This window comes from Lactuca sativa, chromosome 1, assembly GCF_002870075.4.
Source record: "Lactuca sativa cultivar Salinas chromosome 1, Lsat_Salinas_v11, whole genome shotgun sequence".
NCBI classification, from domain to species: domain Eukaryota; kingdom Viridiplantae; phylum Streptophyta; class Magnoliopsida; order Asterales; family Asteraceae; genus Lactuca; species Lactuca sativa.
The window spans coordinates 117,967,451-118,039,539 of NC_056623.2; the positions used below are offsets into that span (position 1 = coordinate 117,967,451).

The 72,089-nt window shown below is 37.7% G+C and overlaps 2 protein-coding genes across 5 annotated transcripts; both read right to left on the minus strand.

Annotated features, from left to right (window-relative positions):
• Window positions 1-10,418: 10,418 nt before the first annotated feature.
• LOC111898052 (respiratory burst oxidase homolog protein C) lies at window positions 10,419-40,829 on the minus strand. Of its 4 annotated transcripts, none has more exons than XM_052763751.1 (9): window positions 40,637-40,829; window positions 35,272-35,443; window positions 12,589-12,999; window positions 12,328-12,490; window positions 12,190-12,238; window positions 11,989-12,102; window positions 11,701-11,819; window positions 10,984-11,498; window positions 10,419-10,833 (listed from the first exon to the last, which is right to left on the minus strand). In XM_052763751.1, exons 3-9 carry the CDS (start codon window positions 12,950-12,952, stop codon window positions 10,724-10,726), a joined length of 1,434 nt encoding a protein of 477 aa, XP_052619711.1. In that variant the 5' UTR covers window positions 12,953-12,999; window positions 35,272-35,443; window positions 40,637-40,829; the 3' UTR covers window positions 10,419-10,723. The 4 variants fall into 4 exon arrangements, with proteins under 4 accessions (XP_052619711.1, XP_052619716.1, XP_052619717.1 ...); XM_052763756.1 differs by having other exon boundaries at window positions 35,272-35,459; XM_052763757.1 differs by lacking the exon at window positions 35,272-35,443.
• An 11,410-nt stretch (window positions 40,830-52,239) lies between these two features.
• Window positions 52,240-54,884, minus strand: LOC111898081 (U-box domain-containing protein 11). The gene is made up of 2 exons (XM_023894020.3): window positions 53,680-54,884; window positions 52,240-53,233 (listed from the first exon to the last, which is right to left on the minus strand). Exons 1-2 carry the CDS (start codon window positions 54,604-54,606, stop codon window positions 52,346-52,348), a joined length of 1,815 nt encoding a protein of 604 aa, XP_023749788.1. The 5' UTR covers window positions 54,607-54,884; the 3' UTR covers window positions 52,240-52,345.
• Between the last annotated feature and the right edge of the window lie 17,205 nt (window positions 54,885-72,089).

The window sequence follows — 72,089 nt, forward strand, 5'->3', positions numbered from 1 at the left end:
TTTGAGAAAGGAAACAGTTTTAGAAAAGCGAAAAGAATTCAAAAAGAAAAGAACTTTGATAAGAGAAAAGGGTGTGGTACATGCAATCAGCCGAGCTCAAGTAAGTGCCCCAAAATACCCATATAAGTTTATGTTATGATTATTAGTTAGTAGAACAACATGCTAGATTAGGGCTAAGGATCTAGGAGGATGCCTTATGTGCCAGCTATATGTGTTTCAGCTTTAAGAGAATGGCATGCTAGTATTGAGTAGATAGTAGTAGGATAGCCTGTTTAAGTTATGCCTGGTAGTAGGAACTTAGCATCATATGCTAGTGCAGATTCTTGTTATATGAATATGATTCCTGGATTATGTTATGGTTATATTTTCCTTTTGTCTGAATGCTACTTGCTTTGTGCTTTGTAAGACTCTGAGTGATGGGAGTTAGCCATTAGGTGAATACGTTAACTCACATGTGATTAGGGTTGAATAATCTCAGAGTTCTGGATTTGACCCTACTTGCAACTCTCGTTTGAGTCTAACCATTGTAGGGACGAGTATTTTACTCGAAGGATTATTTGAGCCTCGCCACATGTGATGGCATTCAGGTGATGGCTAATTAGCATCACAAACAGGCCTTCAGCGGCTGAGGACTGGTTTGGGTGGAGTCAGAGGTTTCCCTAGAGCAAGCCTAGGGTGAGTTTAGTGTTGGGAGAAATGTTAGTAGAAAAGGGACCTGGTAGAGTCGAAGCAGCTCTTGAGGAAAGTACAGATAGATGTGGAAAGTAGTATGGGACCGTACTACTGAAAGCAGAGGATCCGTACTCGATTCGGGAAAGGCCAAGATGAGACCGGGAAACTTGTAGTGTGTGTGTATGATCCCTCAGCAGTGATGAGTATTTTGATTGTCATTGTGACATGTTTTCAGCACGGTGACACTGTGAGAGATACCAGTTGGCAGTTCAGGTGCCGGGGAAGGGTCTGGCTCAGGCTCTGGAGCCGGGCAGTTTAGTGAACGGATAAGAGAGTTTATGTTAGCGGAAATTATGCGCAACGTCATTGATCAGACTCCTGTGGTATTCGGTTCGGTCAAGGAGACCATTGTGCACCTTTTAGACAGTCATCTTGAGGCCTTTCGGGCCGAGATTGTAGCAGAGCAGGTGGGGACTCATCTGGAGCCCGAAGTTTGTGGGCCACGGGGATCCTTCCGGAAGGAGGATCCTACCATTAGCTTGTAGCCTGGGATCAAGAGTGAATGGTGTACCATGTTTTCAGGGGGGTCGATTACAGGAGCGGATTGCTACGGAGGTTTCACGGGCCCTCCGCGAAGAGTTACCTGACACCATTGGGCGTGTCACCGATAAGGTGGCCGCTAGGGTCGAGAGGCAGGCCACAGCTATCCAGGCGATGAGTGAGATGGTCAGGGTGACCCGGGAACAGGAGATTGGTTCAGATAGTCAGCTGAGGAAGAGGAAGCGAGCTTCCGATCTAGCTAGGCAAGCCGAACACTTAGACACTGCCATAACTGGTGCTAGAGACCTGCGGGGTCAAAATGGTTGCGCAAGAAAGGAGGGAATGTGGGATGACGTGCGCAGCAAGTCTAAGTGCGGCAGATGCGGATGGAAGGGTCATAGGTGCCAAGAATGCACAATAGAAGTTGAGTTATGCCATCATTGCCATCAGGTTGGTCATGTCAGGGCGAATTGCCCGCTCTGCGGTTGGGTTAGTCTCGGTACCATCGCAGGCTTTGGAAGGAAGCAGGGTTCGAGGTTCTTCAAGGCAGGTTACATGTATGAATCTTTCTACCTTTATCATCTTATGTTATAATTATCTTGTTATGGTTATGCATCGCTATCTGTATAAGTATTTTCGAATTGTGTGGCTTGCTTGTGATTTAGATATATGTCATCTCCATACCAAGGACTTTAGAATGATAGTTAGAGGATGTTACTTTCTAGAAAAGGTTACTTAGGATGCAATAACTATAGCATGCTTATGTGGGACTCAGTAGTGTCCCACTAGCTTCAGGAAGGTGTTATTGAGTGATGGATTGATTAGCTCCCTAGCTGTGGCAAGCTTGGGTTTTTCAGCAAATTGATTGTGATATAGTAGAGAAGATTTGGAATTCTTCTCTAGCATTGAGAAGTGAGGTATAAGCAGGATCAAAGTGGGGGAGAACCCTCCGAGTGTACAAGGGTAAGAGCACGCAGATCCAGAATGAGTACATGGCCTATGAGAAGGAAAGAAAGTAGCACAACGATTGATGGATTCAGGAGTTCAGGTTTGGGAGTTTGAGAAACTTCCCAACAGTTAGTTCATGTAATCGAGATGGTTAGTAACTTGTTGGGAATTCAGGTTGGAGGATCGCATGTAGGACTCGAGTGAGTCGGAATGAGGATCTTGAGAACGGTTAGCATAGGATGCTTTCGTGTTAGTAGTCAGTGGCAGAGGCAACATGTAGAGCATGGTAGAGCGGCGGGAGAGCCGCAACATTTTTCCACCAGCGAGTCAGTGGTGGAGAGTGTTGTAAGACTACGGGGGTAGCCGTAGCATTCACTAGCAGTCAGTTAGTATGGAAAGTGTTGTAAGACTATGGGGTAGCCGTAGCATTAACTAGCCGTCAGTTAGTATGGAAAGTGTTGTAGGACTACGGGGGTAGCCGTCACATTCCCTAGCAGCTTAGTTAGCAGAGAGTGGGCAGAGGCCCGTATCTCCTAGTTAGCGGAGTTTGGGTGAGACCCTTACCTCCTAGTGATCATGTAGGGATCAGGAATGGGTAGTTGATGAGAATGGTATGGAGCTAGCCTGCATAGCCCTAGAGAGGTGAGACCTTGGGAGATGCTGCTTCAGGATGCAGTTGGGTGAGACCCGTGGGCGAGCCCCGTATGTTAGTAGCAGCATAGATGAAATCTAGGAGCAGGGTTGCTTAATAGTATAGTCGGGTGAGACCCGTGGGCAAAGCCCGTGATTTTTTAGCGGCACAGGTGGGACCTGGTAAGGACCTTAGGGTCAAGTTAGGGGATTGAGGATCCCAGGACTTGTAGCGCTAGAGTGGCAGAGTAGATGGAGCAGTATTAGGTAGCCGAAGTTTCTTCGGAAGTTGCTGGGAGCGACTAAGAGATTATGATGGGACTAGCGACCGGTGGGAACCTGGTAATCCAGATATGGATAAATTAGTAGGGACCAGGGTGGTCTCGATTCTTCCGGAAGGCGGATAAGGGACAACAGAATTTTCAATCAGTGGCAGTGATGGTAAGAAGACTATGGTATAAGACAGCTAGTTGACTAAGGAGTGTTATGCATCTCACAGCAGGGTCAAATAATCTCAGAGGGAAGGGTTTGACCCTATTGTGCAACTCTCGTTTGAGTCTAACCATTGCAGGGATGAATCTTTTACTCGAAGGATTATCTAAACCACTCGCTGGGATGGGTGCTCAGCACTAAGTTATAGTAATAAGAAGTATCCAGTGAGTACTGGAAGTAGCGGGAGTAATGGATTTGGTGAAGGATAGGTCCTTCATAATGATAAAGAAGGTAGTTGGTTATGGAACGTTGCCTTGGGAAGGCCAGAAAACACACAAGGAAAAGGGGGTGAACCCCTAGGATGTCCAGCATAAGTACTTGGGGAGTACCGGAAGTAGTGTTAGTTGAGTAAGTTGGGTTCCCATGATGGATAGGGTTAGGGTGAACCCGAGAATATTATCCGCAAGGATTAATGATAGTTAGAATGACCGGGCGGAAGGCCATCAGAGGTAGTCAGCGGGTGTTAGGTTTTTCAAGCAGGGTGTTGAGAGCAGATTGTATGGAGATTGGCCGTTGAGAAACTTCGAGGATGAAGTTTAGTTTAAGTGGGGGAGAGTTGTAACACTCAGAATCAAAAAGACCAAGAAAAGAAAAGAAAATCTCTAAGTCAAGAGTCAACTCGTGGAGTCCAGGGAGGAACTCGACGAGTCAGAGTGGGATCCGGGTCATAGAGTAAGTGACCGACTCGGCGAGTCGGCGAGTCTGATCTGGACGAGAAAAACCCTAATCCTGGGGTTTGCAACCTATTTAAAGGACCTTATGTCCTCTCCTCAGCCCCCTTTGTCGGCCAGAAGCTTCTATAAGCGATTCCAAACCCAAATTTGAGTATGAGAAGGAGGAAAGTGAGTTTAGGGCTTTTGCAAGAGGAAGATTTGGAGGATTTGACCACTAAGGACCTGGAGGATTCAATTCTTTGGTTGCGAGCATCAGTTTGAAGGTAACAATATGTTACTTTTCCTTTGTTGCTTCTAGATCTTTGCTTGGATGATGTTTTGGAGCCATTTTGGCATGTTATGGAGCCCGTTCGAGTTCGAAGTCTAGATCTGAGGTTGCTACTTCAGATCTAGGCTTGTCTTGGTCCAAAAACCCATAAAGTATCAACCCTTGGTGTGTTGGTGAAGCATGTTTGTCTCAAACCCTAGACCTAGACTGTTTTAAGCTTATAGCTCCTTGGTTTCACGTAATGTTTGCAACTTTACGTGAGGAATAGACTTTAGAAGAGTGGATTTATGGGTTGGAGCCCCTGCATGGCTCGAAAAGTCACTGTATGGATTAAGGACTGAAGAGACTCGATGAGTCACTTGGGTGGACTCGGTGAGTTGTATGAAGATGAACATGGACTTGACGAGTTGGAAGAACAACTGGGCGAGTCTGTTGAAGATTGTAGTGGACTCGGTGAGTCTGTTCTTGGACTCGGCGAGTCAGATCGCGAAACCCCAACCTTTTCTGGTTAAGACTCAGATCAGTGAGTGGAGTGGTGACTCGGTGAGTTGATCAGGATGGGACTCAGAGATCGTTGTACTTGACGAGTCTTTGGGAGACTCTGCGAGTTAAGTCGTGTTCTAAGAGTTTTCAGAGTATAAGGACTCGACGACTCAACGGGTTGACTCGATGAGTAGATTCAGTCAGGAAGGTTGACTTTGGCCACGACTTTGACTGTGAACGGTTTGACTTCAAGGGTATTATGGTAATTTAGATATTTATGTCAAAGGTTCATTGATGGCTATAGGTGTTGGAGTTTGGAGCAGTGATTCGGGATTGTGCTTTTGTGGTTCAGCTTCAGCAGTGTGAGGTAAGTTTCCCTTTGTGTGAATGGGTGTACGACCACAATGCCGGCCCATGCAGTCATGAGTAGGAAGCCCGGGGGTTAGCCCTAGACACTGTTTGCTAGTATGATATTTTGGACCAAGGTCCAATGTCGGGCGGGTGCCCAAGGAATGGTTTGCATGATAGAGTATACTTGTTGTATGTGTAATGGATGTATGTGCCTGGTAGGGAGGTGAGTGTGGGCGAGGTCCCGTATCTCACCAATAGCAGTATATGGACGGTGTTCCATATCTCATTAGAAGCAGAGTAGGGGCGAGGCCCGAGATAGGAATGGAGTGAGTGTGGGCGAGGGCCCGTATCTCACTTACAGCAGGAGCTTGGACGGGGTTTCATGACTCACTAGTAACAGGATAGGGGCGAGGCCCAAGACAGGCGAGGCCTTAGAACATGAATACAGTAGGGTATGTTCAATTATGTGTTATATGTTATCTTGTATTATGTGGTTAGCGGGCGGGGCCCAGAGACAGGCACGGCCTAAGGGAAACAGATATGTATCCGAGCGGGGCTCGAAGCTAGGCGGGGCCTGGAGCGGCGGGGCCGTTGTAACGGGCGAGGCCCGAGGTAGTGGGCGAGGCCCAAAGTAGCGGGCATGGCCCAGTATCTGCAGTATGTGATTCTGCAGGGTATGTAGTAGGTTGGAGAACTCACTAAGCTTCGTGCTTACGGCTTTCAGTTTTGGTTTCAGGTACTTTTGGTAGCGGAGGGAAGAGCTCGGGGTGATTGCATGGCACACACCATTGATTAGTCAGCCTGGGATGTTTCACACTGATAACAAGAATATCTTTTGAACTAATACTCTAAATTTATGTTATGACTTATGATATGGTTTATATAAATATGGTTTTAGTAATGTTTTAAAGAAAATTTTAGTCGTGATTTTTGGGACGTTACACCTAGAAACAATCTATGGTTAGTGGTAGTTTTTGTTGGTGCAATAAGCCGGAAAATTGCACCAAAAATGTATGTCGTAGGAGTTTTGTGAGAGGGAGGAGGAAACGCATAAGTAGGTCGTCTCGAACGAAGAGTGCATCAAAAGGGCGTTACCTTTAGCGGAGACGCAGAGGCAATAGTGGCGGCATATTGGAGAGAAAAACGCACGCCTATGTGTGGTGATTATTAACCGTTGGATTAATAAATAATCGAACGGCCACGATGAGATTCACGCGGATCGCAACCAATAGCGGCGAAATGTCGTCGCAATTGACCTCGCCTCTATTACCTTCCATCAGATTAAACCCCAACCGATGGATCGGTGTAGACTGTCAGGATCAAATGGCGTGTGGCGTAAGAGGATCGCCAGTGGAGGACCTTTAGCGAGGCCGTCTATAGCGACGACATTAGCCTTTACTGGCGACAATATCCTTCGTCGCCACTAAAGGGTTCCATCAACGCTATAGACAGCGTCACTAAAGGATTTGTTTCTTGTAGTGATACCAGACTTTGATAAATTTTAGTTAGTTGGATGCAAAAAGTTAATTCCTAATCTGATACTTTTTTATCTTGTAGATTAGGTGTTTGATAAAATGCATGACCAACTTGATAAGCAATTTAATATTAAAAAGATTTGGGCCCGTTGAAATATTTTCTAGCTAGGGATCAAGGTTGACAAGACACCTAACATAATTTTTCTAAGCTAGCATAAGTTCACCCTCGACTTTCAAGAAGATGTTGGAATGAAAAGATGCAAGCTTAGCTATTTTCTCATGGAGCAAAACCTACAATTGGATCAATGTGATGATAGTCCACGGGTTGAAGGTAAACAATATCGTCGCTTGATTGGGAGATTATCTTCAAGAGAATAGACCTAACATAGCTTATATTTTCAATATGCTTAGTCAGTTCATGAAAGATCAAAGAGAACAACACATGCATACGGTTCTTAAAGTACTCCAATATCTGAAGACCACATTATGTCAAGAATTCGTATACCTGATGTTGGCGATTTATATCTTGTTGCATACTACAATGTCGATTGGCTAGGGTGTAGTTTCACAATCTGTTCAAGGACCGGTTACTTGCCCTTTTAGGAGGACTGCTAATTTCGTGGAAAACAAAGAAGTAAAATGCGGTCTCACGATCATCTACAAAAGATGAATATCGAGCCATGGAAATTACCATGAGTGGGGTTCTTTGGGTCTGTTGGTTGTTGAAGGTCTTGCAAGCATCTCAGATGGGACCACTTCCTATTCTCTATGCTAACCAAGCTGCTAGACACATTCCCAACAATCATGTTTCCATGACCGAACTAAACATGTGGAAATGGATTGTTACTTTGTAAAGGATTGTGTTGAAACTAAAGAAATAAAGCTTGTTTATGTCACTACGAAGTAACAGGTTGCATACATCATCACAAAAGCCTTAGGTGCTGAGAGGTTGTGGGTTCTACTTAGCAAGTTGGGCATTCGGGACCTACATGTTCGAGCTTGAGGGGAAGTGAAGGAATCCTTGCATCCTTATATTCTCTACGTCCTTCTCTCTTTATGTCGTTATCTTCTTAATCAGTTTGAATTATGTGTACTTATCTTTTCTAAACTTTGTATTCATATCCCTCTTGGACGTTTAATCTGTTAAGCTTTTCACTCACAAAATCTATTTGGTAAGACAGAAAAATGTAAGACATCCAAGTTAACTACTACTAGTTTATCTTTATGTGAGGTATTTATTAGCGTTTCAATTTATCATGTGGAAAGTTGAAACTAGATTTCATTTACGGCATCCACAATGTATTGAACTCCATAGAGGTCAATGGATTGTTACATCATCTTTCTACAATCCATACAACTCTATAATTTTTTTCCTACAATGCATTGAACTCTACAAAGTTCAATAGAATGTTACAAAATGTAATTTATAGTAAATACTTAAGAATTAAAAACTTTTTTTTTTCCATTGATGAGTTCAATGGCCATTAATCTTCAAATTCATTGAATGCCAAAGTGGTATCTCACAATGGTAGAATTTCATCCATTGAATGACACATAGATTTGTCACCTCATTCAAGTCTCTCATTTAACCCACCATTGTGGATGCTTTTAATATAATTAAATGAAAAGACTCGCTTGAAAATCCAGTGCTTCCTCAATACCCTTGATGATCACTTTCATCGTAGGGCGATCCTTTAAGTTCCAAAATCCAACTAATGCACTCATAAGCAATTTCCTTAAACACGTTGAAAGAACCCATATTAATTTTATTTCTTATATAAGGATCAATTAAGCTGTGGAGTCCCTCGGTATAGTAGCGTTAGACCAGATATTGCAGCTCATGACATCTCTGTGAATTACTATGCTGTCTTCACCAAGACCCAGTCAAGATACTTGAGTCCTCTTGCTGCCCCTATGCAAATCTTGAGGCGATCCGCCAATGTTAGGAAACGCCTTTTATCGGGGTGGCTGAGATGTTCAATAAGGCTTCCATTCACAGTGTATTCAGATGCCATAATCTTCCGATCAGCTTCATATATGACAGTAGCCAATGTAAGGGATGATATTTTGATGGTGTAATCTGGAAATAATCTTGATCTCCTTATGAAACTCGCGATCACCTTGGGAACCATGCGGATCACTGCAGTATATGGCGACAGTGCGGTTTTTCAGTTGTCCTCTGTAGATATGACCAGATCCACGTGGACTAATCTGAGTTTGTCGACTGAAGTTTTGGGTGGCCGAGAGGATCTCCTCGAGTGGAATAAGGCGAAGCCCTGATTGTGAAGAAGACATTGTTTTATGAAGTTACTTGGTGGCTTTCTTTGTGTATGGTTCTGTTAACAAAAAAAATGATTTTGCTTAGAGATGATTAGATCCACCCTTGCATCTCAATTCATATTGTCATTGCCTTAATAAGATATCATAAAGAGTTGACTGGAATCAAGTCCAAAGAGTTGACTGGAATCAAGTCTGGTAATTATTAAAATCCCACTTGTACTTCATATATGTTATCATATATTACAATGCCAATCACTACCTAACCTTTTGGATCAGCAAATTTGTTATTGTTATTTCTTTAATGATGTAACTATTGGTTATAAACTTTTTTATTCATTTTACCAAATATGTGATGCGACTCATACCAATAGGCGTAGTATTCTTTCGGTCTAATTGGTCACCTTTCCATTTTATGGTCAAATACAGTGTGATAAACAGAAACAGATGTGTTAACTCTCAAGTGCTGTATTAACTCTGTTCGTCCTTTGAATATTTCATTAGAATACAAAAGTATGTTGTGAGCGAAGTATTTTATAGCTTCCAATTTAGTCTAATGGAATTTTCTGATAAGAGAAAATACACCAATACATAGACTAATCAAAGCGTACAGTTCACGGCTTGAAATTCAATCTGAAGATTGAACGTGAACTTCATTGTTTGGCTCCCAATATTTCTTATACGACATTGCAAATCTCTGAATTAAGATCTAAATTAACGAACACTGTGATTCCAACCTCCAGCCCTGTAAAATCTGTATTTTGGGATAGGATTTTTGTTCTTTTTTGGAAAATTATTGAAAATTAAATATAGATATAAATAACTAAATAGATAGAAAAAATTAAAAAAGTTAAAAAAAATTAGTATAAGTGAATTTGAAAGTTTCAAGGCCGTTAGAAGGTTAAATTAGGATTAAAGAGAAAATTTACGATTAAGGGACTAAAATTGCCGAAATTCTGAAACTACAATTTAACCTTGTTTTAACTTGATTTGTAACATAATTGTTAAAAATTTAATTTTTGAGGTTCCTTGTAAGAATATTACAACTTGTTGGGTAAATAGAAGTTATTTCGGCCAAAAGGAGGAAAACTAGTTAGTAAAGGACCAAAAGTGGCAAGTTGGAAAAGATTAGAAATTAGACACTCCCTTTCCCTCTTCTCCCCCATTTTGTGAGGAAATTCATCATTAAGTTTAATGTGTGTGAGGAAATGGAGTTTGAAGTTGTCGTAGTAGTCAACTCTAAGAGGTTGATTACAGACTAAGGATCCAGTACTAGCTTCAGTTCCTGCTGGATTATGGTATACTTAAATAAATTCAAATTGCACACAAAGGAAGCAAACAGAAAAATCAAAATCGATAAGGATAACAGATTCGGTCACCAACACTAAGAACTAGAGACTTAAGATCAAAATCATTCCTTTTTTTTGTGGATTTTTCCTTTAACTATGTTTCGGTAAAAAAAAATAAAAATAAAAATAAAAATAAAAAAACAGATGCATAATAATATTGTATAGAATATTGTCCCCTTGAATGGATATTTCTATGGACAACTTACTAATATTAATTAACATGTAGAGATAGTCTTTGGCTATCATGCTAGCAATAAGATAGTACTCACAAGGATTTCTCTATATGTGTCTGAAGATTACATGTTCTTATTCAAATCTTGAAACAAAACAATTTTCTATTTAGCCAAAATTAAGATATAACAACAAATAAAGAAATTTATTTACCAGACATCATATCATATAAACTTAATAAACTTTTGTGACCCGTTGCCTAGCGCGGATATACAACTAGTCTTTAATTATAGCGGCCTTGATCTTCAATTCTCTGTACATAGAGGGGTAGAATTTATGATTCTAGAAGGGTTTTGATTGGATCCATATCTGGAAATCTTTAGGAAAAAAAAATCAGAAGTTCTGTTTACAGAAATCAAATTTGGTTGATGTCTTGTGTGAGAATTCATGAGCTAGTTGTTTCAGCTCTTTTGCTGATGCTGGCTCTCCACCATAGAACACCCCTGTGGATTTTCATAGACAAAAGTTAGAAACATCACTGAATTGTATACAAGAGTTTACATACAAGATTTTCTAATTTCTATTGGCTTTTGTCATTTCTTGACAAAAAGCTTATCTTAAAAAATGAACATCGAGTGAGTGAGAAGTAATACCTATTCTGGAACCCGAGTGTTTAAGAGCAATGTGCATGTACGTCTCAAACCAGTTGGGTTTGGCAAAATAAGTCTTAACACGAGACGCCGAAACAACATCAACACCATTTTTGGCATGATTAAGTGACTCAACCATTTTGATTAGGGCAGACCGAGCGTCATCTTCCTCAAAAACCCTGGTGCAATAAGCATGCATGTCAATGACATCATATTTATCCATTTCAGCAGCATCATTCATAATGTCTTTAACCATGTCAAACGAACGCTGTTCGCTAGTCACCCAATAGAAGTAAGCTCTTGTTGTTTCAAAGTTTGTTGGCCCTGATTTTTTCTTGTGCCATTCGCCAGTGCTACCATTTTCCTCTTCTTTGGCTTCAATGTTATTCAAAATATCTTTCACAATATTAATCATTGGGGTTGCTCCCATTCCTGACCCCACTAGTAACACCACGCTGTATTTCTTATAGTCTTGTGCTGGTGCTCCATATTTACCCTTGAATAAAACTTTTGCTAGTCTGTCAAAAAAAAGTTAAAACTAGTTATTAAGATCAAATCATAGTCATACACAAAAAATTATGACAAATATTTTGCTATATTTTTGTTACAAAAGATTAGGTTTCATATCCACATGCACAACACAGTGCTCTGTCTTTGACATGAATGTGCTTCCATGTAAACAAACCAACATCTCTGCCAATAATCTCCTGTAAATAGTACCTAAAATTTTCATACCATCTCCTGATTGGCTTACTACTTTCCGTTGTTTTCAGCTTTGGGCTTTCTGCTCTCTCGTTACCCTCTGGTGCTTGCAACAATATCTTCTCCAAATTCTCAATCTGTTTTAAATTTTCTCATTAATTAATTAAACACTTTCCCACAATTACCAAACTATATATATATATATATATATATATATATATATATATATATATATATATATATATATATATATATATATATATATATATATATATATATATATAATTTATTTGTGTTTAATCTAACCATGATGTAACCGTTGTTATCCGGGTCTAGCTCTTCCATGATCAATGCGGCATATTCGTCTGCTTGATTTTGAAGATGCGAGAGCTTGTTGGCTGAAGCACTAAGGATAATAATCTGCATCCCATGGGTACAGAATATATAATATTATTTGGGAATAATATTCTTAGACTATAAATAATTGATTAAATACATAATGTAGACCTCTCTGACATCGTTTTCTGTGATCCTACCGTCTGCATCTTTGTCAATCCTGCATTTATTTATATATTTAGTATATTTGTACGTATGATTCCCACCAAACAAAAATAATTAGTGTTTAATATTTTAATTAATCCTCACATGTCAAAGAAAGTGTGTAGCCTTGAGTCAAAACTCTGATCAGAAATTTGGTTCCAAAACTCATACATTTGATCTTTGTTAATCAATTCACCTTTTATGTTGGCCCTTAGAGATAATGAATCAAACAGCACCCCAGCAAAATCTTGGGAATCCTTGTTCATCCCTGGTATATTAAAATAGAAAAAATAAAAAATAAACGGAACCATAGTTAATAAAAAAACGAAGAACGAACATGCATGGTTGGAGTTATATATTGATTACCAATGCATTCCCAGAAATGCAACCGTGGAAGTAATCCATTGGTGTCCTTGGTGAGATCATCAAATCGCTTCTCAATGGCAACCCATGTCCTACTTTCCTCCTTGTTGCTAATAAACTCAAGCACCTTGAAAGCGACATCGACAGATTTACTCCTGTCTAATGGAGCCTTTGGTTGCTGTTTCGAGAATGTAGTCAACTCCTCAGACACCGACCCTGCAAGTAAGCCATTTGAATGCTGCCATTGAGTCATCACCAACATCCAAAGTGATTCAATGTAGTCGTCAATTTCAGACTTCACACTGTCAACACCCACAGCCTCGGTGTCTAATCTAGTTCTTCCATCACCCGTACCCATATTATGCATTTGGTTCCAAAACAAATTAACCAAAATGGAAATCACAAGGGGTATACCTGTTAATATGATAGAAAGCAAAATGCAATAACAAATGAATGAAACTAAGATATGAGATACATAGATCTAGAAAGTTATTTAATTACTGAATCGAATAAAAATAGAACAAATCAGAAAAGAAACCAAATGTTTCTTCATGCCCTAATTAGAAAGGCTCTTGATAGAGAATGTGTTATGGGTCTTATATAAATATATGGGCAAACATGGGGACCTAATTGTAATATTTATTATTTTCTGTTTTGAATCCTATCTACAATTATCTCAAGGATAGCATAAATAGAGTAGTCATAGAAGGTATTGAGTATTTTCGATTTTTTAGTTCACGACGTTAGCTTGGGTAGGAGGTCATCTCTTTAGTGAACCTTTCAGATTAGGGCACGAAGATAATCATTTGATTATCTTCTCCGATTTGTTCTAGTTTCATTCCATTCAATAAAGAACAGCTTTCTAGATCTATAATCTCATATTTTAGTTTCATTCACTGTTATTGCATTTTGGTTTCTATCAACTCTCCAAAGAGACAACCTCCTACCGTAGGTATTGCCGAAGACCAAATTCTTTAAAATACTCAATACCCGACTACTCCTATTTATGATAATCTTCAGATAATTTTAGATAGGGATGAGCATCAGAACTGGGTACCTGCTTTCGGAACCGGAACGGTCTTGAACGGTTCCACTTCCGGTTCACATTTTTTCGGAACCGCTACCCGCTGGGTACCCGCCGGAACCGGTGTATATATATATATATATATATATATATATATATATATATATATATATATATATATATATATATATATATACTATTAATATTAACATGTGTGTGTTATTGAGACCGATTTAAAATATATTTGTTCGATTTTGTCTGTTTTTGGTCCGAATTGATTCGATTTCGATTGAACTAAATTACGGTTTTATTGAAAGTTTTTAATAAAGTTGATGTAACCGGGTTACACACTCTTAGAACCGGAACCACCGGTTCCGGAAGTGGTTCCAAAAATTTAAAAACTGCCTGGACCGGTTTCGGTTCCGGTTTTAGCTTTTCAGGAACCGCCGGTTTCGGTTACGGTTCTCGCCAAATGAGGCGGGTACCTGCCTATGGTCATCCCTAATTCTAGATAGGGTTGAAAACTAAAAATGATAATTATTACAATTACGTCCCCCATATTTGTCCATATATTTATACAAGACCCATAAACCATTCTATATCATAGCACAAGAGAGAAAAATGTGAATAACATGTTGGGAGTTTTAAGTAACAAGATTTTTGTGAAACATAAGAGTTCTGGAAATCTCGAATAAAGTCCCATTATTATGGGCCAGTTTACTTTTTAACCTGTAGCACGCCGTTTATTTAATAAATAAATAAACAAATTAATGAATGAATAGTAGCCCTAAAATCAAATAATTATATAGCATGTTGTTGGTTCCGAGGAGTTAACTGGCATAATTTAGAAGTTTGGGGTTAAAAGCGTAAGTTTCAGATTTGTTATGTAAAAATTTATGAAGGCAGGGATTACTTGGTAAATTATTGAGACTTAATTTGAAAGATTTTGGAGGCTAAGGGGCTGAATGGTAACATATGGACTTCATTTGAGAATAATTTGTAAAGGAGGGATTGTTTGGTAACTGTTTGATTTATTATGAAAAAGAATTATAGGAGCAGGGTTATAATAGGTAAATAAGGGAGCTATTTCGAAATTATTTCAGAAGGGAGGGACTATTGTTGTCATTATGACAAAACATTTAGAATGGAGGCGGGTATATAATCCTCCTGAAACCCTAACCCTAGGAACCATATACTGGCCGCCACCCTCCTCCTCCAGCCGCCGTCATCTCTTCCATAGTTACCTTGCACCACCGAGCTCCACCATCATTGTGCCATTCTGTTGAAGACAAAAGCCACCATTAGATATCTTAGCATCGAATGATCGGAAGGAACACACCTGTGGTGTTGTTCTTGCTGTTTCCGGTGGAAGTCACCACCTTCTTCGCCTCTTCTTCTGCTCCGCCACCATCTTTTCTTCTCATTTTCTGATCGGGCAAGGTAGCCAAGCACTACTGTTCCAGTCGTGGCCACCGCCTAGTCAAGTTCATGCCATCGGAAGTTGTTGGTAACCGGAGGACTGTGGAGCAAGCCATGTCCGTTGTGTGTGGGTCGTTAGCCACCGAAGAGTAAACTGGAACGATCATCAGACCCATATCACTGCCGACGATAATGAGGAATCGCGAACCGACAAGGGCTGCTGCTAAATGTCATGACCGTCTTCCCGTGTCGCTTCCGCCACCGTTTCACCCCTTCAAGATTGAAATCCAAGAGTCGGTGTGTTTTCTGTTGATTTGTGTGTGTGTGTGTTATGTGTGGTTTTGTTTGACCGGAAAATCGAGAAAAGGCCACCACTACCACCGTGAGGTGGTGGCTGCCACCATCTACCACTACCGCTCACCACAAGGGTGGCTGTGTGTGTGTGTGTTTATCTATTAGTGTGTGTGTTTATTTTTGGGTTAAAGCATTGTAAATTGTAATTAATGAATAGTATAATAAAGAAAACTCATAACCACCACCGTGAGGTGGTAGCTGCCGCCTCTTGCCACCACCAGTCGCTGTGTTGGGTGGCGGTGTGCTTTGTGTGTGTTAGATTTCGTTAGGGATGCTTGGAAAAAATAAACTAGAACCATAACCACCACCGTGAGGTGGAGGCTGCCGCCGTGAGCTGCCATTAACCACCACTACCCGAGGTGGTAGTGGGTGGTGCCCGACTTAAGAAATCCCTAATTGACCTAATGAAACCCTAATAGGCTTAAAGACTTCGCTTTTGGGCCTAATTGGGTTGTGAGGGGTTAGAAACCCTAATAAGGGTTTAGAAAACCCTAAATTTGGATATATGGATTATGGGTTGTCGGGACCCGCATTTTTAGATGACTGGATTATGGATTAAGCCGACCACACTACATGATTGACCTAGCAGATTGATGGACTTAATGGATTAAGTCCTTAATGGGTTAAGTAATAAACACTTAACCCTAATCGTCATTTTATATGAAACCCTAATTTCACTTGGGCCTTGAGTTGGGCCTTTCTATTAGGCTTTGGTGATTGGGCTACTGATGGGCCATCCAAGAACAAGCATATGGACTAGAATATTTGGATTGGACTTTAGGATAAGGCTCATTGGACAGGCTTGTGCTTAATTGGGAAAATTAGGCCATAGATGGGTCATAACTGGGCCTTGATGATTTTGAGATATTGGACCATTGGATTGCCAAGTATTTGGTCAAGAATAAATGGTTGGGCCTTAAGGTAAGACCGTGTAAAGGTTTAGGCCCAATTTGGAAAATTGGTCCATAGTTGGGCCTTGGTTCATTGTTAGACTTTTGGGCCTTTGGATTGGGCCTTAGGCTTGAGTCAAGATAAGTTAGGGGTAAAATAGTCTTTTACCCCAAGCATGGACTTGTGGATATTTGTTGGGGACCCAATTATTAATTGGGTGTTATTTTGATGTTGACAGATATGAGAATTTGTCATTCAGCAATTAGGGTTTTGTCCGCGGGACTTCAGCAGTATGAGATGAGTTTTCCTCCGGTAGGAACGGGTCGAAGGCACCAATGTCGGCCCGTTTATGTAAGTTAGCGTATACAGGGCTTCGGTCCGATGCTCGTGTTAGCCCGATGCAGATTATGTGTTTCCAGACTTCGGTCCAATGTCAGGGCGATCATGTGAAGTGCTTATGTATGCTTGATGTATTTATGATTCTTACATGTTATATGTTATGTTTTCCAGGCTTCGGTCCAATGCCGGGGCAAGCCAGATGTATGCTAGCTTATATGTTATGTGTTCCGGGCTTCGGTCCGATGTCGGGGCAAGCCCGATACAGCTTAGCTTATATGTTATGTGTCATGTGTTCCGAACTATGGTCTAATGTCGAGGAAAGCTCAATGAATTTTTATATGATTATATTATGTGCTTATATTATATGATATGTTGTATGTATGCCGAGCGAGGCCTGATGCGAGACGCGGTCTAATGTTGGGGTAAGCCCGATGTCGGGTTCGTCCTGATGCAGTTGGGCAGAAAACCAAAGTGATGCTATTATTTCTTTATTTGTATGGTATATGGTAGTTTGGGGAGAGCCACTAAGCTTCCTGCTTACAATTTTCCTTTTTGGTTTCAGGTATTTCCACCAGCAAAGGGAAGAGCTAGGGATGATTGCATGGCACACACCACAACTTTTAGCCTGGGATGATTTACTTTGATGTTTTGACATGACTTTGATATATTGACAGTTGATTATAACATTTATGAGATACACGATATTTATGGTTTTTATATAATGTATGATACTCATGGTTTTTATTTATGTATTAAAACGAAATTTTCGGACTGCATTTTTAGGATGTTTCAAGTTGGTATCAGAGCCTTGGTTTGAGGGATTCGGTCACACTTTCAGGTGTGTCTGAACTGAAACTAAGGAATTAGTATAGAAATTTTCAAAAGAAAAACCATTTTATAAAAAGGACTTTGAGAAAAATAAAAGAATTTTAGAAAAAGCGAAAAAAAAAAAACTTTAAAAAGGAGAAAAGGGTGTGGTGCATGCAATCAGCCGAGCTCAAGTAAGTAATCCCAAATTACTCATACAAGTTTATGTTATGATATATATATATATATGAGAACTACATGCTAGATTAGGACTAAGGATCTTGGAAGGATGCCTTATGTGCCTATTATATGTGTATCAGCTTTATGATAGCTGCATGCTAGATCAAGACTAAGGATCTAGGAAGGATTCCTTATGTGTCTGTTATATGTATCTCAGCTTTATGAACCACATGCTAGTACAGATTAGTCAGTGATTGCCTGAATGAGATATGCTTGATTATGTTACTCAATGCTCGAATGCTACCTGATTTGTGCTTATAGGAGTCCTACTTATCTTTTACTAACTAGTAAACGAATATGTTAAGTTACATATTTTGAGGATTAAATAATTTCAGAAGGTTAGGTCTAGCTCTATCTCACAGCTTTTGTTTGAGTCTAACCGTTGTAGGGTAGGATCTCTCATTCAAAGAATTATCCAGTCTTAGTGATACGTAATGGTATTCGCAAGCTAGTTAGGGGGTATAGCAGGGACTTCTTATGCAGCTGATGGCGGAGAGTGATGGTTACCCTAGGGTAAGCCTTGGATTAGAGTAGTGCATGAAGTATTAGTAGTAGAAGGACTTAGTGGATTCAAGTCAATTCTTGAAGAAAGTATGGATAGATGTGGAAGGTAATATGGGCTCGTACTACTAAAAGCAGAAGATTCGTACTCGAATCAAGGAAGGCTGAGATGAATCCAGGAAACTTGTAGTATATGTGATGCCTCGAGATATGATTGGTATTCTGATATTCTTATAGTATACTTGAGTATGGTAATGCTACGTGGTAGATCAGATGTTAGATCTGGTGTCGGCAAGGGATCAGGCTCGGACTCTAGAGCCAGGCAGCTTGATGGTTAGATGAGGGAGTTCATTCCATCTGAGAGTACGTACAGTATCACTTACTAGACTCTTGTGATATTCGGTACGATCAAGGAGGGAATTTTAGATATTTGTGATGAGAGGATGAGGGCATTCTGCACTGAGATAGCAGCCATGATAGGGACGCATACGTTGATGTTTCGGGAAATTCTGAGGCCTCTAATTGAGATTCGGAGTTTCCTGGGTCTAGCGGGTTATTATCAGAGATTTATTTGGGTCTTCTCCAAGATTGCAGTTCCTTTGACCCGACTAACCAAGGAGTCGGTGGCCTTTCGTTGGGGCCTAAGCAGCCTTCGAGACTCTTAGACAACCGTTGTGCGAAACACCAATTCTCACCCTGCCCGAGGGTATAGATGATTTCGAGGTTTATTTTGTTGCTTCGGTCACGGGCATGGTTACGGTACTGATGCAGCGTGGTCACGTGATAGCAAGCCTTAAGGAATCAGGTTGGGGATTCCAGTCAGGACATGAGTTTAGTTCAGTGTTAGGTCAAGCGCGTGTTTGACCCATTATGGAAAGTGTTGTAAAACTGCAGGATAGTCATAGCATTCACTAGCAGCCAGATAGTGTGAGAAAGTATTGTAAGTTTGCGGGTGTAGCCGTAGCATTCAAAAGGTTGACTGATAGTGTTAGAGTGTTTTAAGTCTGGGGGTGTAGTCGTAGCATTTAGAAGGTTGGTAGATAGTTTTAGAGTGTTATAGGTCTGTGGGTGTAGCCGTAGCATTCACAAGGTTGGCAGATAGTGATAGAGTGTTGTAAGTCTGTGGGTGTATTTGTAGCATTCACAAGGTTGGCACATAATGCTAGAGTGTTGTAAGACTTCAGGTGTAGCCATAGCATTCACTAGGTTGGTAGATAGCATGGGAATGTCGTTAGATTACGTAAGAAATAGTAGTACCCACCAGTTCGGGTGTAGTAGTGAGGGCGTGGCAAATCCATAGATTCGTTTATGGATTTCCCCAGAGGAATTAGAGTTGGTGTAGCCAGGGATAAGACTGTCAGAACGCCACTACAGTTATGAGATCAAGGAAGCAATGGACTGATTAAGGTCGTTTGTGATATAAGGCTACCATTGGTAAGGTAGCAATCACTTTTAGCCTTGGATTTGGTGATATCAGGACTCGACGTATGGACCCGAGCAGTTAGATCAGAAGATCGTTAAAGCTAAAGTGGTAAGATAACTAGTGATAATTATTGACAGAGAAGGATTTCGTTCTGAAGTTGTGTGAGACGACTATGTGGGAGTCCTTTGGCTCCGCAACCGGGCCGGAACCCGATATCTTAGTTGATTAGAGTACGAATTGAGACCAGGCAGGTCTCGGTGGATTTTGGAAAGCAGCCATGTGGCAACATGTTGTTTCAGGCAGTTTCTGTGTTTGGGTAGTGTTAGTATTTGTGTTTTAGGTTGCAAGTACGGACGGAATAACTGGTTGATTGGGAAGTGACAAGTCACTCACAATGGGATTAGCTGATCCTAGGCCAAGTATAAGTGATCTGCAAGGATAATTACGTATGTGGTTCTGTTTTCTAGTGGGAACGTCGTGTTATCAAAAGTTGACTAGTCAGTTGAGAAACAAGTGGACTGGATTTAGCGATAATGATTCAGTATGGGCAGTCTTTCAGGGAGTCATACCTTCTTGAGACTACAGATTTTAGACTGGATGGATGTGATCATGTTGCAAGGAATTCGTTTATCATCATGTTTTAGAACCCTACGAGGATTGGTTACAGTTACCCGAGATTGTAGCCATGTTACTTGAGTAGTCTAGCATGTAAGGAATGGTAAGGAATGATTTCGAGGACGAAATCTAATTTAAGTGGGTGAGAGTTGTAACACCCCGTTTATTTAATAAATAAATAAACAAACTAATGATTGAATAGTAATTATATAGCAAGGTGTTTGTTCTGAGGAGTTAACTGGCATAATTTAGAACTTTGGGGTTAAAAGTGTAAGTTCCGGATTGGTTATGTAAAAATTTATGAAGGCAGGGATCACTTGGTAAATTATTGGGACTTAATTTGAAGATATTTGGAGGCTAAGGGGCTGAATGGTAACATATGGACTTCATTTGAGAATAATTTGTAGAGGAGGGGTTGTTTGGTAACTGTTTGACTTATTATGAAAAAAACTTATAAGAACAGGGGTATAATGGGTAAATATGGGAGCTGTTTCAAAATTATTTCTGGAGGGAGGGACTATTGTTGTCATTATGGCAAAACATTTAGAATAAAGGCGGTTATATAATCCTCCTGACACCCTAACACTAGGAACCATATACCGGCCGCCACCCTCCTCCTCCAGCCGCCGCCATCTCTTCCATAATTACCTTGCACCACCGAGCTCCACCATCACTGTGCCATTCTGTTGAAGAGAAAAGCCACCATTAGATTTCTTAGCAGCGAATGATCGGAAGGAACACACCCCGGGTGTTGTTCTTGCTGTTTTCGGTGGAATTTGACACCTTCTTCGCCTCTTGTTTTGTTCCGCCACCATCTTTTCTTCTCATTTTCTGATCGGGCAAGGTAGCCAAGCACTACCGTTCCAGCCGTGGCAGTGGCCAAGTCAAGTTCGTGCCGTTGGAAGTTGTGGGTAACCCGAGCATTATGGAGCAAGCCATGTCCGTCGTGTGTGGGTTGTGAGCCACCGAAGAGTAAACTGGAATGATGACCAACCCCATTTCATTGTCGGCGATGGTGAGGAGTCACGAACCGACGAGGGCTGCTACCAAACCTCATGACAGCCTTCCCGTGTCGTTGCTGCCACCATTTTCCCCTTCAAGATTGAAATCCAAGAGTGGGAGTGCTTTCTGTTGATTGGTATGTGTGTTGTGTCTGGTTTTGCTTAACCGGAAAATCGAGAAAAGGCCACCACCACCAGCATAAGGTGGTGGCTACCACCATCTACCACCGTCGGCCTCCATAAGGGTGGGTGTGTGTGTGTTTATCTATTAGTTTGTGTATTTATTTTTGGGTTAAAGCGTTGTAACTTGTGATTAGTGAACAATATAAAAAAGAAAACTCATAACCACCACCATGAGGTGGTGGCTGCCGCCTACTACCGCCACCAGCCGCCGTGTTGGGTGGCGTTGTGCTTTGTGTGTGGTAGATTTCGTTTGGGATGCATGGAGAAAAATGAACTACAACCATAACCACTACCATGAGGTGGTGGCCGCCGCCGTGAGCCGTCATTCACCACCACTACCCGAGGTGGTAGTGGGTGGTGCCCAACTTAGGAAAACCCTAATTGACCTAATAAAACCCTAATGGGCTTAAAGACTTAGCTTTTGGGCCTAATTGGGTTGTGAGGGGTTAGAAACCCTAATTTTTGATATATATAGATTATGGCTTCTCGGGACCCGCATTTTTAGATGACCGAATTGAGATTATGGATTAAGCCGACCACACTACATGATTGACCTAATAGATTGATGGACTTAATGGATTAAGTCCTTAAAAGGTTAAGTAAGCAACATTTAACCCTAATCTTCATTTTTATATGAAAACCCTAATTTCAAGTGGGATAAAAGTTGGGACTTTCTATTGGGCTTTGATGATCGGGCTATTGATAGGCCATCCAAGAACAAGCATATGGACTAGAGTATTTGGATTAGGCTTTAGGATAAGCCCCATTTGACAAGCTTGGTCCCAATGGGTAAATTGGGCCATAGATGGGCCATAACTGGACCTTGATGATTTTGAGATATTGGACCATTGGATTTCCAAGTGTTTGGACCAGAATAAATGGTTGGGCCTTAGGGTAAGACCATGTAAAGGTTTGGTCCAAATTTGGAAAATTGGACCATAGTTGGGCCTTGGTTCATTATTAGACTTTTGGGCCTTCGGATTAGGCATTAGGCTAGAGTCAAGCTAAGTTAGGGGTAAAGTAGTCTTTTACCCCAAGCATGGACTTATGGATATGTGTTAGGGACCTAATTATTAATTGGGTGTTATTTTGATATTGGCAGATTCAGGAATCTGTCATCCAACAACTAGGGTTTTGTCCGCGGGACTTCAGCAGTATGAGAGTTTCGTTTTTGTTACTTCTTTTCATAGTTTATTTTTAGTAAAAACCATCTCATTTTGGTTAATCTTCATGCATAATTTATCTTTTTGTTATTTTTCTCCTTTACCGGGTGCTTTCCAGTATTTTGAGCTTATTTGTAGGATTTATCGAAGACTATTTGTTATTGGATGTATGGAAGGAGTGCGGGACTATTGGAGGCTTGCAATTTGTTCATTGACTTGAAGTGGCTTGGTGTCAATATAAGCAAGAAGCGCGTTAGACTTAAATTTCGAGCGGGACGACGAGGACTTGAGCTGTGGGAGATTAAAGGAGTATTGGATCATCTTTGAAGGATTTGTAAAGCATAATTAGGCTCTTAAGAGTTGTGCATGTGGGCTGAAGGATGAATGAGAAGATTGGGCTGGATTATATATTAAATGGGCCAAGGCATACAATTAGCGAGACCCATGCGGTCTGCGTGGATCCACAAACAATCTATGTGGATCGTGATGTGGTGAATCCGGGTTTTTGACTTTTTGACTATATTTTGGGAAGGTTGGTGGAATGCTTTTGGGGGACTTTTGGATCCAAATTTTTACACCTATTTACTGTTTTTTTAGGAAGAATAGGGGAATATACATGGAGGAACAAACACTTTTGCTCTCTAGAAGATTTAGAGATTTAGAAGCTTGGAGCAATTTTTCTTCCAACTTGCATTTTGAACAATGTTTGGTATCCCTAATCAACTTTGCATTTCTTTCATTTTGGCCATGCTTAGCTAGACTCATATTCGGTTGACTTGATGCAATTGCTTGAATGTTTTGGTTGTTTTTAAGAACTCCATGATCTTGTGTTGAAAATCTATTATTATATTTTCTATGAAAACTTCCTTAATGTTTATATATCTCTAGTCGTGAATATTGATATGTGAATGTTATTTTTGTTGCTTGAATTCTTGGCTAAGTAATGGGTCTTCAATTTAACAAGCAACAATTAGCTTAAATGTTTGTTTTCATTTCTTTTAGACTAATAAAATATTTTCTCCATAGTAATAGTGAAAGAAATATATTACTCTTTGGACTTAGTGATTCTTAAAACCTAATGCTAATTGATTTTCACAAAATTACTTGCTTCATTAGTTTTGTGACTTTGATTTAGGAAATGTGTTATGAGCTTATCTAGCTATTTTAATATAAAAGAAGAGTTGAGGCAAGTTATGCTTATAAATTGCTATAGTCAGGTTAGATCTTTAACCACAAGTATTGCACCTTAGTGTTTTCATGATTATTTAACCAAATGTTCAAGTAATGATCGTCCAATGTCAACCATCTTTCTCTCATTCATTTTATATCAAACTTTACTTTTGTTTATTTGTGTTTTTAAATCCTAGCTTAATTCTAGTTTTCTTTTAAACATCTCAAAAGATCAACCCCTCCCCCCAATTTTTATTTTATTTTAGTTTTACAAGTGTTTGTACAACAAGATTTCCACAGAAATAACGAATTGCGCCAATCTCTGTGCATACGATCCCTTTACCACTATACAATATTTTAGTGTGTAACATTTACGGTATTTATTTTGTTGGCCTCAACAACCATCAAAATTTGGCGCCGTTGCCGGGGATTGGTTTATTTTTAAACAATTTGTTTTTGTATACCCAGATCTCAACTTCCAGGTGCTTTGATTTATAATCTGAAAATTGAAAAAGAAGCAAGACATTTGGCGAAGGAAAAGGTAATAGAACGTGGTCAAACTTCAAATCCTCATGAGGACCCAGATGTTGAAAGCGCTTCATCAAGTGACATAGAACTCAATTCTAGTCCTGACCCTCGCCAAGAAATTCCCAAAACACCACCCCTACAACAATATCCACCCATTATTGAACCAATTGCAATGGCGGACGGAGGACAAGCTCCCGAAACAACCTTGAGGAAAATGATGGAAACCGATGTCACAAAAACTCCAACCGGTATCAATTACCCCGTTTTGGAAGGAGATTCTGAATTGAAGTCAAGTCTAGTCCATCGCCTTCAAACTTTTCATGGATTGGAGCATGAAGACCCCCATAAACACTTGAAGATGTTCCACATTATTTGCACTAGTATAAAGCGACAAAGGTCAACCGATGACCAAATCAAGCTAAGGGCATTCCCCTTTTCATTAGCCGATAAAGCAAAGGATTGGCTATTCTATCTTCCCATAGGGTCAGTCAACTCATGGACATACATGGCAAGAGCTTTTCTTGACAAGTTCTATCCCGCTTTAAGAGTCTCATGTCTTAGAAATGAGATTTGTGGAATCCGCCAAGGTCAAAATGAGACTTTTCATGATTATTGGGAGAGATTTAACAACTTGTGCTATAGTTGTCCACAACATCAAATTCCGAAACAACTCCTCATTCAAGAGTTGTATGAGGGATTGTTGCCAATGGAGAGAAGATTACTTGATGCCTTGAGTGGAGGAGATGTATTTAGTAAAACTCCACAACAAACAAGACAACTCTTCAACACAATAGTCGCTAACTCCCAACACTTTGGTCCGCGCCAAGATATGAAGACGGAAACTCAACAAAAAGTCAATGAAGTGTGAACATCGAATCTAGAGTCTTAACTCAAATATTTAACATCCGTTGTTCAAAAGTTAGCCATTGGACAAACTCTACAAGTGATGGTTTGCGTGATATGCGCAACAATCGGACATCCTACGGATATGTGTCCAATTCTCCAAGAAGATGCGGAACACGTGAATGCCACCGGAGAATTCCAAAATTACCACAACAAGCCATCCAGTTACCAAAATGCGTACAATTCAAGTTTGAAGCCAAATCCCAACATAAGCTACAACGCAAGACTATTGCCACAAAATGCAGTGGTTAGACCCTCCTACTCACTACAACAACCTCACTACCAACATCCACAATCAACCTATCAACCCAAACTGCACCCTCCACATCATCACCAACAACCTCCTCAATCCCAACCATGTAGCTACGGAATGTCTCTTGAAGACGTTGTCGAATCCTTAGCCACTAGCACCCAATAATTCCAAAAAGAAACAAGGACTAGTATCTCCAACCTTGAAGCACAAATGGGAGATATAGTTACATATATTAGCAAGTTGGAGTCACGTGGCAAACTCCCTTCTTAAACCAAAAAGAACCCAATGTCAATGTGGTGACCATGAGAAGTGGCAAACAAAACGGAGAAAGTAGTTCAAAGAAGAAGTCAAGGGAAGAAGAGGAAGAAATATAGATCATTCCCATTGAGGATCCTATAGCCAAGAATGATACACAAGCCGGAGTTCCAAAGAAGACCATTCCCTAGTGACATCAATAGCCACTCAACCGCGATTCCCCTCCCAATTTGCAGCTTCAAAGAATAATATGGAGGAGAAAGAGATTTTGGACACCTTCTGAAAGGTGGAAGTAAACATCCCTTTACTTGATACAATCAAACAAATTCCTAGATATGCAAAATTCATGAAGTAACTTTGTACCAACAAGAGGAAATTGAAGGGAAATGAGAAAATCTCAATGAATGAAAAGGCATCTGCAGTTTTACAAAGGAAACATCCACCCAAGTGCAAAGATTCGGGAATGTCTATGGTTCCTTGAAAAATTAGAGATGTCACCTTTAGTAGTGTCATGCTTGATCTTGGTGCTTCTATCAATTTCATTCCCTTTTCAGTGTATGAATCATTGAATGTTGGTCCTTTAAGTGAAACCGTTGTCATAATCTCTCTTGCGGATAAATCAAGTGTCTTTTCTAGAGGTGTTTTGGAAGATGTTTTGGAAGATGTTTTGGTGCAAGTGAACCAATTGGTCTTCTCGGCGGATTTCTATTTGATTGATCAAGAAGAACAAGTGTCCTCCAAGTCGGCTCTAACTTTACTTGGGAGACCATTTTTGAAAACGGCTAGAAAAAAGATTGATGTGTATGCGGGAAGCTTAACGATGGATTTTGATTGGGAAACGACAAGTTTTAATATCTACGATGCTCTAAGATATGCTAGTGATGTTTCATCCTTGTATTTTGTTGATGTTGTCAAACCATTAACCCAAGAATTGTTTGATTTGTCTAATGGTGACATGTTGGAGATGATTTTGAGCAACGGATTTGATTCTGGAAATTTAGCCAAGAAGTTGAAGCTCTACTCATTAGACCTGGAAGTTGAAAGATTGGTTAACAATTTAGAGCTCAAGAAAACCACTTAGTTCCGTGTGAAGCGAATTGAACTACCTCAAACTCACACAAGATTGTCACCCTCCTTGTTCAACCACCGGAACTAGAATTGAAAGTCCTACTTCAACACTTGAAGTATGCATACTTGGGAAAAAACGAGATTCTTCCTAACATTTCAAGTCATTTCATAGAATGTGAAGAAGAGCAACTCCTCAAGGTGTTACAGGAACATAAATAAGCAATGGTTGGACGATTGCGGATATCAAGGGATTGAGCCCCTCCACTTGTAAGAATAAGATCTTTATGGAGTATGAATGCAATCCGAGTCGGGATGTGAAAAGAAGATTGAACCCGCCTATGATGGAGGCTGCGAAGAAAGAGATTTTGAAGCTCCTTGATGCGGGGATGATCTATCCAATCTCGGATAACAAGTGGGTGAGCCCGGTACAAGTTATACCAAAGAAGACGGAAATCACGGTGGTCGAGAACAACAAATGTATGATGGTCCCCACCCGCATACCAAATGGGTAAAGAGTATGTATTGACTACCGCAAACTCAATGCAAGCAGAAGAAAAGATCATTTCTCATTACCTTTCATTGATCAAATGTTAGAAAGGTTGGCTAGAAAATCTTATTATTGATGTCTAGACGGGTATTCCAGTTTTCACCAAATCTCGATGGCACCGGAAGACCAAGAAAAGACAACCTTTACATGTCCATTTGGCAGTTTTGCATAACGGAGAATGCCGTTTGGATTGTGTAACACCCCGACCACTTTCCAACGTTGTATGGTAAGTATTTTTTCGAAATATGTTGAAAACAAAATTAAGGTTTTTATGGATGATTTTACGGTATATGGCAACTCTTTCCAAGAATGTTTGACTAATCTCACCAAAATTTTGAAAAGAAGCATTGAAACAAATTTGGTTCTAGATTTTGAGAAATGTCATTTCATGGTGAGTCAAAGTTTTATTTTAGGTCATATTGTGTCAAAGAAAGGAATCAAGATAGATAACGCTAAAATCGATGTTACTCAAAGCTTACCTTACCCGACTTGTGTTCGGGAAGTTTGTTCTTTTTTAGCTCATGTCGGATTTTATCGAATGTTCATCAAGGATTTTTCAAAGATAATAAGACCAATGTGCCAACTCTTGCAAAAGGAGGTTTCTTCGAGTTCATTGAGGCGGGAAAAGAAGCTTTCGACAAGCTCAAGGAATTGCTTACATCTGTCCCCATCATACAAGCACCAAATTGGGATCTCCCCTTCGAGATCATGTGTGATGTAGGCAATTATGTTATTGGCGACGTTTTGGGTCAAAAGAATGGAAGAGCCTCCCATGTGATCTATTATCGAGGACACTAGACTATACTCAAAGCAACTACTCTACCATGGAGAATGAGCTATTGGACATAGTGTTCGCTGTAGAGAAGTTTAGGCAATATCTACTTCGTACCAAAGTTATAGTGTATTCGGATCATACGGCTCTCAAGTACTTAATGACAAAGAAATATGCAAAACCAAGACTCATTCGGTGGATCTTATTATTACACGAATTTGATTTGGAAACTCGGGAGAAGAGCGGATGCGAAAACCTTGTTGTCGACCACCTAAGTCGGATCACTTCAAATGAAACTCCCCTCTCGTTGCGGGACGAGTTTCTGAATGAGCATCTCTTTTCACCTACTCAATATATTCCTTGGTATGACGATTTCTTTAACTTTTAGGTAAAAAAACATGGATCCTGACACATTCACACACGCTCAAAAAGCAAAATTGAAAAGTGATGCAAAATATTACGTGTAGGATGAACCTTATTTGTGGAAACATTGTCACGATCAAATCATTTGGCGACGTGTGCCTCAACAAGAACATGAATCCATTTTGCAATTTTGTAATGAATTTGCTTGTGGAGGACACTTCGGACCTAACCGAACTTTGAGAAAGGTTCTTGAGTGTGGCCTATTTTGGCCAACCATGTCACGCAATTGTTATTTGTTTTGTAAAAGTTGTGAACGGTGCCAAAGGACGGGGTACATTTCACAAAAAATTCAAACACCACAAAATCCAATCCTTGTTTGTGAAGTTTTTGACGTATGGTGGATTGATTTTATGAGCCCATTTCCCGTCTCATTTGGTAACGTTCATATTTTGCTCGCGATTGACAATGTCTCTAAATGGGTTGAGGCCAAAGCCACAAGATCGGATGATGCCAAAACGGTTATTGACTTTTTCAAATCTAATGTCTTTGTGAGATTTGGTGTGCCTAGGGCGTTGATTAGTGATCGAGGGACGCTTTTCTGCAACAAGATGATAGAGGCTTTATTGAGAAAGTACGTGACCCATCGTGTCTCAACTGCCTACGACCCTCAAACAAACGGTCAAGCGGAAGTTTCAAATCGTGAAGTGAAGAGTATTCTTCAGAAAACTGTGAATCTGACAAGAAAGGATTGGAGTTTGAGGCTTGATAATGCCTTGTGGGCCTATCGGACCGCTTACGAGACCCCAATAGGAATCTCCCCATTTAGGTTGGTTTTTGGAAATCCATGTCATCTTCCCGTCGAATAGGAGCATTGTGTATTTTGGGTGGTAAAGCAATGCAATTTCAACATTGACGAGGCGGGAAAACATAGGACACTTCAACTTCAAAAGTTAAAAGAATTGAGAAATGACTCTTATGAAAAGTCAATGATTTATAAGGAGAAAACGAAGCTTTTCCATGACAAGTCCATCATCCGCAAACATTTTGATCCGGGACATAGAGTATTACTTTACCATTCGCAATTGAAATTATTTCCTGGAAAGTTAAGATCATGGTGGATTGGGCCTTTTGTTGTTATAAAAACTTTTGACCATGGGGCGGTGGAAATACAAAGTGAAGAAATGGGACAAATTTTCAAAGTCAATGGGCATCGTTTGAATCCATTATATGAAGGTTTTAATGCAAATTCCCTTGAAATCATCCATTTGGATGTCCCGAGGTGTTGAATCAAGCTGGCAGGAAGTCTCGTCAAAGAAGTTAAAGAACGACATTTTTGGAAAACATAATGTTTTCATCATTTCTAATTTCGAATAATTGTTATAGATAAATCCTTTTTGCATTTCACACTTCCTCTTCTTCCTTCTTGCAATAAAAGAGTGTTGAATTTTAAGCCCAGGTATTCATTTTGGTCAAGGGTGAATATTGGGGATTTTTCACGGGTTCACAAATGGTCCGCACGTACTCTGAGAATCGTCTTCGTGGACCCAAAACGGACCGAGTGTGGTCACCCTTGTCGACCGCGTCATTATTCAAAAGTGGGGGGTTTACAGAACATTTTTTGCCGACCACGTGTGGCCGAGGGTTTATCCGCGTGTCCTATACACGGACCGCGTGTTATCACTGGAAAAGATCGCGTGAACATTCGAAGAAGAGATTGCTTTAGCAAGATTCATGCAGACCGCATGTACTCGAAGAACCGTCTGCGTGAGTTGTTGACTTTAGTTCACCCGGGTTTTGACCACGAATTAAACAAACAAAAGCCATCAGCCGACCATTCTTCCCAATTCTTCTTCTTCTTACTCTTCTATCCTCCATTAAAACTCCCCCACCTTCAACACCAAAACTTAATTTCCCGTAAAACCGCCAATCGAAATTACATGAAACCACCGCCATTCTCTCCCATTTTTCGAGCTCTACAAAACCCACCCAAAAACCACTCCGATCTGTTACCGGAATTTCTGGCGCCATCACCACAATCCCGCCACTTTTCGGCCACCTCTCACAATTCCGACACCACCATTGTACTCCTTTTGATCAGGGCTACAAACCCCACAAAAAATATTCATCGAAGCTCGCCGGAAAATTTAGCCAGAATCTCAAGCCGTTGCAGGATTTCTCGTGTTTTTGCGGTAAATTACTTCTCATGGGGAATTGAGCAAAGCTTCAAGCTTAGGCTGGAGTGTTGGAAGATTTTCAAATCCCGAATTTTCGCGCGCAAATTTTCGACTTTCAAAAGTCGTGGTCACCAACGAGTAGATTCTTTCCTTGACTTTAATTTACCAACATGCATGCTTTAGAACAACAATTTATATGGTATTTCATCAAATGAGGCTAGGAAATATTTCTTGCTTTGATTATTGAACCCTTTTAGAAATTCATAGGGAGTTGATTTGTGATTTGCATTGAAATATTATTTGTTGGGATTGTGGTCCGTGTAGTTTTTAATTTCCTTACAGGTTGATCAGGTCCATGGAGAGAAAGTGTTCGGCTGCCGCCCGAGGCAAGGCCCCCGCTAGAGCTTCAAATGCGAAACCAAACATTCCAAGGTGTCGGGACGCAAAGGCGATTGAAAACTATAGCAAATGTTTGCCTAGAAAAGTTGCCTCAACTAAATTTGTGTGCAATACCACGCTTATTTCATTAGGGGTTCTTGAGGGGGTCACTCAATTGTTCCTTAACATCGGGTGGACAGCGAGAGAAAAAAGTTGCATTCCAACTTATGGGGAAGTGGGCGTACATTGATTTTGCAAGGATAAATGACATCTTGGGCTTACCTTCCTCAAACGCATTCGTGACTTTCTACTCCTTGCTTGCCGAGTTCAACCACGATGTCATTTATCCTTGCAAAATCCATGTACGCCTGCTCCCCCATAAGTTGGAATGCAACTTTTTTTCTCTCGATGTCTAACCCGTTGTCGGCAAAGAACTCTCTAGTAGGGAGCTCGTAAGTGGTTCGAGGAAGGTAAGCCCAAGATGTCATTTATCCTTGCAAAATCAATGTACGCCTGCTCCCACATAGGTTGGAATGCAACTTTTTTTCTCTCACTGTCTAACCCGCCGTCGGCAAAGAACTCTCTAGTATGGAGCTCGTAAGTGTGTGCCATGAGATTTAGATGGCTTTCCCACCCAATGTTATGAAACAACTAGGTGGCCCCCTTAGAAACCCCTAATGAAATGAGCGTGGGTTTGCACACAAATTTGGTTAAGGTAACTTTTATTGGCAAACTTTTGTTATAGTTTTCAATCGCCTTTACGTCCTGAAACCTTCGAATGTTTGGTTTCACATTTTGAGTTCTAGCGGGGGCCTTGCCTCAGGCGGCAGCCAAGTGCTTTCTAGCCGTGGACATGATCAACCTGTAAGGAAAATAACAACTACACGGACCACAATCCAAACAAATAAATATTTCAATGCAAATCACCAATCGACTCCATATGGATTCTAAAAGGGTTCAACAATCAAAGCAAGAAATATTTCCTAGCCTCATTTGATGCAATACCATATAAATTGTTGTTCTAAAGCATGCATGTTGGTAAATTAAAGTCAAGGAAAGAATGTACCCATTGGTGACCACGACTTTTTAAAGTCGAAAATTTGTGCACGAAAATTCGGGATTTGAAAATCTTCTAATACTCCACCCCAAGCTTGAAGCTTTGCTCAATTCCCCATGAGAAGTAATTTAGCACAAAAACCCGAGAAATCCGGCAACGGATTGAGATTCAGGCAAAATTTTCCGGCGAGCTTTGAGGAATATTTTTAGTGGGGTTTGTAGGCTTGACCAAAAGGAGTACAATGGTGGTGTCGGAATTGTGAGAGGTGGCCAGAATTGGCCGGAAAGTGGCAAGATGGTGGTGATGGCGCCCGAAATTCCAGCAACAGATCAGAGCGGTTTTTCGGTGGGGTTTGTGGAGCTCGAAAAATGAGAGATAATGGTGGTGGTTTCACGTAATTCCGACCGGCGGTTTGACGGGAAATCAAGTTTTTATGTGAAGGTGGGGGAGTTTTAAAGGAGGATAGAAGAGTAAGAAGAAGAAGAAGAATGGGGAAGAAGGGTCAGCTGATGGCTTTTGTTTGTTTCATTCGTGGTCAAAACCCGGGTCAACAGAAGTCAACAACTCACGCAGACGGTTCTTCGAGTACACGCGGTCCACATGAATCTTGCTGAAACAATCCCTTCTTCGAATGTTCACATGGTCGTTTCCAGTGATAACACGTGGTCCGTGTACATGACACGTTGACAAACCCTCAACCACACACAGTTCGTGTAAAATGAACTATAAACCCCCCACTTTTGAAGAATGACGTGTTTGATAATGGTGACCACACTCGGTCCATTTTGGGTCCACGCAGACGATTCTCAGAGTACACATGGACCATTTATGAACCCGTTAAAAATCTCAAATCTTTGCCCTTGACCAAAACGAATATCGGTGCTTAGAATTCAACACTCTTTTATTGCAAGAAGGAAGAAGAAAAAATGTGAAATGAAAAAAGGATTTATCTAAAACATTTATTCGAAATTAGTAATGATGAAAACATTATTTTTCCTAAAAATGCCCTTCTTTAACGTCTTTGGCGAGACGTCCTTCTAGCTTGATTCAACACCTCGGGACATTCAAATGGATGATTTCAAGGGCATTTGCATTAACACCTTTATAGAATGGATTCAAACAATGGCCATTGACTTTGAAAAATTATCCCGATTCTTCACTTTGCATTTCCACCGCCCCATGGTCAAAAGTTTTTATTACAACGAAAGGCCCAATCCACTATGATCTTAGCTTCTTGGGAAATAACTTCAATCGCGAATGGTAAAGTAATACTCTATGACCCGGTTTAAAATGCTTGCGGATGATGGACTTGTCATGGAAAAGCTTCGTTTTCTCCTTATAAATCCTTGAGTTTTCATAAGAGTCATTTCTCAATTCTTCTAACTCTAGAGGTTGAAGCTTCCTATGTTTTGTTGAAATTTCATTGCTTTACCGCCCAAAATGCACGGTTCTCCAATTCGACGGGAATATGACATGGCTTTCCAAAAACCAAACAAAATGGGGACATTCCTATCGGGGTCTTGTAAGCGGTCCAATAGGCCTACAAGGCATCATCAAGCCTCAAACTCCAATCCTTTCTTTTCGGATTCACGGTTTTCTCAAGAATACTCTTCACTTCACGATTTGAAACTTCCGCTTAACCGTTCGTTTGAGGGTGGTAGGCGATTGAGACACGATGGGTAACGTTGTACTTTCTCAATAAAGTCTCCATCATCTTGTTGCAGAAATGCGTCCCACGATCACTAATCAATGCCCTAGGCACACCAAATCTAAGAAAGACATTAGATTTGAAAAAGTCAATAACCGTTTTGGAATCATCCGATCTTGTGGCTTTGTCCTCAACCCATTTAGAGACATAGTCAACCGCGAGCAAAATATGAACGTTACCAAATGAGAAGGGAAATGGGCCCATAAAATCAATCCCCCATACGTCAAAAACTTCACAAACAAGTATTGGATTTTGTGGTATTTGAATTTTTTGTGAAATGTACCCCGTCCTTTGGCACCGTTCACAACTTTTACAAAACAAATAACAATCGGGTGACATGGTTGGCCAAAATAGTCCACACTCAAGAACCTTTCTCAAAGTTCGGTTAGGTCCGAAGTGTCGTCCACACGTAAATTAATGACAAAATTGCAAAATGGATTCATGTTCTTGTTGAGGCACACGTCGCCAAATTATTTAATCGGGACAATGTTTCCACAAATAAGGTTCATCCCACACGTAATATTTCGCATCACTTTTCAATTTATCTTTTTGAGCGCGTGTGAATGTGTCGGGATACCTTTTGTGGCCAAAAAGTTAACGATATTGGCATACCTAGGAATAGATTGAGTTAGGGAAATGAGATACTCATCCGGAAACTCGTCCTTCAACGGGAGGGGAGTTTCATTTAAAGTGATCTGACTTAGGTGGTCGGCAAGAAGGTTTCTACATCCGCTCTTGTCCTGAATTTCCAAATCAAATTCTCGCAATAATAAAATCCACCGGATAAGTCTTAGCTTTGCATCTTTCTTTGTGATCAAGTACTTGAGAGCTGCATGATCCGAATACACTATAACTTTGGTACGAAGTAGATATTGCCTAAACTTCTCCAAAACGAACAATATGACGAATAGCTCATTCTCTGTGGTAGAGTAGTTCCTTTGAGCATTGTCTAGTGTCCTCGATGCATAGTAGATCACTGTAACATCCCAAAATCCATGTAAAGCTATTTAAGTCCTTCCATTTTGTCAAATTGTCAATATTGGTCCCTTGAAAGATTTTTAATAGCAAATGAGTACGCTGGGCGTACTGGGGTGTACGCTGCGCGTACTCATGCGATTATATTGGACGCGGACTCACCTGGGTACGCTGGGCGTACTCGGGGTTATGTTGGGCGTAATGTGTCCAGATACAAACCCTAACATATACATAACGGTTGTTTCTTTTTAATGAAAATTTTGAATCTAAATAAATGACCATTTTACACACTTGTTAAAAAATAATGGTAAAGATGGTTATTTCTTTATATTTATGGGTAAAATGGTCATTTTTAGATTCATGGGTAAAATGGTGTGTCAAAATAAAGCAACACTTAATATTCCAAACTTTCCGGTTAGACATATGGGTAATTTATTAAGTAAAAAACAAACCTTGTAAACCTATTTGAAAATCTAAACTAATTACCCGATGAGTCTAAACAGACTACTCATTTGTTTAACAAATTATCTGAACAACACTTTATACTCCAAACCATTTTGAAAATCCTTGCTTACCTGAACAACCGAGTCACCACCCTTGTTCAAATCTAGACACCTTGAAACCAATCGGTTGCTCAACAAATTGTTGCAATCTAAATTTCCATTTTATTTTTTTCGTCCTTCCATTGAGGCCATTTAAAGGTATCCCTGAATGTAGTTTCTTCAATGCTTCGTATATAAACCTCACCTATCAAAATGGTGTTCTAATTAAATGTAAGATGGAAGAAAATCTGAAAAAAATTATAACAAAGTTATGGAATAACTATGACATTTTTTGAGAAGAGTTAGTAACAAAAAACTACAAACATATGTTGGTAAAAAAACTATCATAATAGAATTAGGAAATAATATATGAATGTTTGCTTATGAGAAAAAAATCTTTATTAAATCTTCCTTTCCTTGTACACCTTACAAACAAATTAGTACACATGTAAATGTAAACATTGAATTGACCCTTGAATTTAACAAAAAATCATGAATCTCGTATTCCCCCAATATTATTAAATGAGTTATGTTTTTGCCCCGATAACCCACTTCATTCTAACCTCAAGGTTGTAAATACTAAACCAAGAAACCGGAACTTGAAAGAGAATAAGCATTGTTTTAAATCTACAAACTAAACATATAAAGAAAAAAATACATCAATACTGTGTTGACCAAGGAATAAGAATTCAAAAGACTGTTCCGGAAACACCTCAGCGGAATTGTGTAGCTTAGAGGATGAACTGAACATTGAACGAGAGGGCTAAAAGCATGAGACTACATGTATGTTTACCCAAGATGTTTTGGGCATATTTGGTCAACACAATTGCGTATCTAATCAATGGAAGATCCTCGATCCCCATAGGGTTTCCAGATTCCAGAAAAGGAATGGCAAGGTCGCAATATTTCACTCAATCACTTAAGGTTTTTGGTTGTGTCTCATATATCAAAGTTAAAGACTCGGAGAGAGATAAGCTAGATGCAAAGGAAAGGAAATGCACCTTTATAGGTTACGGGTTGGATAACATGGGGTACCACTTCTGGGATAACGAGAATAAGAAGGTTCTCAGAAGTTGGGATGTGGTGTTTAACGAAAGTTCTCTATACAAGGATGAACTTGCAAAGAGCTTCGAAAGTAACAAGCAACCAGTAAAGAAAACATCGAGTTGAGTTAGAAGAAATTTCAGTTGTATCTCGAGATAGTGGGAGCATGGAGGATAGTAGTTTAGAGGATAAGGTTGTAGATGATGCATAAACCGAAACTCCTATTGTTCGTAGATCTACTAGAGTATGAAGACATCCAATCATATATTTTTCTTCAGCTAATTATTTGTTAGCGACTGAGAATGGTGAACCTGAGTCTTATCCAGAGGCTTTAAGGATGATAGATTTCATATAGTGGAAGAAGGCTATGGAAGACGAGTTGATCTCGGTTGACAAGAACAATACTTTGTCCTTGGTCAAGCTCCCAGCAAGGAAGAAAGTAATGCCGAAGAAATGGGTATTTCAAGTCAAAGATGAGATTGATAGCACCAAATGATACTAGGTAAGCTTGGTAGTCAAAGGGTTTCAACAGAAGAGAGGAGTTCATTACAATGAGATCTTCTCTCCAGTTGTAGTTGTAAAGATGACTACAATCAAAATGGTCATGGGTATTGTAGCCTCTGAAGATCTCTATCTAGAGCAACTAAATGTGAAGACAACTTTTCCCCATGGTGACCTGAAAGAAGACATCTACATGACACAACCAGAGGGTTCTCCTATAGTTGGTAAGGAAAATCTAGTGTGGAAACTGAAGAAAGTCTGTATGGATTCAAGTAAGCTCCTAAAGAGTGGTACTTGAAGTTTGATGGCTTCATACAAAGGAGTGGGTAAAACAAATGTGAAAATGATCAATGTTGTTACATGAAGAAATTTAGCTTCTCATACACCATCCTGTTATTGTATGTTGATGACATGTTGATTATTGGTCTGACATATAGGAAATCAACATGCTTAAGATGTAGTTGTCAAGAGAGTTTGAGATGAAGGACCTAGGGGCTGCTAAGCAGATATTGGGCATGAGCATAGCCAGGAACAGAGTTACCAGTACACTAAAACTTTCATAAGCTAAGTGCAACAGGAAAGTTTTAGAAAAGTTTAACATAGCAGATGGTAAAGCCAAAAGTACACCTTTAGAAAATCAATTGAAACTCTCAAAAAAGCATTACCGAAATACAGAAGAGCACATGGAACGGATGGCTAAAATTCCATAAGCATTTGCGATTGGTAGCTTCATGTATGTTATGGTATGCACAATACCAGACATTGCTCATGTAGTAAGAATTGTTAGTAGGTTCATATCAAACCCAGGTAAAGCATTGGGAGGGAGTAAAGTGGTTGCTATGCTACTTGAAAGGAACATCTTCAGTTTCCCTATATTTCAAAAGAAAAGACATGGTCATAGAAGGGTTCCCCGTTGTTGATTTAGGTGGATGTGTGGATTCAGGAAAGAGCCTTGTATGTTCACAATTGGAGGTACATCAATCAGTTGGATGTTGGATGTACATGTTACAAAAGAGTGGTTCTCTCTCAACCAAATAAGCAAAATATATGGCTATTGCAGAAGCAGCCAAAGAGCTTATATGGTTAAAGAACTTTCTACTAGAACTTGGAATGCAACAGGAAGATTGTGCACTACATTTTGACAACCAAAGTTCATTTTACTTGGAAAAGAATCAGTGTTTCATAGTAGAACGAAAAGCATTCATATGAGTTACCATTTCATTAGAGAGTTAATTAATGATGAAAATCTAAATCCAAAGAAAATCCTTAGAATGTAGAATCCAATAGATATATTTACCAATGTGGTTACCACTAAGAACATATATGTGTATTGGTTGAAATTACATATATGTTCTCTGTCATGCCTTTTTCATTGCCTCAAAACAATGAAATTTCAACCAATAAAAATATTTAAAAAATTAATTAGGGTCTCTATATGGTAAAATGAGGTGTCTTTTTAGCCAACCCTGTGAATTATTTGTTTATTTTAGATAGAAAGTGGGCGTCAAATGCAACAAAAATAGTACACCAGATAGAAAAACATAAGAGTGAGGAAATACTTTTTTTTGTAGAGCCTTATTTTGGTAGCCAAAAATACGAGTGATACCTTACAATGAGTGATCAAAATATAAATGAAGTTTACCCTTGTATGATTGTAATTTTCTTGGTGATAATAAAATCCCATCTCTCTTGTTCGTTAGTGGATGTAGGTCACATTAGACCGAACCACGTTAAATATTGTGTTCAGTTTTCTTTGCAGCTTTTCAGTAGTTTTTGTTCCGTGAGTGTTACGAAAATCTTTAATCGTTTTGTCATTCGTGCTTAATTTGTTTTGTTGTTAACTTGTTTTGTTTTAATCCCAACATGGAAAATTAGAGAGAATATTACGACCGAAGATGCGAATAGGTACGAAAAGATGGCGAACCTTGAGAACTCGCACCTATGGATTTCCTTGTCTTCGGTTATTTGTCTAATGATGGTGGTGCAATGATTTCATCTAAATCTCTTATTGTAACTAGTGAGTTTGCAAGGAAGTGTCTCACATTCTGTAAAAGGTTCTCAATAGAACCACATGCCTTAGAATTTTACTTCTCTCAAAAGATCGACTGCTTGAAAGATAAACTCCAAGTATCGTTTGTGAAGGAACGTGGAGCAATGAAACTGGATTATGAGGAGCATAAAAAAATTCAAGATGATTCCTACTACATGTAATATTCTTTTAGAAGTTCTTCAAAAGAGGGACAAGAAACCAGAGCTTGAACCTGATGAACAACATAGAGTGTTGGTGCAGGTTCTTGTGAATATTTTTGAGCATAACCCATGCGTACTGATTACATCTTCACACCTCCCCAGGTTTAAACCACTCACTCATTTGCTAGATTCTAATTCTAGATCAGTTCAAAAGACATCGACCAGGCTCTTATCTTATCCTCTTCTAGAAGAACCTTACCAGAAGGATTCCAGGATAAAACAAGTGATTCTAATTACCATATGGCAAAAAAGAGCTATAAAAGGCCTTGTTTGCATTGCACTCATGTAGATTAACAAGATTGCAAAAGAGGATGGTGTAAGTAAACCATCGAGAGTAATACTACTATCTGATTCCTTCCTTACAAATCCTTTTTGGGAATCTGCTGCTACTGTTTTATCTAGCATTCCCAATGACAGTTTTGGCACTTTTGCTACATTCGAAATCAGCAACCACTGTAACCTGTGCACTGAATGCTCTTTCAGTCAAGAAAGGTGATGATGACTCCAGCAAGGTTGTATTCTTGGCAGAAAGTGGCGCAATTTAGGCACTTTTGGAACTTCTAAGAAGTCATTTATGTGAAGGAAAAGATTGTGAAGATTGGAACTTCTAAGAAGTCACTTTTGGAAATTCTAAGAAGTCATTTTTGCAAGATTGTGAAGATTAGAGAAACTAATGCCAGCAAATCAGCTATCTTGCAGTCATCCCATTGTCTGTTACATACTTACATCCACAAACTGAAGCTCAATAAGTGAGATTGTTGGCCAATATTGTTCTTGGCACTGAAACTTTGGCACAATCTACTTATGTTGTTGTGACCTGCTGTGCATTCGTGAATATTCTTATAGATCAGCCTTAGTGCAGGGGCATTTTAGGCATTTTCTTTATGTGTTACGAGAATGCTTATAAAATAGTAGAGGGAAGGAGTGTAAGTCATCTTTTGTCAAAATCTAGTCTTAGAACCTTTGGGAGAGGCTAGGCTCTCCAATCACTAGCAAGCATTAGGTTACCCTTGTTTATTCTGGTGTTAATTTGAGTGTTAATTTAGTCAATCTAGCGAAACTTTTGTTATCTGTTCTTACTTCCTGATTTCATCATAGCACTTTCATTTCATTCAAACAAGTTAATATCTTCTAGTTCTTAAATTAGATTTATCTTATCACATTCATATTACATTATTAGATATAAATCACAAAAAGAACAAAACATAATTGCATTATTAAAACTTCAATTAAACGTATTCTTTCAATCAAAATTAAAATTCAATAGTTAGTGCAATCACATTAACCACCAAAAGGCATCACCCCATTCCGTTCTTGGTACGTAAGTGATGACAAATTGTATGCAGCTTACATTATAATTTGTCAATAATTGACAAACTCTATGCAGTTTCAGACTTTAAAATTAATGAGTAATTAGAATAAGATTTACGCATTTTGTAAAACCTTTTAAGTGCTAAATACAGGGGAAACAAAATCTTATGAATAGAAATGATTTAGTTACTAAAAAACGAATCTTATTAAGTCAAAATGATAAACTAAAAAGCACGATAAAATTTGTGTTTATGTGCTTGATTTATAGCAATGACTGAGATGAGATACTTACGAGTTACGAATTTCTAGTTACCATCGACGATAAAGTTAGGATCTTCTTCAATAAAAAAACGCGGCTTGCAGAGACTGAAAACTTGAAAACTCTGAATATATTAGGTAAGGTCTCAGGCAGATCACAGATGTGAATACCTAAAAGGGAGAGATGACAACCGTCAACGACGACCAAAAATATGGAAGAAGTGGGAACCAGGTAGGAGAGAGAAGAATATATGGGAGAGAATCCTATAGGGATTTTTGTTTTGACATGACTAAATTATTTTTATTCTAACAGTTTTCTTTTCTACCCTTAAACTTTATTTCTTTTTACATTTTCATCCCTAAATTAATTTTATTCAAACATTTTTTATTAACTCGTAACTTTAAAAGTAAAAAATAGGGTTTTGTTTTTTTACTTTAAAGTTACGTTTTTTGTCCCTTATATAATTTGTTTTTATTGTTTTCATTTTTACTAATATTGCTTTTACTATTGTAATTTTGTAATTAATTGTCATTAGTGTATCGTACAAATCAAGTTACACTTTTATACCTTATTTTTGTAGTCTCCTTCATGCATAATTGTTTGGATCAAAACTTTATTTTATATTTTTGTAGTCCACTTTGTAAACGAGTTCTATGCCGCTAAGCGTGGGGTGATGAAATACTAGTTATTGTTAAATAGAAAGTGTTTATGACCAATAATATTTTCTGTTTCTCGACTTTTGCTACAAATGTTTTACATTTTGGTAGATTTAGTCCTTACAACAATGGTTTTATATTTTCACAGATTTAGTTCCTGTAATTTTTTAATTTATAGAAATTCTCCTTGTAAAGTTTCTTTTGAAAAACAAACCATATGTCAAATATTTTTGTATGTTAGCAGGTTTGGCCCCGACAATAAGTTACAAAAATTGTCCACGTAATTTGCACAAAATATCATTGTGTAAAGCTTTTAAAGAAATGATCCATGTGCTTAAAAAAAATTACAAAAATTGTCCTTGTAATATATAGAAAATATCATTGTATATTTTTTTACATAAATAGTCCCTATGTTTAAAAAATTACAAAAATAATCTTTACATAATAGAAAATCTATAGGTTTGGTCCTATACTTTTCTAGTCAGCAAGTTTGGTAAACAGTGCACATAAAACGATAAAAGGACTGATAATAGTACTTTTCTTTTGTCTGACTAGAATATAGTAAGCAAAATGTCACATATATCATTCTTGAAGCGAGAAGGGGTAACTTCTAGTTATTATCATTTACAATTGGCGGTGGGTTTTTACTATCCAGTTTTATTATTATACACATTTATTTTTCTATCTTGCATATAAGAGCTTTTCAATCATGATATTAATTCAATTGCAATGATACATAATTACATAAATGGCGCCTAAACTTTTTTCTTTAATAAAACATCCAAATTATAAAAACTAGGAGGATATCTCGCGCTTCGCGACGGGACAGAAGTAATCGTATATATAATAAAAATGCAAGAAATGGTGACGTACTTTAATCAATTTTACCAACAAATATTTAAAATCTAGTTTAGTTTTACAAACAGTTTTCAAGTATACAATGAAGTGGTGGATTTTGATTTGACTAAGTCTGACCATATGTAATTGACCTTTCTCATAAGTAGCCGTCTCATTTTCAATGTATGCCTTTGAACACTGCAAATCACGAAAGTTAGATCTGTCAAACACATAAAGCATTAGAAATATTGCTACCTGATCTCATTATCAAAAGACACAGAAAAAAGCAAATTATATAAACTTTTGTTACTTGTGTTGTGTATTTACTTGATCCCTATTTCTTTTGGTTTTTTCAAATGAATATGGTTCTAAGATAATTGGGTGAATTTTTGAAGTACAGTTAGTAGGCTTTCCAAAGTTCAATGCCTTCTTAAGTAAATAAGGGAAAATAGAATCTTGTAATACAAAGGAATGTATGATGCTACTTAATAATATGTTTCTCTATTCTCCAAAAATAAGAAAGTTCAATGTTAGGTTGCATACATGGGCATGTCGGAACTGCAAAACAAATAAGAAAGTTCAATTTTCAGAATCCAAAATAAGTTCAAAAATGATAAAACAGTAATTGATTAAACAAAAAAAAAAAAAGCAAACCTTCATCAACTTCATTTCATCAAATGCATAATGAATATCTATCTCCAATGATTTCATGAAGTACATCGTTATTTCCTGCAATTTGTCCTCTGCTTATAGAGAAAGTCATGGAAATGAAGTTATTCCCATTAAGTTCTGATTTGTTTTACAAATTTGTATTTATTCCTTCCATAAATTGTTATTGTCACAAATAGTTTTTATAAATAGATCATTCGAACATCGTTAAATGGGGTCTTAGAGAGATAAAAGCAACAATGCTAAAAACTTATACACTTGTTTTATAGTTTTCAGGTGAAAAAATAATAACAATGTAGTTATAAATAAATATAACTCACAACTTCCCTTCACCAGATACATATTTTCCACTATTTAAACTTTCATCATACATAGATAGTTATAATTTTTAACCCAAATACATATAGAATATTAATAAGTATAAGTTTTCTTCCATAAATTTAAAGACCACAAGACCTTTTTAGTTATCACATCAACTTAATCTATTTACACAATTCCTTGCCGAACTGCTTGAACACTAAAGTCAACAGCTTGAATCCATTCAACCAAAATACATGGAATAGTCAACACATATATGCATAAAGTCAATGTTGACCAAAACTATGCTTATGTACATACCACACTAAGTTTATACAATATCAATTCCACATCTTCTCCAACATAACCGCCTACATAAAATGTAATGGAATATCAAGAAACTGATCCGTACATACATACATACATACATACATACATACACACGTACACACATACATACATGCATGCATGCATACATACATACATACATACATACATACATACAAACATACATACATACATACATAAATACATACATACATACATACATACATACATACGTACGTACGTACATACATATATATATATACATACACACATACATACATACGTACGTACGTACGTACATACATACATACATACATACATACATACATACATACATACATACGCACATACATACATACACACATGCATACATACATACATATACATACATACTTACACACATACATACATACATACATACATACATACATACATACATACATATACATACATACGTACATACATACATAAAGAAGAGAGGGAGAGAGAGGAATTAATGGTTAGTACTAGATGGATACTTAAGTTGCATTGATGCATGTAATGTAATGGTCTAATTACCTAGTGTCTATTAATGAGGTGTCAACTTGTATTAATTCCTTATTTCTTTTTCTTTTAAGGCCCAACGGGCCCAAGAGGGTTCTTGACCCAAAATGATGGCCCAAAAAGGATTGGTTTCGAGTTTTAGGCTTGGACTAAAAGAGTTCTTGGTTCACCAAGAAGTTTTCGTCCCATTAGAACCCAAGGAAAGGTTTTCGGCCCAAAAAGACCAATTAAAGGAGTTATCGGCCAAATAGGGCCCAATAAGGAAGTCTTGGTCCAATAACGGTATTGGGTTGAGATTTTATGGGTTAACCTCAAAATGATTGGGTTTGGCTTTTTGGATCGAGTTTTTGGGCTTATACAAGGAGATTATATTATTTAGGAATTCACATCTTAACCTAATTTTGCCAGTTGTGACAGGCGGCGCGTACACCCGCCACACTAAGGATTACCGATGGCCGCCCTGCCAAGGCAGATGTTCCAGCGGTGAAGAGCCGTGCATTCTAATTGACCATCGAGGAGGCTCGGTCAGCTCCACACGTTGTGGCGGGTACGTATCTCTTATTCTCCACTCTTTATGATTGTATAATTTATGTATGCATTATGCTGTTTAGGCAACTTCTTGGTCAATGGTATGTCGGCACATGTTTTGTTTGATTCGGGTCCTACCCGATCATTCGTGTCCCTTGCGCTTAGTAAGAAGTTCTGGGACGCACCTAGAACTCTGGAATACCCACTCGAGGTAGAGATTGTGGATGACCGCACTTTGAGTATTGTGAGGGTGTATTGGGGTTGTGTTCTTAATGTCTTGGGTGAAACGTTTCGCGTGGACCTAATCTCGATACCGCTGCGAGGGCTGAAAGCGATTGTTGGGATGGATTGGTTTGGGGCCAACGGGGACATGATCGATTGCGAGCATCAGTTGGTGAGGGTTCGAACCCCAAGTGTGGGAGATTTGGTGATACATGGTGATGAAGTCTCACAGAGACCGACCCTCTGCTCGGCTGGGAGGGCTAGGAGGTTTTTATAGTAGGGTTGCACAGGATTTATGGCTTACATCTGGAATACGAGGGGAGAGACCGTGCGGATGTGGGTAGTGTGCCGGTTATGCAGGATTTTTTGGATGGTTTCCCCGAAGAGTTAACAGGGGTGCCTCCAAAGAGGCAGGTGGAGCTTCGCATCGACTTGGTGCCGGGTGCCGCTCCGATAGCAAAGGTATCGTACCGATTGGCACCACCCGAGATGCATGAGTTATCTACACAGCTGCATGAGCTGCTAGATAGAGGATTCAAACGTCAGAGCAATTCCCCGTGGGGAGCAACGATCCTTTACGTGAAAAGGAAGGACGGATCCCACCTGAACAAACTAACGGTGAAGAACCGCTATCTGCTGCCGATGATCGATGATTTGTTCGATCAGCTGCAGGGTGCGTCTTGGTTCTCCAAGACTGATCTTTGGTCAGGGTTTCATCAGATGAGGATATACCGAAGACGACTTTCAGGACTCGGTATGGGCATTATGAGTTTGTGGTGATGCCGTTTGGGCTCACCAATGCCCTGGAATCATTCATAGATCTCATTAACAAGGTGTGTAGACCAATGCTGGACCGGTCGGTGATTGTTTTTATCGACCATATTCTGGTCTATTCTAAGACTAGAGAGCAGCATGATTAACATTTGAGAGAAGTTTTAGAGACCCTGAGAACGGAGAGGCTTTATGCGAAGTTCTCCAAATGTGATTTTTGGCTGCGGGTGGTACAATTTTTGGGGCATGTCATCAATAAGGAGGGTATTTCGGTTGATCCTGTCAAGGTTGAGGCTGTGATGCGGTGGGAAATACTGAAAAATGCGTCTGAGATCCGTAGTCTCTTGGGTTTAGCGGGATATTATCGGAGATTTATCTAGGATTTCTCCAAGATTGTTGTGCCATTGACCCGTTTGACCAAGAAGAATGCAACGTTCCGGTGGGGCACATATCAGCAGTTGGCTTTCGAGACCTTAAGATGGAGATTGTGCGAGGCTCCGATCCTAGTGCTACCCGAGGGTTTAGATGATTTGGTAGTATATTGCGATGCATCGATTTCGAGGTTAGGTGCGGTATTGATGCAGAAGGGCTTAAGACTAATAATTCGCTTTATTTCCTTTTCCTTATTTGGATGTGGGCTTAGGGTAAAATTATTTGTCTGAATGTCATTTATATTTTAGTTTTATATATATATATATATATATATATATATATATATATATATATATATATATATATATATATATATATATATATATAAAAGTTACTTCAATCAGATCCATATTCCCTTTGTAAAATGTCGAGCAAAGTGGATACTTTCATGAATATAACATATCAAGTAGAACACACATACAAATTATAATAGGTATAATTTATTAAACTCTCAAACTATTTTCATAAATCAGTTATACAAAGTTTAACAGATTATTCTCGTACAAATACTTTACATTCAAGAAAATTAGAGAAAGATCATACTATTAGTTCATTTACTTCAAAATGACTTTTCATCTTTTATTATATACGTAATCGTCAATATGCTTTTTGTGAGACAATGTTTAGTTGCTTATTCATTTAGGCAATACAGTTAAAGTCCTGATGTTATAACCAGAATCTCCATATAAGGAGCGAGACAAATGTTTATAGATCTATAAAGGATTAACATCCCGCACTCAGATTGTTAGCTACAGTTGGGCTGATATGCCTTTGAGTAACAAATGTCTTTAACAGTTTTGACGCCTACAAACCGTTGTATCAGGCCATCTAGTCATAGTATGGTTATAATAACTCAACAAAAAAAAAGATATGAACAAATACGAATAGTATATAATTAAACCAAACAGTACGAATACAAAGTAGTGGTTTTACAATAATACAATTTACAGCTGGTGGAGCCAGACATACTCACTTTTATAGGGTTTTCAAAGAGTACAATTACAGAACTTGGAAAATGTAAACAATACATAAAAAATTCTTTATATAGTTTTATTGTGAACTAAAAAATATGTTACACTATTTTCTAGTACAACAACACTTATACAAAACGGTTTTATGGTATTAAAACTACTTTTCAGTTAGAACAGAAAATGTTGGATTTTCTGGAAGAATAAACATGATTACTATTTCAGGAAACTAACATCAAACTTCTAATCATAAAAACTTATGCACTTACCAACTTAAATGTTGATACTTTCTTTTTCAAATCACTTGTATTCTCAGGGAACTAGTAGACAGGTACATCCCCGAGATTTTTGAGAAGACGGAGCAGTACAGAGTCATGTCTTCTATCTTTTGTTTCATGACTTTTGATGTCATATATACAATGAAGTCGTCCACCCCCGGACGTTTCCGTCGCTCCGGTTTGGGGGTCTGACACAGTTAGACTGAAGGCTTTGTATGCATGTTGTATGTTGATGTTGTTATGATTATGTATTATGTTGGTACTTTTGGGGAAACTCACTAAGCTTTGGCTTACAGTTTTGGGTTATGTTTCAAATACTTCAGACGATCATGGGAAGGCTAAGACGTGACCGTACACATCCTCCTGTTGTGATTTATGATTTTGGGAAACTCTGATATGGAACATGTTTTGAAAACTATGTTGTAAACAATTTATGATTTGTACGTTGATTATAATAGTTTAAAATTTTCATGAATTTTTGGATGTTACAAGGACTCATTATAAACATTAGCTGAATCTATCTACAAACCATAGATGTGGTTTTTCTCACTTGAAAATAGTTTTAAGTATGGTTTTACATATGCAATAATACCTTTTGGTTTTCATAGTTCTTTAAAGTTTCATTAAAGATTCTTCAAAATAGTTTTTTCTCATTTTAATACCTTTTGGCAATTCATGTACTATATTATCATCTGTAAGAATCTTGTATTCAAAATTCAAGATGGAATACAATTACTATTTGTTTATTGTTGTAGTTGTGCTATATATTCAGTTTACATGTGATCCATGAACTAAGTCGCATAGCCCGACAGGTTTCGTCATGCTTCGGCCAAGGGTATGACATGGTCCCTCAATAATCATGAGAAAATTCCAAACACATCTAACCCTAATAAGATAAAAATTAAAATTTCCATATATGACATCTTAGCCCCTCAAATCATATCAAGCCATTTATAATTAGAAATTTCTTAAATAACCCCACATTAAGCTTCAATGTATAAATTAACAACCTTATTACATTATCACTAATGAAAATTTATATTCAGCTTACGAAAAATTAACTTTTTTAACAAATGGAAAATTTGGGGTGGTTACAATATCAAACACTTAAATAAATCTTTCTAACATGTAAAAGTGGCTCTGATCCCACCGATGAGTTTGGGAAGCTAACAATGATTTCTTTTTAATTAAAACACTTTAACCGCAAATGAAAGCAATTTAATATAACTAGTTTATTTTTGGATCATTTTAACAAAACTAAAATCCAAATAGATGAACTAGAAAGATTAATGCAACCATAGCATGTTTAAAAGTACAACCTTTGAAATTTTGAGCCCACTTGATTTTGGTGAGTTGATGAATGTGGTAAAAACTCAAGATAGACTTTTTCTATAATAAATCCTTCAAAAAAATAAGCCACCAAGAATGCTAGTTATTTTTTCTAAAAGTACCTATTAAGCCTTTAATAACTTATCACAAATAATGCTAAAAGGATAAGCACTTGATAAGAACACCCAACACTCCCACTAGTCTACTTTAGAGAGAAAAGAGAGGAGAGGGAAGAAGAGAGGGATGATAGATTTGACCATCACAAAGGGAAGAGAAAAGAATAGCACAAATGCAAGTCTTACACTTTCTTACATACCAACTAATGATATCCAAGATCAATACCCTTACACAAGTCAAAGGCATAATGATTTAGGAGAATATATTTTGTAAGAGGGAGGTTGGAAAGCAACCTTCCATACCTTTCTAAAATCTACAACCATGAGTGATGATAAGGGTTATGTGATGTTTCCAAGTCATTAAACATTATCTGATAAGTGTACAATTTATATATATATATATATATATATATATATATATATATATATATATATATATATATATATATATATGAAATCCTAAAGGTCTAGATACTTGTACACAACATATTAAATCATTCTATATGATTAATGTCTAGTTATTCAGTACAATAATATTATTTTCCTATCCCAACTCAATTACATGAGTTGAATTTATTTATTAATAATAAGTATTCAATAAATGATAACCTGCTAAATGTGTGACCCTATATGATCACATGTTATTGGCAAGCACAATTCTAAAGTGATTCTAGAGCTCATATATCCAACAACATCCAACTTGCATAAGCAATAGACAAATGCCCACAAGAACACAAAAAGAGTGCCTAATGTTGTTTAATATAGTAGTATGCCAAACATAATTTCCAAGTGTTACAAAGAACTAAATGATTGGTTTTTGGGAGCTAAAAGCGATGTTTTTATATAACTCTTATTTACGGCAAACGAAAGCCATTTAAAAAAAAAAAATTAAGGCCATTTTATACAAGACCACAAAGGATACAAATATGTGATATAGAAAGATTATGAACAACAAATAGAATGTTTAGAAGTTAACCTTTGAAGACTTTGATCACTCTTGACAATTAGGGAGTTGATGAAGATTGAAAAAACTTTAGATATAGTTTCTCTATAATGTATCCACCAACAAGATAAGTCATCAATAATGCTAGTTATTTCAAGTAAAATAATTCTTAAGCCTTTAAGAACTTATCTTAAATAAGTCTTAAAGGAGAAGAACTTCATAAGTGTTGGGTTTTTTATCCAACAATAAGCACACATATTTTTTCGCTAGTCTACTTTTGGAGAGTAAGAGAGGGCAGGGAATACATGCCTATGTGTATGGAGTGAAAGAGATTAAAGATCAAAAAGTAGCTTCTAAATGAAATTATTACCCTTACACAAGTCAAAGACATAGAGAGTAGAAGCATTTATTGTGTAAGAGGGAAACCTCCCATACTCTCAAAACTAACAACCCATGTATGGAGAAAGGAGGGATGACGAGGTGTCTTACACATCATCTAATTAAACTAATGTACATAATATGTCTAGTGGAATCCTAAGTGTCAAAACTTGTGCATGGCTTATGAAATAATACCATATGATATAATAACTAATATATATTCAATTGAATTATTATTTCCATAAAGCAATAATAATTCTGTAATTAAACACAAAAGTTGAATTTATTTATTAATAATGAAATTAATAATAAATATTCGGTACATGAAAACTTACTAAATATGTGATCCTATATGATCATATTTTATTAACAAACATCATTGTATAATAATTCTTAAGCATATAGATCCAACACTGAGAACTAGTGTAGGAACTGAAACCAACTAACAAGAACCATAACTGGAACACCATATAGCAGTTTGATTTTTGGTCTATGTGATGCATGCAAATTGTTTTTTTAGATTTTTGGTTCGCAGTTTGGGTCGCACCCGATGTGTTGCTCAACCCTACTTACGAGATTGTGAGCCTTAATTACATATTTTTGAGTTGTTATGCCCGTATATATGATGGTTATGAAATTGATTTCTTTTGTTATCTTCAAGTGACATTTTTCATGCTTTATTTTCATTTTTCGTCTTTTGTTTTCATATTGTAGTGGGAAAACTTGGAATTTGGTTTCAATTTTATTGATTATGTTAAAGTAAGTTGTTGTAGGTTGTAACCTTGCTTAAAATGTAAAAAGGAAATATTTATATAATAATTAGTTTGGTAACGCAAATCTGATTTTGATTCAAATTATTATTTTTTTTATATTTTCTTAGAGCCAAAATAAGCAGATTTAGAAAGTAATAATATTAATAATAAGGCAAGGCGTTGCAACATTACTGTTTGTTTAGGGTAAATAGGTGAAATAATTTAAGAGTAGATTAATATATTTGCCGCTTCAGAAAAAAAATTACCTACCTACTTCTAACTCCCTTTTTTTTTTTTTTTTTTTTTTTTTTTTTTGCAGTTTACTTAAAACTGTACAATAATTGCTTCAAAAATAATAAATACAATTTGGTGTGGTTATAATTTAACAATAAATATTTTGGTTTCTTTTTTAGTATCATTAAATTCTTCAATATACCTGTGAAATTATATTTCTAACGTATATGTTATTCGGGAACGAATTTCTGTTTACGAGTACAACTTTTGTTCATTTACCCAATAATAGTTATAGGTTTTGTGAACAAGAAATTATAAATAATTGGAATTATATGTTTATATAGCATTAAAATTTATGAACAAAAGTTAATCAAGGTCAATTATGTCATTCTTTAGTATTTATATTTCCAACATACAACTTATGAATATCAAGTATGTTGGCATTACCACTAAATTAAAATAAACTTATTTACACTTTCGTTGGAGAATGTGTAACGCCATATTTGACAGACATCTTTCCAAGAGACTCCATTAAGCAATCCTGATACTTAAAGGCATTAGTCTCATTAAGCAAACTTGATACTTAAAGGCATTGTGATGTTCTCTTCATGTTACTTTACTCATTTTACCAATAGAGACGACATACTTATTTTTTTAACTGATAACGATAACATAATTTTTTTGTAAGCAATAATAACAAAACATTTATATTTTTCTCTGTAATATAGCAACATAATAATTTTATTAACCTTTAATAGAAACATTTATTCTTTTAGCCAATAATAGCAATGTACTAATCCATTTCATCAATAATAGCAACATAATTATCCTTTTAGCTGATAATAGCAACGTACTTATTCAAGTCCCTATTATGGCACCATGTAATGTATCATCAATTGTATAAACGCTTACATTATACAAACAATTAGTTATACAAAGAATTAGGATGCCTGTATGCTAATTTAGAAACCGATCATTCAAACAAATCGGGCACCACAACCTTAACAACGCCACACATAAAGATTCGATGCAAGGGAGTTCTCCTATTACATGACGAATCTGATGATGATATTTCAACCTCCCTTCAACTTAGTTCTAATGTGTTTGATGTTATTCTTTTGGACCTTGCATTTATTTTCGAGTCTTCTGTGTATTTTTATAAAATAATGTTAAGACTGTTTCACATTTAGTATTATCCTCGATTGAAATTAGATTCCTACAATTTTTTGTTGCCAATGGTACAATGATAGTTTTTACATTGTTCAACCCGTCCATCACACGGATATAAGACTAGTTGATTGGTATTTTTAAGGATTCATCAAGACCGAGAAAAACCGGTTTTCCTTATTCAACAGGTGAATAACATGGAGTATCAATTATGTCATATTGGCATAGTTGCTATCACAATATGTGAATATATTAACAATTACATAGTTATTACAAAAATGGTCCAAAGGCCATATCACCTCAAATATTCCAACTTTTTTATCTTTTCTAGCAGCTCTATGGCTTTTACCTTTCCCCTATCCGTACCATGCTCTAGTAAATTCATCATTTTCTCTATAGCTCCAAGTTCTTGAGCCTCCACCAAATAATTTCGATCTTCCAAACAAAGTTCCACCAAAACTACAACTGCATTCTGTTTGTTCCTCGGGGATCCCATCTCAATAATTTCAACCAAAATCGGCAAAGCTGCTGCTATACCAATAGCCAACCTCCCTTCAATTTGGATTGAGAGTACGGCTAGAATGGCTATCGCTTTATCCTTCAAAACACCCTGTGGTTCCATAAGAAGCTCCATTAACATTGGGACTACACCCGCCCTCACAGCCCTCTTTTTGTTACCCTCATTTATACATAAATTAAACAATGCATTGGTTGCCATCCTCTTCCCTCTCTCAGTACCTTCACTCAACAGTAACACCAGAGGTGAAATCGCTCCTGCAGAAGCGATGATAAAATCCTTTTCATGAATTACAGAGAGGCTGAAAAGAGCAGCTGCTGAGTTTTCCCGTGCTACCATGCTACCTTCCTTTAGCACATGAACAATCCCCGTGACAGCTCCGGAGGTCACTATGCTGCCTTTGTTATCTTCAAAAATCGAGAGATTAAGAAGAGCAGTCACTGCATTTTCCTGTGTCCGCGAATCGGGTGCTCTGAGGAAGTCTGTCAGCAGAGGGATTGCCCCAGCTTGAGCAAAGGCAATGCGGTTTTCAGGGCTTGCTTTTGTAAGGCGTGAGATTTCACCGGTGGCGATCCACTGGTCGTAAGGTCTGGTGGAATTAAGCTTATGTAGGAGACTTTCTATCGTGAAATGATCTGCGGGGTTAGAAGCAGAATGCTCGGACATCTATGAAAATGCAAAAATATTAATTAAACCACATGTTTGCAAAATGAAAAAGGTGAAACGAATTACTTACCCTGTTGTGTCTTATTGTGTCTGATTGGTAACAACATATTTTTGTTAGTGTATTCATAACTTTCATCTCCATCAATGAAATTTTAACAATTCATTAAATGTTTTAATTACTTGTAAATCGCATCAAAGTTTGGAAAGAAGGCAGTTTGTGAATCTGCGACGTTCAACAATTTGGAAGAATAAATCATTTAAATGAAAATGGCTTTCCGAACTTTTGGAGAAACGTGCAACCAACCTAAATTGTTTGAATTATATGATGATGTCAGGTGATAGAAAAAGACAAGGGTAATTTACCATGTTCTACGATCCATGATAGTTTTCATTCATACATTTGAAACTTGATTTCCTTAAGAAAAGAATTAGATAAAAAGACTTACTTGAATAAATAATGCTTCCTCAATCTTTTTAATGACAGTGTCAAGCATTGGTCGTTCTGTTAAATTCAAACTAATGCACTGATATGCGATTTCTTTGAATGTATCAAATGAACCACAGTTAATTTGATCTCTTATGTAGGGATCAATTAGTTTGTCTGGTTCATTCTGATGGTATCGTCGTACGTTATTCATCAGAAACTGTTGCTCATCGCCAAAACTTCTTTCACCATAAACAAGCATCCCACTTAAGATTTCAAAAAGCACCACGCCAAACGAATATACATCTGATTCTTTTCGGAGGATGCGGCTTTCATGGTATGTGGGATCCAAGTAAAACTGGGTACCAGCAACCTTTGTATAGAGTTGGGTATCTGGCTGATTTCTGGGACCCAATTTTGACAAGCCAAAATCACAAACCTTTGCAACCAAATTGGCATCTAATAGGATGTTAGCACTTTTGACATCTCTATGTATTACTCTATTGTGCTCCCCAAGACCCGAGTGAAGGTAATCGAGTCCCCTTGCTGCCCCAAGGCAAATCTTCAGGCGTTGTATCCATGTTATGCAACGCATCCTACCTGGGTTTTGTAGATGATAATCAAGGCTTCCATTCTTAGCAAACTCATAAACTATAATCATCTCAACACCTTCGTCACAGTAACCAATGAAAGGTATGATGTTTTCATGGTGGAATCTGGAGATCATCTGAAGCTCGTTGCGGAACTCGCGCTCTCCTTGGTAGCTGTCCGGACCTAGCCGTTTGACAGCAGCTGTGCGGTTTTGCCAACGTGCAGAGAGTTCTCCTTTGTACACAGCACCAAATCCACCATGTCCAATACATCTTTCCTGACTGAAGTTTTCGGTGGCACGTTTGATCTCATCTAGTGGAATTAGATAACTTTCAAGGCTTACTCTTGAGGAAGACATCCTCTTTTGATATACGCGCCAATAATGGATATGTTAAGACGCAGGGGATGATGGGCTGTTGCTGATGGTTTTTTCTAAAAGTTTACCGGGGCAGAAAGGGTCTCGGAAGCGGTGATGGGAGGAGGTAGCAGATGCTGGTTTCTTCAGGTGGCGGCAGAAGGTCAACCGTAGCAGATGGTGGTTACTTCTCATCTAATTCATTGTTTAGATCTGCATCTATATGTAGACTAATCGATAAACATAAATACAAAAAAGCAGACCGACAGGGAGAATAACCTCGGTGTCTACAATTAAACAAAGTAATGGAGTTAGCTTAGTGTTAGCCACCTAATTTGGCACGTGCTTAACAACAAGTTTCTAAAGAGTGTTCGGCAAAGCTTATGACTTTACTTATAAGCTAATAAGCCACGAAAAATTTAATTATAGATTTTGACTTATTTCCGATATGACACCTTGATAAGTTATTACTATCCAAACGCCTTTTTAAGCTTATACCGGTGTCGAATCGATAATAAGCTAAAAATAACATTTGGATAAAAATAACTTATCAATGTGACATACCGAAAATAAAACACCCTTTAAGTTGTTACAAATTAAATCTCATATTTCATATTTTTGCACGACATGTGACGTGCTATATATATATATATATATATATATATATATATATATATATATATATATATATATATATATATATATATATATATATATATATATATATATATATATATATATATATATATATATATATATATATATATATATATAAATCTAGAACATTTTTATCGTGAGCATATTTGAAAACAAATTTGGACCACACAAATTTTTTAATTAAAATTATAAAATAATATTCATATAAATCAAAAAATAGTTACAAAAAATTAAAAAACTCACTAACTAACACCACTCACCACCCGACTAACACCACCCACCACCACCACCCGCAACCACCACCCATCGCTAACCACCACCACCCACCACCATCACCACCCACTACCATCACTACCCAACTACCACCACCTGCCACCACCACCTACCTCCACCACCCATCACCACCGCCTACCACCACCACCCACAACCACTACCTACCACCCATCACCAAAACCCGCCACCACCACCTACCACCACAAGCAACCACTACCCACCACCACCATTCATCACTAACCACTACCACCCATCACCACCCACGACCAACAACCACCACTCACCACCACCACCACCAACTACCACCATCACCACCCAACCACCACCACCCGTTGCAACCATCCATCACCACCAACAACCACTACTTACCACCCATCACCACCACCCATAACTACCCACCACCATGAACCACTACCCACCACCGCCTGCCACCACCACCACCAACCACTACCTACCACCCATAAATTCCCACCACAACCACCACCGCCTCCATCACCACCTACTATCATCACCACCCACCAAGCACCACCTGCCACCATCACTATCACCACCACTTTCAACCACCCACCCACACACCACCACCAATCACTACCAACCCGCCGCCACCACCCCCACCCCCACCTACAAAGATTTGTTATTGTGTTTTTGATTCATTAGTTTTTCTCGTGTATTAAATCACATGTGATTATATGTATTTAATCACATATGATTTACATGGACAATATTTGTTTTCACGTGTTGATTCAATAATTGTTCTTGTGTATTTAATCATATGTGATTATATTTATTTAATCACATATGATTCATATGGAAAATATTTATTCTTGCGTCAATTCAAAAATTGTTCTAATATATTTAATCACATGTGATTATATGAATTTAATCACATATGATTTATGTGGACAAGATTCATTATTTCTTTCTCAACTCAATATTCTACTCATGTACTTAATCACATGTGATTATATGTATCAAATCACAAATGATTGTTATTAATCATATTCATGATTCAATATTTTTTCTTATGTATTTAATCATATGTGATTTTATGTATTAATCACATATGATTAATATGGAAAAAGAAAAACTATTTAATCAAAAACGTGAAAATAAATCTTGTGTATAGAAATCATATGTGACTAAATATACAAGAACAACTATTGAACAAGAATGTGAAAATGAATACTGTCCATATAAATAATATCTAATTAGATACACCTAATCTCATGTAATTAACCACACAAGAACAAAAACTGAATCGAGAACGCAAAAATAAATATTTTCCACATAAATCATATGTGATTAGATACATATAATCACATGTGATTATATGCATTTAATCACATATGATATATGTGGACAACATTTATCTTTGTGTTTTCGATTCAATAGTTGTTCTTGTGTATACAATCATATGTGATTATATGTATCTAATCAAATATAATTTATATAGACATCATTATTTTTTGTCCGTATAAATCATATGTGACTAGATACATATAATCACATATGATTATATGTATTTAATCACATATGATTACAATGGACAAAGAACAATTATTGAATCGAGAATGTGACAATGAATCTTATCCACACAAATCATATATGATTGGATACATATAATCACATGTGATTATATGTATTTAATCAGATATGATTGCGATTTCGATTGAATAAAAACTTTTGTGTAATTAATCACATGTGATTATATGTATATAATCACATATGATTTGAGGTGGACCAGATTTATTTTTTCCTTCTCGATTCAATAGTTGTGCTCATGTACTTAATCACATACGATTATACATATAATCACATGTGATAAAATACATGAGAAAAACTAATGAATCGACAAAGCAAAAATGAATTATGTCTACATAAATCATATGTGATTAGATATATATAATCATATGTGATTATATACATTTAATCACATATGATATATGTGGACAATATTTATCTTTGTGTTCTCAATTCAATAGTTGCTCTTGTGTATATAATCATATGTGATTATATGTATCTAATCACATATGATTTATATAGAAATCATTATTCTTTGTCCGTATAAATCATATGTGACTATATACATATAATCACATATGATTATATGTATTTAATCACATATGATTACAGTGGACAAAGAACAACTATTAAATCAAGAATGTGACAACGAATCTTATCCACATAAATCATATACGATTGGATACATATAATCACATGTGATTATATGTATTTAATCAAATATGATTTATGTAGACAATATTTATTTTTGCGGTTTCGACTGAATAATTGCTTTTGTGTAATTAATCACATGTGATTATATGTATATAATCACATATGATTTGAGGTGGACAAGATTTATTTTTTCCTTCTCGATTCAATAGTTGTGCTCATGTAATTAATCACATACAATTATACATATAATCACATGTGATAAAATACATGAGAACAACTATTGAATCTACAAAGCAAAAATGAATTATGTCCACATAAATCATATGTGATTAGATTCATATAATCACATGTGATTATATGTATTTAATCACATATGATTAATTTGGATAAACATTTGTTGTCGCATTATTGGTTCAATATTTGTTATCATGTATATAGTTACATGCAATTGTATGTATCTAATCACATATGATTTAAATAGACTAGATTTGTTTTTTCCAAATAAAATCATATGTGATTAGATACACATATGATTAAATGTATTTAATCACATATGATTAAAGTGGAAAAAATGATTATTGAATCGAGAACGCGAAAAGAATCATAGCCACATAAATCATATGTGATTCGTTACACATAATCACATGTTATTAGGGTATCTGTAAACAATAATATAAAACAAGTAATGCTTACATAATAGGAGAGTTAGTACTCACCTCCTTAATCTTGAAAATTAGATAGCATGAGCAAGATGGATCATTTCCTTTCCGAAAACCTACACAAAAATTATAACATTATTTAGTTTGTGTTTACTGTAGTAATCTTATAAAACGTATGTAGATATTTCCTTATTTTCTCTTTTATTGTAGTCTAACTATTTGGGATATGTTTTCTTACCTTTCAACCCATTATTAAATTCTGAAAAAATTATATTGGTAAAGTTCCCCCTTTTATCTTTTCAAAAATATAAAGATATCATTCTAATGATTTTTGGCTTATTTTATATTTAATTTACAAGTTGGTAACTTTTAGCTGTCACTTTCTGGACCACTCAACACTCTTGGAATAAATTGTATCAATATACTAAGAATTACATCATTCCCTTTATAAGTTGGAAACTATACATGCATATCTAACTATAGGATTTGGAATTTTGGCATTTGGAGTTCTGATGAATTTATTATGATTTTTTGAACACAGTGCACGAAATCTGTCATGGCATGGACCAGCCTGAGAAGATTGCCAATTTTACCCCTCAAGGAGTTGAAATTTCAAAATGTGATTCAAAGTTCGAAGAAAGTAGACACACTAAGATTTCCAGAAAACTAAGTCTCATGATTTTTAGATGTTCGTATTGACTTGCACAGATTTTAGAATTTGGAGGACAGATTTGGGAAAATTGATCATAATATCTTCTCAATCATTTTTGGTGTTCTATTAAGGAATTAATGGTTAAGCCTTAAGTTTATCACTTTTAACATGATTGTTGGTTACTTATTAGGCTATAGAGATGTGAAATTCAATTTAACCTAAGGGCCTTAATGTTTGGCATAATGAAGGTTCAAAGTTAAGGATTTTCAACTAAAATGTCACTTTGAGGAAATGAAGTCCATTAAAAAAACAGAGGCAAATTCAACAAAGACATTAAAATGATGTTGTTTCAGCAAAAAAAAACCATCAACAAACACCTACAGACTGCAAAAATAAATACACCACCTTATTCTTGATTTATTTGTGGAGGTTTTTTCATTGAGACATTTCATCGAACACTTGGTGTTCATAAATCTGTAAGCTATCACAATGTCTATGACATTATATGAAACAAGATAGAAGTTAATTACCCCAAATGAAAGAGTAATGAAGCAACAATAACAACAAGAATCACTAATAATCCAACAAGTATGTATTTGACATCATTCAGAACTCATAAGAACAATTCCATGAGATTTGAAAGCTTGTTTATAGATAGTCCTATTCTACCCTGTAACACATTCATGTAATCATCTCTGCTCAATACATAAATGTAAAATCTAGGGTTTTGTATATGTTTTGTATTTTTGTATCGTAATCTAGAATCAAAAGGCTCCAAATCCCTAGAGTTTTGTTTATAAGATAAGTTGGATCGAAGAAATAGAAATTTGGAAGAGCTAACCTAACCTGACAGAAGAATGCACACCATTTCTAGGGATTCAAACGAGTTTTGCTTCGATTGATCGCTTATGATCCAAATAATTTCGCAGATAAAATAATTTTGTAAAGAAATCATTTCGCATCTAAAGAAAGAGGAGAGACAGAAAGAGGTTGTTTTCAGCGACCGTTCGGTGGTTGAACCATCGTTTCCAGCTTTTTGCCGAAGAGAAGAGACGGACGACGTGGTTTCCATCGTTGCGGTTATTCTGACACCGTTCAGGTGACTCCAACGGTAGTCAAGTGTTCCACCTTCAATTCTGATCAAGAAAAAGGAGAACGAGAATCCCATTTTGATACTAGTAGAGTTGGTGGGGTGGGGAACGAGTGCGTTGGAATTGTTCTCAAATGTTCTCATTGGAACACAATTATATATATATATATATATATATATATATATATATATATATATATATATATATATATATATATATATATATATATATATATAATAAAACCTTGTTTTCTTCCGTAAAAGGACACGTGTCCCGTAAACCTTATGTTCAATATTTTGGACAATTATATAAGTGTACATTTAATGGAAAAAATAAACTGTACAAATCATAAAAATATATGAAAAAATATTTAGAGATCACAAAATCTTTTTTTGACTTTATATTTAAAAATCACAACTTTTTATATAATTTAACTGAAATTTTTTCAAAAAAAAATAATAATAAATAAGAAAATAATAAAAATAAGAAAAAATAAAAAATTGATTTTTTAATTTTTTTTTCAGCGAATTTATAAAAAAAAGTTGTGAATTTTAAGAATATAAAGTCAAAAAAAATTTTGATCTCTAAGTATTTTGTATATATTTTCATGATTTTTAGCGTTTTTTTTTTTTTTTTTTTTTTATTTTTCATATATCCCTTCATTATATATATATATATATATATATATATATATATATATATATATATATATATATATATATATATATATATATATATATATAAGCGTTCAACCGAGAACATTTTTATTGCGAGAATATTTGAAATAAAAAAAAAATCTTTTTTAATTTGCAAGGTGTCGCTATTGTGATTAAATCTAAAACATGATGTGAATAAATATAATTATATACTCCCTCACTCCCATATTAATAGTCCATTTTGCTTTTTGGTTTCTCACAAAATAATAACCTACTTCTAAAAGTAAATATTTATTTTACCAAAATATCTTTCACTATTATTTAACCTATCATGGAATTAAGTGCAACAAAATGATCAAATTATATGCAACAAAAGGGTATAATTTTCATTTCATTTAATAAAGTTAGTGGTAATAAATGTTTTATTAATACGTTATTTTTTTCTATGGACAATAATTTTTGGACAAAAGGCGTAAATAAAAAAATAATTAAAAACAATTAAAAAACTCATTACCAACACCACTCACCATCCAACCAACATGACCCATGTAACGCCCAGTTCCTAGTACACATTTAATTCATTTATTTATTCATTTTGAAAGAAGGGCTCGACAAGTTGGTGGCCCTAACTCGTTGAGTAGAGGGAAGATTATGCGTGGGTTTAAGTGAACTACTCGACGAGTCGGGAGTCTCGACTCGACGAGTAGACGACCTGGATGAAACCCTAATCTTTAGCGCTTGCACCCTATTTAAGCATCGTATCTGGCCTCCACCCCAGCCTCTATCACCTTCAAACCCAAAACTCAAAACCCTAATCAACCTTGAGTGATCTTGAGCTATTTTTTTTTGCCATTTTTGGGATTTAAAGCTAGAAGAAGGAAGCAAGGACTTGGAGTTGCAGGAGGAAGGCTGAAGATCCAGAGCTTAGGATTTATTTCTGTCTTGATAGTGGTATAAAGCTTGTACCTTGGCTTCTATTCACTTAGATCTACATTTGCACTTGCATATTTCCACTTTTGGGCCATTTCCAAGGTCATTTTCGAGATTTGAACTCTTGGTGAAGTAAGGACTTCATATATGGGCAGCCTTGAGCCTTAAAAGCTCAAAGTTGCCCCCTTTATACAGCCATGGCCCTATTCCATGATTTAGACCTCCATTTGTATCTTGTGGTGGGTGTTTTAGCTTCGTAACAGCATGCATGCACATAAAGTTAACAAATTCTTTGTAATGCTAGCCTATGGAGTCCAGATCTATGAGTTGGAAGCATTGGAATTGATTAGAATCAATTGTATGGATTTGACACATGGGGGATTCGCCGAGTTGTTCATGCGACTCAGCGAGTCGAGTTATGGTCCCCCAACCTTTTCTGGTTTTGACTGAACCCATTGAGTTTAAGAAGTCACTCAACAAGATGGACGTGATTAAGACTAGGAAACTAAAGAACTCGGTGAGTCCAAGGAGGGACTCGACGAGTTGACTCGTTTTGTCCTAATTCTGTATAAGATAGAACTTGACGAGTCTGTGAAGGTACTCGACGAGTTGACTCAGTTTATCACGAGACTGGATAGCATAGAACTCGATGAATTAGGAGATAACTCAACGAGTTGACCTTGAATTTGACCTTGACCAGAACATTGACTAATGACCAAGAGTAAAATGGTCATTTTACCCTGAGAAGGATTATCGGATCTTGACTAAGTATTATTGTGACATTGATATTCGGGGAGTCGTTTGAGTAGCTATCAAATATTCCTCATCGCGAGATTTTGCAGACAGCTTTGCGAGGTGAGCTTTCTCCTGTAGGAATGGGTCTAAGGCACCAAGGCTGGCCCGTTTAGTTAGCAGTAGTTTCGGACTATGGTCTGATGCTAGGCGGGGCCCGATGTATATTTATATGCTTTTCCTGATCTCGATCCGATTTCGGGGCGGTCCCGAGGAATGCTTGTATGCTTGATGTCTTTGTGATTCTTGCATTCGTTTGTTATGTATTAGGTGTTCCTGACTTAGGTCCGATGTTGGGGCAAGCCCGAGGAATGTCTAGTTAATATGATATGATAGTATGTTTTGCGGACTCCAATCCGATGCCGGGGCGGTTCCTGAGGAATGTTAGTATCTTCCGGATCTCGGTCCGATGTCAGGCGGGGCCCAAGGAGTGTTTACATGTCAGTATATGTGTTTATGTTATATGTTAGTTGATATGTTCATGTCTATGTCAAGATCTGCTCGATGATGGGCGGGGCCCAATGCCGAATAGGGTTTGATGTCGGGCGGGGCGCGATGCCGGGAAAGCCGATGTCGAGCCTGAATCAATGTAGCAGGGGTGGGGCTCAAGATATGTTATGTGATATGTGTATGGTATGTGGTAATTGGGGAGACTCACTAAGCTTCGTGCTTACAATTTTCAGTTTTAGTTTCAGGTACTTCCACTAGCTAGGGGAAGGGCTCGGGATGATCGCATGGAACCGACCAGAGTTTAGCCTGGGATGTTTCAGACTTCGATATTTTTACATGATTTTGATACAGTATCTGGTATGATGTTTTGAGATACACGATTTATGATTTTTCTATATGATGATGGTTGAATTATGGTTTTCTTAATTGATTTAAAAATGAAATTTTTGGCCTGTATTTTTTGGATGTTTCAAGTTGGTATCAGAGTCTTGGTTTGAGGGATTCGAACACACTCACGGGTGTATCTAAACTCAAACTAAGGAATTGGTATATAAATTTTCAAGAGAAAAGTCATTTTTATAAAAGGATTTTGAGAAAACAACAAAGTTTTAGAAAAAGCAAAAAGAATTTTGAAAAAGAGAAAAGGGTGTGGTGCATGCAATCTGTCGAGCTCAAGTATGTACTCCCAAATTACCTATATAGGTTTATATTATGATATGATTATCAGCTTTATGAGAACTACATGCTAGATTAGGACTAAGGATCTAGGAAGGATGCCTTATGATCCTGTTATATGTAGATCAACTTTATGAGAATTGCATGCTAGTACAGGTTAATCAATATGACAACTTGAGTAGTATATGCTTGATTATGTGTACTTAATGCCCAAATGTTGCTTGCTTTGTGCTTTTAGGAGTTCTAGTTGTCTTTAACTAACTAGTAAATGAATATGTTAAGTTACATATTGCAAGGACTAAATAGTTTCAGAAGGTTAGGTATACCTCTATTGTGTATCTCTTATTTGAGTCCAACTGTTGTAGGGTAGGATCTCTCATTCGAAGAATTATCTAGTCTTAGTGATATGTAATAGTATTTGCGAGCTAGTTAGGGGAAGATAGTAGGAACTTCTTATGTAGTTGATGGCGGAGAGTGGTTTGGTGATTACCCTAGGGCAAGCCTAGGATGAGATAAGCGCATGAAGTAGTAGTATTAAAAGAGACTTGGTGAAGTCAAGGCAGTACTTGAGGAAAGTACAGATAGATGTGGAAGGTAGTATGGGTCCGTACTACTGAAAGCAATGGATCCATACACGAATGAAGGTGGCCTGAGATGAATCCAGGGAACTTGTAGTGTATGTGATCCCTCAAGATATGATGTGTATTATGATGCTTATTATCATATGTTTTTCAGTATGGCGGTTCTACGCACTAGACCAGTCCGCAGTCCAGGTGCCGGAGAGGGATTAGGCTCAGGCTCTGGAGCTGAGCAGTTAGACGAGCAGACTAGGGAGTTCATGTCACTCCCCAAAACCAGAACGGCGGAAACGTTCTGGGCAGAGGACATCATGTATAGTATCATAACAATGCATAATAGTAAACAAGTAACAACATCATCCATTGCATTTATAGTATAATTCAATACAAGTGTGTTCTGTGTAATAATAATATGACAACAAAAATGAATAATCAAAATATAGACGAGTGTTGAAAGTGCTCTGTCTTCTCAAAAACCTGGCCATCTATACCTGTCTACTGGTGACCTGAGAATACAAGTTATTTTGAAAGAGAGGATCAACATTTAAGTTGGGGAGTTCATAAGTAATTTAGTGTCATTTGTTGTATAAGTTTGATGAAAGTGTTTGCAAATGTTTGTTGTAAATTTTTGTAGTAAATGTTTGTATATCCTAGAAAATCCTATATTTTCTACTATAAATGTAGCCTTCTACCAAGGCCTGAATGTTCTGCATGTTGTTTGTTTGTAAAAGTGAGTGTTTTTCCCAAGTATGACTATCATTACCAAAATATAGTTTACATTTCCGTTTATGTGAGAAGATCACAAGCTGAATGCAATGGGAAAAATAATGATGTACTATAGTATTGTATATAGTAACTACTATTGTACTAACTACCTTAAACCATTTGTTAATTAAGGTGAAAATGTGATATGATTGTAACCATGCTTGATCGACTAGTAAAACACGACGCTCAAAGATGTCGAAATGTTATGACCTTCGTCACCCGTAGACCTGCAGATCCCACTGTAGCTAGCAACAAGGTGTAGGACGGTCAGTCCCGTATAGATCTATACATAAATTCACTCACTCCCTCCAGGAGACTATGGTTACAAAACGTGACATAACAGTATGTTTCCATGCCATCAAATAGTAGCTCAGATTAATGTTATAGTATTCTTGTATATGTATAGTATGCTTTACCTGTTATAGTGTATTGTATGTTCTCTTTGTATAGTGTATGGTATGCTCTTTTGTATAGTGTATAGTATGTTCCTCCTTGTTTCTCATTATAGTATGTTCTTTATGTTTCTCGTTATAGTATGTTTGAACTGATTCATTTATGAACTGACTCTTGTATGTTTCATTGTACTAGAAATAGTGAGTACTAGACCTCTAAACTATACCTATTATAGTTTACTAGTAATATTGTTTGAATAACTGAGTATGTTCGTATACCTTTGCAACCCAAAGGTGTTGAACTGATGTAAGAACTTTTATATTTGTACACATATACATAATATATAACTAAGATTTAAATGACCCTCAAACAAACAACTGATACCCTAAGTCCATAACCAAACATGGAACAAGAATTAAAGCGATTTATCAGTCCTAAGCCTTTTCAACCTTACTTATATAACTATATATGTATAGACATGATTTTGACAATATATTAGTTTAAAAGAGTTAAATAAAGAGTCTAGCATATAAAAGAGTTTGATTAAATGTTTTGAAATATTTTGTTTGATAACACAGTTTTGAAGTATAAGAAATCCATTTGTTTGATAGTTATTAATCACATGTGATTGATATAATAACTATAATGATTAAACTTGTATTCCCCCCATAAAAGCATTAAAAATCAATTAAAGGTAAGTTAAGGGGTATGAACTTACCTGTAGTGAGTGATTCGAATGTAAGATCGGTATAGGATGCTAAGTTTCAAGTGAAGCTTCGAGCACAAATGGATCTTATTAAGCATATAATGACACATATATGTATATAATTAGTGTATATACAACTAATCATGCAAGGAAACTACCCTAGGTACTAGGAAACATATAGATTTAAGTGTTACAATCACATATGTTTGCATTAAGGGGGTTTACGGCCACACAAGCGTGTTCACGGCCAATGAGTTCACGACAATGAGTGTACGGTTGTACACTCATGGAAGAAACATGCAAAAGAGTTAATTGATCCATGGGGAAACTAGTGTGTCTAATGTACAATAAGAAGATGAACAAAACACTCAATTTGGAAGGTCTTGGAACCCTTTTAGGGTGTGTACGGCCAAAGAACCTATGAAGGGTTCACGGCCATACTCCATTCATGACCATGAAGGTGATGCTAAAACATGAAGAATTAAGGCTTGGATCTAGTGCTCTTTCAAGTATAACAAGTTCAAATTTGAAATACTTATGGTTTTGGATCCTTGGAGTGTTCACGGTTGATGATAGTTGAGCGAGAATGAGAGTGTCCACAGCTGGGAGGAGAATAAGTGAGGAGAAAAGAGGTTGTTCCCATATATATGGAAGGTGGTGTACGGCCGTGAACCCTGTGTATGGCTGTACATACCTTGTAAGTGGTTTTCCGGACCGAGTCAATTCCTCCGACCTCAAGTAAACACATTCTAACACCCATTCTTACATTACACTAGGATTAGAAACTCTCAAACATACCTTTACTATGGCTAAAAGATAGCAGAAACAAGTCTGACTTTGGATTGAATTGATTGACTTTAGAATGTAGAATTTCGGGTTGTCACATCATCCCCCCGTTAAAGGGAATTTCGTCTTGAAATTAGAGTTTAAGCAATTACAAATACTAAGTAAAAAGATGAGGATATTTCAGTTTCTTTTGATCCTCGCGTTCCCAAGTGAATTCAGGTCCCTGTTTGGCATTCCAGGGAACCTTCACTATCGGGATACGACTTTTCTTCGTTTGCTTGACCTCTCGGTCCATGATCTCTACTAGTTCTTCCACGAAGTTGAGGCTCTCATTGATCTTGATATCGTCGAGTGGGATTATAAGAGTCTCATTAGATAGACACTTTTTCAAGTTCGAGACGTGGAAAGTAGGGTGTACATTACTAAGTTCGTGAGGCAGTTTGAGTTTGTAAGCTACGGGGCCAATTCTATCGATGATCTCGAAAGGCCCTACGTATCTTGGATTTAGCTTTCTATGTTTTGCGAAGCGTATCAAGCCCTTCCAGGGTGTGACTTTCAATAGAACGCGGTCTCTAACCTGAAATTCCAAAGGTTTCCTTCTTTTGTCTGCGTAGCTTTTCTGTCGGTCTCTAGAGGATTTCAACCGTTCCCGAATTTGAACAATCTTCTCTGTCGTTTCCCGTATAATTTCCGAACCTGTGAGAGTGATGTTAGGAACTCGTCCTTTAGCTAATTGTGTGTCACCCACCTCAACTCAGCACACAAGGGATCTGTACTTTCGGCCATAGAGGGCTTCAAATGGAGCAGCCTTTATGTTCGTGTGATAACTATTGTTGTAGGAAAACTTGACAAGGGGTAAATGAGTATCCCATGCCTTCCCAAAGTCTATCATGTTGGCTTGCAACATATCTTCCAAGGTTTGAATAGTCCTCTCACTTTGTCCATCGGTTTGTGGATGATAGGTTATACTCCTGTCCATCCTAGTTCCTAGGGAACTTTGTAGCGACTGCCAGAACCTTGAAGTGAATCTACTATCTCTATCAAAGATAATGGATATAAGAACACCATGTAGTCGTACAATCTCCCTAATGTATGTTCTCATTAGTTTCTCAATCTTGTCAGTTTCCTTGATAGACAGAAAGTGTGCAGACTTTGTTAACCTATCTACGATCACCCAAATGGTATCAAGACCACCTGATGTCTTGGGCAACTTGGTTATGAAGTCCATTGTGATCTGCTCCCACTTCCATTCCTATATCTCCAGTTTCTGTAGTAAACCTGAGGGTTTCTGGTATTCGACCTTAACCTTGGCGCAAGTAAGACACTTACTCACGAAGGTAGCAATATCTGCTTTGATGTTAAGCCACCAATATAGCTTTTTGAGGTCAAGATACATTATATCTGAACCTGGGTGGACGGAATATCGAGTGTTGCGTTATTTAGTCATGCTTCGGTGTCCAGATCCGATTCATGAGATATAAGGCTTCGCCACCCTTAACTTCCAAGTTTTTATACACCCCTCTCAGGGATTCACCCACCATATTTTCAGGATTCCAGGCTTCTTGCTGAGCCTCCTTAGTTTGTGTGGACAGATTCGAATTGATAGTCATAGTTAATGATTTGACTCTACGACCAGAGTATTCTTTCCGACTTAGGGCGTCAGCTACTACGTTGGCTTTACGGAAATGATAACGAATTTCGCATTCGTAGTCATTGAGTAGCTCGACCCACTGTCGATGTCTCATATTGAGCTCCTTCTGGTCGAATATGAGTTGAAGGCTTTTGTGGTCTGTAAAGATAGTGCTTTTTGTACCATATAGGTAGTGTCTCCATATTTTAGGAGCAAATACCACTACTCCTAACTCAAGATCATGTGTGGTGTAGTTGACTTCGTGTGTCTTTAGCTGTCTTGAGGCATAGGCGATCACCTTACCTTGTTGCATAAGAGCACAACCAAGCCCTTGGTTGGAGGCATCGCAATAAACCACGAAGTCTTATATCCGCTCTAGGAGGGATAGTATCGGTGCGCTGCATAAGGTTCGCTTTAGCGTTTGGAATGACTTTTCTTGTTTCTCTTCCCAATCAAAGGCCACGCCTTTCTGGGTCAATGTAGTATGTGGTTTCATGATCCTAGAGAAGTTCTAAATGAACCTGCGGTAGTAGCCAGTGAGGCCTAACAATTGACGAATTTCAGTAGGCGTCTTCGGTGCTGACCAATTCTCAATGGCTTTTATTTTGGAAGGGTCCACATGGATTCCCTCTTTACTAACCACGTGACTTAAGAATTAAACTCTTCGGATCTAAAATTCACATTTAGAGAACATCGCATAAATTTTCTCTGATCGTAGTGTTTCTAAGACTTGGTGTAGATGTTGACTATGCTCTTCCTTACTACTAGCGTAGATAAGTATGTCATCGATTAATGCAATGACGAACTAATCCAAGTAAGGATGGAACACCCTATTCATTAAGTCCATGAACATTGTGGGCACATTGGTTAATCCAAAAGGCATCACTACAAACTCGTAGTGTCCATAATGAGTTCGGAAGGCAGTCTTCGGAACATCCTCCTCTAGCACTCGTAATCGGTGATACCCGGATCTCAGATCAATCTTTGAAAAGTAATTCGCCCCTTGCAATTGGTCGAACAAATCGTCTATACGAGGTAGAGGGTAATGATTGTTGACAGTAAACTTGTTTAGTTTTCTATAGTCGATGCACATACGGAACGATCCGTCTTGCTTCTTCACGAACAAGATTGGTGCTCCCCAGGGCAAGAAGCTTGGTCTAATAAAGCCCTTGTTGAGCAGTTCGTTAAGTTGACCGGATAGTTCCTGCATCTCAGTTGGTGCTAGATGACAGGGCGATTTGGCTACTAGGATAACTCCTGAAACTAAGTCGATTCTAAACTCAACTTGGTGTTGTGGCGGTAATCCTGGTAGTTCTTCTGGAAATATGTCGGGAAAGTCGTGTACTTCTGGGATGTTCTTTAGGTCTTTTGTCTCTTGGCATATATCGACAACATGAGCAAGGAATGCATGACATTCCTTTCGCAAGTACTTATGGGCTTGTATACTCGAGATGACATGAAGGTTCGTGTCGAGTTTGTCACCATAGATAACTAGTGTTTCATTAGACGGTAGATTAAGGCGAACGGCCTTTTCATAACACATGATGTCGGCACAATGAAGACTCACCAATCCATGCCGATGATACGTCGAAACTTTTAATTGAGACCGACATGAGGTCGATTGGGAATGAATGGCTATCTAGAGTTTGAGTACCTCCTATGTATATATACTGCTAGTGCTCTCTATCCTTCCGTTATCCATTTCTACAGTGAACGACTCTTTCAGTGCACGAGGTTTTTGTTTAAGTAAGTGAGAAAATTTCTGGTTCATGAAACTCCTTTCTGCTCCATTATCAAACAATATGCATGCACAAGAGTTATCGAGGAGAAACATACCAGTGACCACTGAGGGGTTGGCTACTGTTTCCTTGTGGCCTATAGCCAAAACTCTTCCTACTCCACCCGCGTTACCTGCCTTCGGGAAATTCCTTTTGTAGTGTCCCACTTCACAACATTCGTAGCAAGCTTGGCCCACACCAATGCCATGGAATTGGTTAATTGGCCTTTCCAGAGAGTTGCAGAAACGGGAAGTGTGCCCCTTCCTGTTGTAGTTAGAGCACTGCATTTCCCAGCAGGGTCCACTGTAGTGGAAGATGCACTTGTCGCATTGGGAAAACTTCCAGCATACTGCTTCGTCGGTGCAGTAGCAGTAGGTGTTATCGCTGCATGAACAACTACGACCTGCTTCTTTTTGGTAGATTTCTGCACTGCTTTGTGCTTCTTTTTATCCCAAAACTTCTGCTTGATGTCAGCAATTTTGGATAGTTCTGGGACAGTGATGGCTGTTACTGATGGTGTGCGTACTTTGTGATCGATGAGTCGTTGTGCCAGTCGCTTGGCACTGTTGAAAGTGGTCGGGTTTAAATATAAGACATTCCCCTGATATGGAGGCACCAGCCCCCAGATACACCTCTCAATTTTCTTTCCCTCGGTAGGGACCATTCCTGTACATAGTGCCACCAGATCGGTGAATCTAGCAATGTAGGAAACTATGTCGGAGCCCTTCATGGTTAGGCTCCAGAGTTCCTGTTCAAATTTCTGAACTTCGCCCCTCGGGCAGTACTCTTCAATCATGAGCTCTTTCAGAGCTTCCCATCCCATAGCATTAGCCACTATCAGAGTAAGTGACTTCACATGGCTATTCCACCATGTTAAGGCTCTGTCCGAGAAGGTGCAGGTAGCAAATTTTACTTTGCTTCCTTTTGGACAGGAGTAGATCTCAAAATCGACCCCGTCTTCTCGAACCTTTGCGAGAGAGGAATCAGTCCACCATTCCCATTAAAGGACATGGGCTTGTAGTTGGTGAAGTCCTTATACGAACACTCCCTAGAGCGCATGGGAGCATCACCTTCAGTAGATTACACAGCTGCACCACTCCCGCTAGTACCGCTAGCGTTGAATTGAGCTCAGGCTCCCGCAACAGCCGCAAATACCACAACTTGGATAGCTGCAGGATCGTATTGTGGAGGTGGTGGTGGTGGTTTAGTTGGAGTTATCGGAGGATTACATCTCATCACTCTTCGTGGAAGCATTGTTCAACTAAAAGTTTACAAAGATGAAGATAATGGTAAGAATCAATTGTGAGTATAATGAGAGTGGTCCATGGACTAAATCACCATAGCCCAACAAAACAGATGATAGTATGACTTTATGAAGATTTAAGAATAGAAGGATGAAAGCATTTAGATAAGAATTTCCCAAAAGATTAGATGTTTGTCAATAATATTGGCATTAATGATGTAATAAGTTCGGGAAAATGACCTAGAGGTAGGTTTTACATTAAACCATATAAAGAAAATTTTGACTACACTAAGACCTTAATAGACTAAAAAGTTCAAAGTCTTATTATAGACAGGAAATTAAAACTAGGGCTTTTACATAGACCTAAGTTATATCTAAAAGAGAAAGTAGAGTAGGCTCTATCTGCGACGAGAACCGCTCGAATGTGTCTTTGATTCTGTTAGACGACGCTCCATGTCTAGCATGCGCCTTTCAAACATTGCCTGACAAGCTCAGAGTCTCCTGACTTTATCTTGGGTTTTAGTAAGTTCTCTCTGCAGGGTCGCATTCTGGTTCAGGGTTCTTCCATGAGTAGTTTCCAGATGGCGAATGCGAAAT

Coding starts and splice junctions, on each gene's coding strand:
- LOC111898052 (XM_052763757.1), bottom strand. CDS start 12,952: ATGCATAATATGGGTACGGGTGATGGAAGAACTAGATTAGACACCGAG. Junction 12,239..12,327: donor CTACACACTTTCTTTGACAT/GTGAGGATTAAT, acceptor AAATAAATGCAG/GATTGACAAAGATGCAGACG. Junction 11,499..11,700: donor AGATGGTATGAAAATTTTAG/GTACTATTTACA, acceptor TTTTTTTGACAG/ACTAGCAAAAGTTTTATTCA.
- LOC111898081 (XM_023894020.3), bottom strand. CDS start 54,606: ATGTCTTCCTCAAGAGTAAGCCTTGAAAGTTATCTAATTCCACTAGAT. Junction 53,234..53,679: donor AGGAAGCATTATTTATTCAA/GTAAGTCTTTTT, acceptor GCATTTTCATAG/ATGTCCGAGCATTCTGCTTC.